The sequence below is a fragment of the Lithobates pipiens genome, unplaced genomic scaffold, assembly GCF_037356315.1.
Source record: "Lithobates pipiens isolate NorthernLeopardFrog02 unplaced genomic scaffold, aLitPip1_a1.2 Scaffold_16, whole genome shotgun sequence".
NCBI lineage: Eukaryota > Metazoa > Chordata > Amphibia > Anura > Ranidae > Lithobates > Lithobates pipiens.
The window spans coordinates 541940782-542012870 of record NW_027507748.1 but is presented as its reverse complement, the minus strand read 5'-3'; positions in this window follow the sequence as shown (position 1 = coordinate 542012870).

Below are 72089 nucleotides of genomic sequence, written 5' to 3'. Positions count from 1 at the left end.
TTTATACTATCACAATACATAAAATAGTTTTACAAACATGTGAATTAAATATATTATATAAAATGAGTATTGCAAGATCATTACATTAAAACAAGTATCAAATCTAAAACCAAGTTAAAAGATATAAAAATAAATAAAAAATATATATTTTAGAAATCGCTGATAAAACAGTTTAAGTCAAAATCAATGTTCAAGCCTTGGGGGGTAAATGTGTCCAAAATAAAAATCCACTTAGATTCTGCTTGGCTGAGTGTCCTAACTTTGTGGCCCCCCCTCCAGTGTTTCTTATATGGTTCTATACCCCAAAAGGTCAAATGAGTAGGGTCTTTATTGTGGTGGGTACTGAAGTGTCTGGATACACTATGCTTATCAAAGCCGCTAATAATGTTCTTTACATGTTCTTTTATTCTTACTCTCAGCGGTCTTTTGGTTCGCCCAACATATTGTAAGCCGCAACTACACTGTAAAGCATAAACAGCTCCCTTGGTGTTGCAGCATATGAAATCCTTAATATTATACGTGTTTCCAGTACTTGTAGAGGTGAAGTTAAATTTCTTTTCGACCGGCTTTTTTACTCTTGTGCACGCATAACAGCGTCTACAGGGAAAAAATCCCTTGCCTGTAAAGAAAGTTAAACCATTATAGGGGGGATCGGGGATGTTTTTTACTATCTCATCCCTTAGGGTTGGTGCTCTTTTATAAATAAATCGTGGATATTGGGGTAGGATTTCCTGCAGGTGTATATCTGACCTTAGTATGTGCCAATGCTTTTTAATCATTTTCTCGATCTTCTTATGTTGCATATTATAATTCAATATTATTGGTACTCCATCACTTTTGTTCATAGTGGGTGGTTTATCCTTTATTAGTGTTACTCTATCCATATTCTCTATTTCTGTGATGTTTGTCTTGATATCTTCACTCTTGTAGCCTTTATGGATAAATCTATTTCCAATTTTCTCTGCTTGTGTCACAAAATCTCTTGGGTGGGAGCAGTTCCTTCGTAGCCGGATCATTTGTCCTTTCGGGATATTGCTCAACCAATTCCAATGGTGGCAACTATCAGTGGGCAAATAGCTGTTCCTGTCCACATTTTTGAAATGAGTTTTAGTATACAATGATTTCTCTTCTTGTTTTATTTCTAGGTCCAGGAACGTAATGGTCTCGTCACTTATCTCCCACATTAAATTAATGTTCCTGTCATTTTTGTTTAATCCTTCTAGGAAGGAGATTAGTTTGTTTTTTTCCCCTTTCCACAGTATTAATATGTCATCTATGTACCTTTTATAGGTCACTAGTTCTTAAGGGGGGTTCTTAAAAATCGTCTCCTCCTCCCATTGTGACATGAAGAGACATACCACACTGGGCGCAAATTTTGCGCCCATCGCTACACCCACTTTTTGATGATAATAATTTCGGTCATACCAAAAATAGCTGCTTTTTAAACAGAAATCTAAACTTTTAATTAAAAATTTTCTTTGGAAGCATGGCAAGGTCGAGAATTTTCTTAGGCCCCATTTTGTGGCTTCACAAAACACGCAACTAAATAAGGATTTAAATAGGAAAGATAAGGAGGTTAAAACTAGGAAGAGCAAGAAGTACACCAGAGACATTAATGATTTTAAAAAAGAGGAGGTATTCAAATGGCAGAGTAAATTAGGCTACTCTGACCCCATCTCTACTTTCTCGACACCAGAAAAAATCCCACAACAGACTGGAACCCAAATAAGACCATATCCGAATGAGCAACAAAGACACTCCCCAAGACATCATAGAAATAGTGAACCACAAAATGACCATAACTACTCCACCCCGCATAACCATGACCAAAGACCATACTATCCGTACAATACCCCACAAAATAAAGGGAAAAAACCTTATTGGAAATATAACAATAAGAAACAATATAATGGTAACGGTAACAATAACAGAACCACCTATGATCAGAGAGAAAATAGGGGCCAATACGGACCACGAGAAAAAAGCCCCCCACACAACCATGGAAACGGACAAAGAGATAATTGGAGACCCCCACAAAGGGATAATCGGATGAATGATGGAAATGGGTATAGGGACAATTGGCGCCCCCCACAAAGAGACAATGGCACAAATGATCAGAATCCGATAGCATTGTACAACCATTATGCCCCACTAAGAGATTATTATGATGACGAAAGAGACGGAGGAATGCAAAATTATTATCAAGACCCACACCAGAGGAGGGCTTTTTTAGAGAGAGGGATGGAGAATCATCCCCCAAAATGGGCGTTGGAACCAAGAGACCCACGGAGAAGCCCAGGAAGAAGAGAGGAAAGAGAGCCGGAAAGAGATCGCAGGCCAAGAAGAAATTAAAAGGTGAAGGTATTTTTAATATAAGTGGCAAATCCCTATCCCACGAAGAAATTGGAGTACTGGATAAGGGTCTGAAATATGCACCGATAAAAAACCTAGACAAATTTGAGACCTATATACAGATCCAAAAATACATCAGAAAATACTTCAGGTAGCGCAACACCATCTGTTTGATTTTCATTTTTATTATCTGGGGGTTAGGGTTCATACCCCTGTCGGTAGTTTGCTGCAACCTATCCTTTTAAATAGTTTAGGCCCTTGATGACAGCGCGGGGATACCTTAACCCAAATCAGTCCAATGTCTGTTCTCCCTAGCCAGAGTCCCCCCCCCCCCCCCGAGTCCGGCCCACTCTGCACTGCATACTTCTCCTGGGTAAACAAACTTTAAGCACACAGATGCAGTGCAGCCCTATGAGAGCCGGCTTGCCGGAGGACACTGCAGGCTTGTCTGCCAGCCCTCCTCCTCCCCCGTCATGCACAGATGATGAAAGGTCTTTTTGGGAGATATGCTGATTGCCCGTCCAGCACACTGGATGGAGCCCAGGCCAACATGGATGAGTGTGCGGCCTACAGCATGGTCATGGTGAGTGAGAGGACCCCATCCCCCACACACCATTACATACCCCCTCCATCTCCCCCTGGGGACAGGGACCCCTTCTCATGTGGGGACAGGGACCCCCACCTCCCCTGGGGACAGGGACCCCTTCTCACCTGGGGGCAGTAACTTCATCTGCCCTGGAGAAAAGGACCTCATCTCTTCTGGGGACGGGGATCCCATCCTGCCTAGGGACAGTCCCCCAATGGGGCACCTAAAAAAAAAAAAAAAAAAACTACTGATACCAGTGGTGGAACTACAGGGCTCACAAAGGTCATACCTGTGACCACGCCCTGGAGTTCCACCGCCGGACTCGGAGGGAAGGGCCCTGGCTGGGGTACAGGGGGGCCCTTCTTGGTTTCTTGCATCGGGGCCCTGAAGGTTCTAGTTACGCCACTGGACCCACACCCACATGACACAACCCCTACAGGGTGTGCTGCCATGAAATTTTCTACTAGCCTTGTACGTGCCACATTTTTCTGTTTGTTCTTGCAGCTATGATGGGTCAGTTTTATTCTTCTTAGCGTGAACCTATACTCACACGTTAACATAAAGCTATGGTAAAAGTCTTGGCTGGATATTTAAAGAGTAGTATAAAGGCTGACCTTTTATGAAAAACACTGTTCTGGGTGACATCCTGTAAAACAGTGGTCATCAACGCTGTCCTCAGGGCCCACTAACAGGCCAGGTTTGCAAGATAACTGAAATACATCACAGGTGATATCATTTACTGCTCAGTGACTGCAGTATTCTAGTCTGCATCTCCCCAAGGTAGTACATAAAACCTGGCCTGTTAGTGGGCCCTGAAGACAGGGTTGATGACCACTGCTGTAAAGGGCTACATGTCTCAAGGCCTAGGCAGTTGGTCATGTGATCTCTACTAAAGTAGAATATCAGTCAGCCTGATCCCCCTCCTTTCAGCGGCAATCACATAACCAAGGGTCTAGGCTTCAAGGCATGGAAAGCACCTAAAAACGTGGAACTTCATCCAAAAGGGGAGGGAGGTTAATACCTATTTTTGTTTGGGGGAGGAGGGTGGATACCTGATTTTGACAGGTACCTACTCCCCTTTCCGTTCGGATCGCCCAGGTGATTCAAGACAAAGTTTGCCCCCCCCTTTCCCCGCAGCCTTCTGGGAAATGACACAGGTCCCAGAAGGCTACAAGAACATTCAGAAAGTGCACTCCTCACAGCTTCAAAGTTGGCTTCTCACATTAACGATGCCGGTGCCATGAAACCGAGGGTGAACTGGTGAAGAATCAGCTTAGGTGAGGACAGTGCAGGATCCCTGGGCAGGTAAGTTTCCTTTTGTTAAAAGTCAGCAGCTACAGTATTTGTAGCTGCAGATTTAATTTGTTTTGTTCCTAGGGTGAAGATCCTCTTTAAAGCGGGGTTCCACCCTAAAGTGGAACTTCCGCTGATTGGAACCCTCCCCCCCTCCGGTGTCACAATTGGCACCTTTCAGGGGGGAGGGGGTGGAGATACCTGTCAAAGACAGGTATTTACACCCACTTTCGGGCATAGACTCCCGTGGGAGTCTACGCCATTTCCTGTCCTGCCGCCCTGTCTGCTGGGACACACACGGGTCTCAGAGACAGCGCGGACAACTCCTATTGTGCTGCGTGACTTGCGCATGCGCAGTAGGGAACCGGGAAGTGAAGCCGATTCGCTTCACTTCCTGATTCCCTCACCTAGAATGGTGGCGGCAGCAGCCAAGAGCCGAGCGGTCGATCGACCTCTGCTGCCGGCATCGCTGGAACCCGGGACAGGTGAGTGTCCATTTATTAAAAGTCAGCAGCTGTAGTATTTATAGCTACTGGCTTTTAATATTTTTTTTGTAGGTGGAATCCCTCTTTAAGGTGTGTAAAAACAAAAATGAAATATATTGCAGCTTAAAAGCCATTAAATGTGCTGACTGCATTAGCTTTTCTTTTCTCTAGCTCTTCAACCTGGTTTTCTTTATTTTCACCTGGTGATCATGTCAGTAACACACTGTCTGTCACTTATCATATGCTAGCTACGGAGAAACGCCGTTGTCACCCTAGAACATGACAACAAGTCCTGTCCTCTCCACTCTTCTCCCTTCTGTGACTATTTATCTATCCCTTTTATTATTGTTAACATAACTTTATGCTTTTAAAGTATATAGGTTCACTTTAAAAGCAGTATATTGTAAAATGGCACTTTTTTTATTGGAAGATAAAGCTGACATTTATATTTTTGTCATTTTGACATAATTTTTGTATGCTCTTCCATCTTCTAGTTGTCTGCGACACATATTACCTATATATACAAAATAGCAGATGCTGTCTAAAGTAGTATTAAGTTGTACTTCCTGGCTACAAATAACTGAGGTTGTGTGATAGCAATAGGCTACAATAGACAATAAATCATATCAATCTATTACCATTATCCAAATAAATATGTAAATTAATATATATATATATATATATATATATATATATATATATATATATATATATATATATATATATATATATATATAAAAATAAATATATATATATATATATATATATATATTAATAAAAATATGCATAAATTAAATAAAGAAGTAAATAACGTACAGTAAAATATGCCAAATACAACTTAACTGCAAGATATTGTGCATTTAATATTTTAACAAAGTGTTCAGTGCTTCAAAGTGTCCAATGCAATAACGTGCCGCAATAAATATATACTGTTATAAAAAGCGTCCTGTGTTGCGCAGATTTAGATGCAAAATCTTCATATGTCACAAAATTCTTATGTTGATTCCAAAGTGAAAATTCATGAAGTTAAACCTCCACTAATCACACTAAATGACTTACCAGAAATAATGAACCTAGGCCAGCGGGATACAAATCTGTCCCTAAAGAAGTCATCACAACAAAACACATAGGACGGAGCTTGTTTAGCATGATCCCTGTTGGTTTGTGTTCGCTCGCAGCCAGTGTGTGCAGCTGGAACCGGCACAGGTAAAGAGATATTGTGATCATCCCTAGTGTCAGAAATCACACCTATTAAATGTTAGTGAACAACTTTGTTTTTAATAAATAAGCGTTTTTAGGTGATAAAGGTTGGTATTTCTTGTTTCTACCCATACTTGCTCACTATGGATTGATGTTGAGACAATTTTTTGGAGGAGGAATCATTGTGGTTAATTGTTCGAGCAAAGTGTGACCCATTATTTATAGGGGTCATTATTTCTGGTGAGTCATTAAAGAGGTTGTATACTTAAATTTTTAACTTTGACCTACAGGTAAGCCTATAATAAGGTAGTCTTACCTGTAGGTAAAAAGAATATCTCCTAAACCTTACAGTTTAGGAGATATTCCCCTAGCAATGAGCCGCTGACTTCAGCAGCGCATGTGCACCAGGGATTCTTGGCTGAAAGTCCGACACCAGACCCTGCCGGGAAGAAAACTCCCACTCACATGCGTGGGAGTGACGACTTTGTGACTCCGGCCACTCACAGCGCCGGAAGCCGCGATACCCAGAAGACACGCCGAGGGAACATGTCAGCTCCCTCCACGTGGACCGAGTGAGATGACGGCGGTGCGGTGCATACTAGCTCATTATGCCTTTTCCCTTACAGATGTAGAAAAAAAAAGTCAGCGGGTTTACTCCCGCTTTAAGTGTGATTGGCGGAGGTTTCACTTTGTGGAGTTTTCACTTTTGAATACACACACGGGGAAGAATTTAGTAATATTTGAAGGTTTTGCATCTGAGCCTGCACAAGGGTATTGCACTATGACACTACTTGAACTTCTTCACTTTGCTTCCCCGACTTTTATTAGTGTGTTTGTCATATTTGTCTTTTTTTTTGCCACAGTACACTTTATTCACGTTTAATTAGTAGGGTGTAGGTCCTTGGGCCTGCCCTGAAAGTCTTGAGAGGGGGTGGATATGACCTTCTGGCTTAGTTTGACCTCTCTCATGGGGTTTCCCTTCAGACTAGGTGAACCAGTGAGTACCTCAGTCCATGTCAAGAGCCTTGAGCCTCAGGGGATCAGGGTAAGGGCCCTTCCTCTTCGGAGAAGGTCCATGAGTACACCCTGTGCATTTTTTTGTGTTCTCACGTTTTGTATGTGCACTTTTTTTTTTTTGCACCGGTGTTAGTCTGAGAGTTTCACACACCATGGGCTAAAAAAAAGACAATTTGAGTTTGTACAACACAGTACACTTTTTGGAACACTATATATTTATTATTGTTATTTATTATTGCACTGGATACTTTGTTAAAATAATAATTGCTCAATATTTTGATGAATTTATTGCATAAGTCATATTTGGCATATTTTACTGCACATTATTTACTTATTTATTAAATTTATGCACTTTTTATATATGTATTTATTTGAGTTTACATATTTATTTGGATAATGCTAATAGGGTATCATTTATGGTCTGTTGTACCCCAGCGATGTCACATATCCTCATTTATATATCTACAGTTACTGATTTCCTGTTATTCTAAAGTGGTTCTGTTTCACTGACAGGCCATGCCTGTTATAACAAGTGAAAAGTCCCATTAGCTGGCTGTAGATGACCTCTCTTGTGCTTGGTCAAAAGCTTTCATTCACACAAGGCTATAAAACCATGACAGGTGTTGGAGAGCGTATGTTTTTGTATTATTTGTGTTATCCACCTGCTTTCTGCATGTATTTGTTTATCTAGACAACTGTGTGGTTATAGATAGTGTGTATGTGCGTGTGCTATAGGCGTTCAGAACATGTGTTTGTGTTTATGGATTTGTACAGCCCTTGGCTGTATTCACATTAAGAGGAACAACAGCAGTTTTTTTTTTTTTTTAATAAAACTCAGCAGCTACAAATACTGTAGCTGCTTACTTTTAAGAAACAGACACTTACCAGGCCAGGAGTCCGGCAATGTCTTCACTGGGGCCGGTTCTTCACCAGTCATCAGATCCCCAGTGTCACCATCATGGATGTGGAGCCAGTTGGGACTTCCTGCTTTTTTTGCTTGCTAACCACCATGCTTGAAATCACGCTGTGCTGTCAGATTGGGCCCACAGCCTTGTGGGACACGTCACACGAGTGGATGGGCCAAGCTTACGTAATTCTTGCCTAGAGGAGAATTACAGAAGGGGGAGCGGATACCTGGCAGTGTGGATGAGCGATACTTTCACTTTTAAGTATAGGTCCGCTTTTATTGTTGTTCATCAGGATTGTTACCAGTTTGCAGGCCCCAAGCAAAGAAACCAGATCTAATTAGTAGTTTTAAAGACCTCAAAACAGAGCGGGTAGTGCAGCCTATGCACTTTTGCAGCACCACAGTATTCATGCATTACTAAAAAAAGTTCTACTATTAATATTATTCTATTCTGCTTTTGACTTTCTCTTTGTCACAGGATTCACTGTTATAAAAAAATGGCCAATGTGAACATATCCATATATCCGTTAACATGGTGTATAACTATGTTATATTATATAAGCCCTAGAAGCCATACTTTCCATACACTGATGATAGTCAACTAGCCCAAACTGCTGTATGTAATGTAATAAATGGCCACTTCATGGGTAAAGTTAAAGGAAACCTGGAATTGAGCTTACATTTTAGAAGGCTACCAGAGAAATTGACTATTGGAGAGCCCAGAGGAACCTGGCTCTAAATAGCAGGGCTGCAAGTTTTCTATCATCCAAGGGAAAATAAGAAGGTTTTAAATTTGTAGGTACATGTTCTGTTAAAGTATATGTAAATCTAGACAATAAAATGTTACAAAAGCTTTAAAGTGCACTGCACAGGTGCTGAGCCAGTATGTTTCCACTAGACTCATATGTGCATGCCCAACAATATTGGGTTTGTGCCTGCACAGTACCACTGTTGGGTTGGCTCCTGGGCAGTTCAAAAGCCAGCTTACGGTTCACCATATATTGGGGGAGAACCTGTGAAGAGAGGGGATTGACACCTGTGCAGTGCAAAATTTACGCAACACCGCCGTGGGGCCTCAAAATGGAGGCTGGTCCTAACAAATGGGGATGAATAGTAACCTACTTTAAAAAGGGAGAGGTGGAGTCAAGCTTGACTTTTACAGGAGAGATCCACTTTATATGCTAAATCCTTATATCTGTAAGTGTGCTGTTCAATTTAACATTCAGTCTTCACTAAAGATAATCTACACTATATTGCCAAAAGTATTGGAACACCTTAAATGTGCCTTTACACGCACATGAAATTTAATGGCATCCAAGTCTTAGTCTGTAGGGTTCAATATTGAGTTGGCCCACCCTTTGAAGCTAATACAGTGTCAACTCTTCTGGGAAGGCTGTCCACAAGGTTTAGGAGTGTATCTATGGGAATGTTTGATCATTCTTCTAGAAGCACATTTGTGAGGTCAGGCACTGATGTTGGACCAGAAGGCCTGGCTCACAGTCTCCTCTGTAATTCATCCCAAAGGTGTTCTATCGGGTTGAGGTCAGGACTGTGCAGGCCAGTCAAGTTTCTCCACCCCAAACTCACTCATCCATATCTTTATGGACCTTGCTTTGTGCACTGGTCCAAATCATTTGGAGGGGTGATTATTGTGTGGGGTTTTTTTTTCAGGTGCTAGGCTTGGCCCCTGAGTTCCAGTGAAGGAAACTCTTAAGGCCTCAGCAAGACATTCTGGACAGTTTCATTCTCCCAACTTTGTGGGAACGGTTTGGGATGGTCCTTCCTGTTATAATATGACTGTGCACAAAGCAAGGTCAATAAAGACATGGATGAGCGAGTTTGAGGTGGAGAAACTTGACTGGCCTGCACAGTCCTGACCTCAACCCGATAGAACACCTTTGGGGCGAATTAGTGCAGAGACTGCGAGTCAGGCTTTCTCGTCCACATCAGTGCCTCACCTCACAAATTGCTTCTGGAAGAATGGTCAAACATTCCCATAGACACACTCCTAAACATTGTGGACAGCCTTCCCAGAAGAGTTGAAGCTTTTATAGGTGCAAAGGGTGGGCTAACTCAATATTGAACCCTAAGGACTAAGACTGGCATGCCATTAAAGTTAATGTGTGTGTAAAGGCAGCCAATACTTTTGGCAATATATTTGTATCTAGACCCAAAAAACTAAATTTTACATATTGCAATCTTGCCGTCCTCAGATGTGATGGCTGCATTCTTTTTCTTATTTTCTTTTTTTTTCAAGAACATTTTCAGCAAGTACAGAAAATACCTGATGATCTTGCCACAAATGCAATATATATGCCACTTCCTGTGAGCTGCAAAGAAAAAAACAATGTTATCTTTCAAAATTATGAATCACATCAACAACCATGTAATGTAGTCAAACAAAGTCTGACACGTTTGAAGTCTATCTTGTGTGATGACCTTGGCTACCTCTATAGATGCAGTGGATACAATGAGTGTAGGCCTGAATGGAAAGAAATAGTGTGTTTTTCTCAGGCTCATATGGCTTAGTGGTTAGTACTTCTGTCCTAAAGTACTGGAGTCTTTGGTTCAAATCCCAGCTAGGAAACTATGTGCATGGAGTTTGCATGTTCTCCCTTTGCTTATGTGGCTTACCTCCCACACTCCAAAGACATGTTGGTAGGTAACTTTTCCCTAGGATGTGTATGTATGCAAGTGAGATAGAGACCTTAGGTTGTAAGCTCCTTGTGAACAGGGGCTAATGTGAATAGATAGTATGTAAAGCGCTGTGTAACCTGTCGTGCTATATAAATGACTAACAAATACAAATTAAGGGCTAAAAGCCTGGAAAAAAAAAATAATGAAGCCACCAGATCTAAGGACTGGTAAACTGCAATAGTTACATTTATTGTTTCTGGGGTTAGATATGCTTCCATTTTTCATATTGCTAAGTTTGAATAGACTTTAAAAATGGCCATGTGGTTTGCATTTCCTGATGAATTGTCCAAAATTCACTCAGTGAGTGGCACTGTTGGTCGCCTCTTGCCAGACATCCCTTGACTGAAATATTGAAAGAGCTGAGAGGAAAATGATTGTCGGCCATTCAAATTTTTATGGTAACTGTACTTTTTTTTTTTTCATTCAACCTGCTTTTTTTTTCATTCAACCTGCTATAAGTATATGGCCAGCTAAAGGTGAAGTATATAGTTACATAGTTAGTCAGGTTGAAAAAAGACACAAGTCCATCTAGTTCTACCAAAAAAAAAAAAATACAATCCCATATACACAATCCTCAACAGAGTGTTATTTACACATATCCCCAGTCCTGAATTGATCCTGTGTCCATGGATGCTTCTCCACCTGGGGTGGGGTTTCGGTGTGGGTTGCGGTCCTTTCACGCGCTCCCTCAGTTCCCGTGCCTGACATTACCATGGGCCTCCGGCATCCAGTGGCGCACCATGCCTCCTATACACAGCAGATCTGTTTGTAGGTATTACTATGGGATTGGTCTCATTCCCATATGTATATCATTTCTTCTGCTATATACCAACTTTTGGACAATTATGTATCTAATTTCAGATAATTATAACGTGCTTTCGCCTGATGAGTGGTAATACCAAACCCACGAAAAGCGTTAAGATTGTTAAAGCCGTGTCTGGACCAACATACTATTTTTAAACGCTTATGTCATATTTTATACCTTATTTGGGGTATAGGGTTGAGATACCACTATCTAGGGTCTCTTTCCCAATACACCTGGCAGATTAGAGAGTTTGGAGATCATTTCCATTTTTGTCATTATTAATTATCACTTTGATATGTTAAAGCGGGAGTCCGCCTTTTTTTTTTTTTTAAAGCCAGCAGCTACAAATACTGCAGCTGCTGACTTTTAAAATAATGACACTTACCCGCCCAGCGCGCCCACGATGTCGGCACCCGAAGCTGATCTCTCGATCGTCTCTCCGGTGCTGCTGCCGCCATCTTGGGTATGGGAATCAGGAAGGTTCCCTACTGCGCATGCGCGAGTCGCGCTGCGCAATAAGGATGGTCCCCGCTGTCTCTGGGATCCGTGTGTTTCCCAGCAGACAGCGGGGGACCTTCGGAAAGGGGCGTAGATTCTGCGGAAAGGGGCATACCTTCTGCAGATATCTATGCCGGAAGTGGGGGCAGATACCTGTACTGTACAGGTACCTGCACCCCCCTCCCCCCTGAAAGGTGCCAATTGTGGCGCCGGAGGGGGGGAGGGTTCCAATGAGTGGAAGCTCCACTTTAGGGTGGACCTCCGCTTTAACAACCAACATATATGTGTATATGGATGGGATTTATGGGGTTATACTACAACTATCATTTATTGTTCTTAAAGCGGGAGTCCGCCCGGACTATGCGTTTTTTTTTTTTTTTTTAAAGCCAGCAGCTACAAATACTGCAGCTGCTGACTTTTAAAATAGTGACACTTACCTGTCCAGCGCGCCCGCGATGTCGGCACCCGAAGCCGATCTCTAGATCGTCTTGTCGGGTGCTGCCGCCGCCATCTTGGGTATGGGAATCAGGAAATGGAGCCTTTCGGCTTCATTTCCCGGTTCCCTACTGCGCATGCGCGAATCGCGCTGCGCAATAAGGATGGTCCCCGCTGCCTCTGGGATCTGTGTGTTTCCCAGCATGCAGCGGGGCACTTGCGGAAAGGGGCGGGCACTTGCGGAAAGGGGCGTAATCTACGCCCCTTTCCGCAGAGAGCTATCCCAGAAGTGGGTGCAGAATACCTGTACTGTACAGGTATCTGCACCCCCCTCCCCCCTGAAAGGTGCCAATTGTGGCGCCGGAGGGGGGGAGGGTTCCGATGAGCAGAGGTCCACTTTAGGGTGGACCTCTGCTTTAACTTGCTAATCATGGTCTTATTTGTATCCAAATAAATAGATCTATATTTTTATTATTGGTTGTTGGTTGTCCCTGAGACTGCATATTCTATACATGCTATGTGTATATAGATGAAATCTATGGGTTATATTACCACTATCATTTATTGTTCTTATCTTACTAATTATGGTCCTATTGTATTCAAACAAGCATTTGTACTATTGATAGCTGGTTGTCCCTGAGACTGCATGCTTCACACAGAGCCCCACCTGTTCCTTTTCCCCCCCTTTCCCCACAATTCTCAATAGATAGGGATGGAGATATATGATCTATTTGGTCTTTACATCATATAAAGTTAGTGAGGTTGAAAAAAGACACAACTCAATCTAGTTAAAAAAATAAAAATAATACAATCCCATATACACAATCCTATACCCACAGTTGATACAGAGGAAGGCGACAAACCCCAGCAAAGCATGATCCAATTTGCTACAGCATGGGGAAAAATTCCTTCCCGATGCCCTGAGAGGCAATCAGATTTTCCCTGGATCAACTTTACTTATAAAGTAGAGGCAGAGAAAGTTAATCATGTAATCCTTTACACTCCCATAGTCCCCATAGTCTGTTTACAAAGCTCCAATTACCTTTCTTGTTTATTCAGTTGGTGATTTAGCACCAAGTCGGCACCAGTCAGTTTTATTTGCCATTTTGACAAGAAAAGAAAGCTACATTTTATGTCTGTGAAGGTCCTAGTTTATCCAGGACATAGTATAGCTAATAGTGGTTAGTCACATTCAACTGGACTTAGGCCGCGTACACACGTGGGGACTGTTCGCTCAACTTTGTCCGCTGAACAGTGTTTCAGCGGACAGTCCGCTCATGTGTGGGCTTCAGCGGACAGTTTCAGCGGACAGTCTGACGAACAAAGTTTTTCGGAAATTCCGTAAAACTGTCCGCTGAAACTTAGTTTGAGCGGACAGTCCGCCCGTGTGTAGGCTTGTTCGTCAAACTAAGTTCCGCGCATGCTCAGAAAGGATTTACACGGCGAAGGTTGCATTGCAGTGTATAGGACGTCGTATTTCTAGTCCCGTCGTACGTGCCGTTCACGTCATCGTGCAAGTTTCAGCGGACTGTTCGTTCGTCGTGTGTGGCCAAGTCCGTCCATGCTAATTTTGAGCGGACTGTCCGCTCAAACTGTTTGACGAACAAAGTTGGGCGAACAGTCCCCGCGTGTGTACGCGGCCTTACAGTATTCTGTAATTTCTGGATATGACTAACCAACACGGGTTAGCTTAATTTAAAATACAAAAAAGGCCTCATGCATTTAATGCATTGTGGATACTTAAAGGGGTTGTAAAGCTTTGTTTTTTATATTTTCTAAATAGGTTCCTTTAAGCTAGTACATTGTTGGTTCACTTACCTTTCCCTTCGATTTCCCTTTTAAATGTTTTTTATCTTTGTCTGAATTTCTCACTTCCTGTTTCTCCTCAGTAAACTTCACACCATCATCCAAGTGGTGTTTAGTCAGTCAGAACAGCTTACTGAGGAGGAACAGGAAGAGAGAAAAAAAACATTTAGAAGGGAAATAAATCGAAGGAAAAGGTAAGTGAACCAACAATGCACTAGCTTAAAGGAACCTATTTAGAAAATAAAAAACAAACCTTTACAACCCCTTTAAGGAGAAGTACAGCCAAGATGAGAATTATTAAAGACCTTGTCACAAACATTGAAAAAATAATCTCAGAAAAAAAATCAAGTATTTGAAATGTTTGCTTGCAGGATTTTTTTTTTTCATAAACATTTTTAAATTTACTTGCACTGTACCTTTGAACATTTTAGGGAAACTGACCACTTCATAAATCATGGTCACTGTCCCTCTTTCTTCCTGCTACACCAAAGCTCTTCCTTCCTCTGGGAGCCATCTCCCTAAATAATTTAGAGCAGCTTTTGTCAACCAGGGTTCCCAGAGAGAATGCTAGAGGTTTCCTTCAGCGGATACTAGGGGTTCCTTGACAGAACAGTGGTGGATTGATCTCCTGCTGCCTACAACCATGTCCACAAATATCAGCAATGTAAGGGGTTACCTCTAAAGTGACCACCGGTATGAGTTTTTTTTTTTTTTTTTTTACTGTTTGTGTTTTTTTTCTGGCCAATGTTAAGTATACCCAAATTCTTTATTTTTATTTAACACTCTACAACCATTCTTATAAACCAGGATCTGCAGATATAATAATTTTAGTAGGGGTTACCTGAGATCTGAAAGCTATTTCAAGGGTTCCTCCAGGATAAAAAGGCTGAGAAAGGCTGCTATAAAGCGTCACTTGATTAAGTCACCTCTTTACTAAGAGGGAGGTGTTCTGTAGTTCACATATGGAAACTGGGCACAGAACACCAATTACACTGCTTGGCATTTCAGTGCAACAAGGGCAGAGTGTACAGAAAGTTACAAGCTTACAGGATTTCTGGCAAGAGCAACAGTTTTTTTGCACTTATAAGTCAGATATAACAAATAGCTTTTAATGGTATATGTAAGAGAACAAAAGAGAACAAACAAGATACGTTTCCTAGTGTTTACATACATTATATGCTAAAGTAGAATGCAGCTTACTTTTGTCCCCACCTTTCCAAACCCAAAAATAAAAATAGAGAAAACTCTATGAAAAGACTAAATAGTTTACAAAAGAAAAGCTCAAGAAGTGTATTAACACTTTGTAATAACAAAGCCATTCTGTTTATTCTTGTACATGTTATTCGTATCTATTGTCAGTGCAAAGAATTCAATGTATTTGTAACATTGTTACCATTGTAACCTCAAAGACTGTAGCACTTCCCTGGAGATTTCTTCAAAAAGAAAGTATTTATAAAAATAAAAAATAAAAAGAATGTCGCATTCAAGTAAAAAAAAGAAATCACCCTGGGCACTTTCATCAGTACAGCAGCATTTCCTGCCCTGTAATTGGTACTGAATTGTGCAAAGTTCCCACCCAACACCAGTTTCTTCTTGGAACAGAGCCTGTTTGGAGTGATAACTCTATGAAGGCCAGGAAAGCTGTTGCCTGGGGAGGCTCATAAACTGTAACCAAGTTACAGAAAACTCACATACTACTACACTAAGCAAAGTGTGAGCAATGTATACTCACAGTGATTTTTAAGTGTTTTTTTTTTCTCAGCCATTTTTCATTTGCACGTGTATCAATCTTCAGAAGTATGGTTCCTGGGCTAGGCACATTCTATAGAAGATGAGTTATGTGCATATCTATTGGACCAAAAACACCTGAATATGCTTGTTGACAGGTGCAGTTAAGTTGCTTGACACTAGATGGCTCTGGTGCCATTATGGCATGGTAAGGGGAAAGTTATAATCAGGTGTTAGCTCCTCTTTTAAAGAAACCCCTCCTGTGGTGATGTAATGGGTGGATTTAGTGTCCATATAGATGGCAGCTGTGGGTGGGACCAAGTCAGTCTACAGCAGTGATTCTCAACCCTGTCCTCAAGTACCCCCAACAGGCCATGTTTTGGGGATTTCTCTTAGCCCTTGTACACACGGTCGGACATTCCGACAACCAAATCCGTCGGATTTTGTCCAATGGATTTTGTCCGAAACTGTTGCATACACACGGTCGGACAAAGTTGTCGGAATGTCCGATCGTTCAGAACGTGATGACGTTATTTCTTTACGACGGGACTATGTTCAGGCTAGTAGCCAATAGCTTTGGTGTAGGAATTTGATCTGAGCATGCGTGGCACTTTGTCCGATCGGAATTCTCTACACATGATCGCACAGGGTCCGATCGGATCATGTTGTCGGAAAGTTTTATAGCCAAGCTGGAAAACTTGGTCCGTCTGATATTCCGACGGAAACAGTCCAATGGAGCCCACACATGGTCGGATTATCCGACAACATGCTCCGATTGGACATTTTCCGTCAGAATGTCTGACCGTGTGTACAAGGGCTTAGATAAAATAGCAGTCCAAAATACCAAGCTGTTGACTCTAATTTAAAGCACCTGTGCAAGATAAAGGAAAACCTGCAAACATGGTTTGTTGGGGGTACTTGAGGACAGGGTAGAGAATCACTGGTCTACAGTATGGGAACAGGACACCCCAAAGCTGCCAAGATGTAGACCTACAATGAGCTGAGCTAAAGGGCCCAATGCAGGGCGTAATTCCCAGGCAAGGTGGCACAGATCATGTGAGGATTAGCTAGAGTTGCCCTGTCTACCCCTGACCTTCTTCTGTAGTTCCTCTGGCGTGGTGCGCATCACCTGGGGGCTTGGACAAAGTCCTATTATGTGAGTGATAGCCTGGGAATAGGATTCATCAGGGAACATGTCGGGTTGGGCAAAGCTATATTAGGGACATTGAGAAGAGCTGGTATAGTAATGGAAGCACCTTGTCCCCCTGATCCTCAGCTATGAGTCCTGTGACTCAGTGATGGATAGCCTAAGGTGGTGGACTTGGAATACTCAGCGGAAATGGTCCCAATTCTACGGTGTGCCCAAGAAAGAGAGTCAGGAGGGAAAATTACTTAAAGATGACTTGTGCTCTGCAATGAAATGACTACTACAGGATTTGTTTTCATGCTAGTGGTGCTCCACTCTGAAATTTCTGTCAGTATGTTAAATGTGAAATGCCTGGGGAAGTAATGTGAAGTACAAACAAATGGCAACCATCCCAAACTATAACTGGTCTTTGCAGCAAGGCGGACATGGAAAGGCAATGTATGTCAAAAAACTACAAACAAAATTTCCCAGCTCACTTACCAGCCAACTTGCATCAAACCGAATTGACCCCGTCTAATGTTTCACGTAAAAACAAGGAGTTTCGTTTTGCACACGAGTACAAATATATGTGTAAGCTGCAATGGCCACATTACAGCACCTCAGTTTGTTGCAGGTTGGCTGGTAAGTGAGCTGGTCATTTTTCTTGTTGAATTATTGTGAAGATGTGAAGTTGCAGTAAACTGCTGAAAGTGTATTAATGTGTGGACATTCATTTATTACAAGTGTAAGGCTAGGAATGTGTGAGCAGTCCTCTGGCCAAGAGAAATGTGTCCAAGATGGTGGCCATAAAAGGAAGTGGGTGCTCTATTCAAAAGGAAGTGGGGTGTGATTGGTACATTCTGGAGCCAACATCTGCCCTATCACAGGTCCCCCACATGCTCAAAAAGCTTTTGTACTTTTTGGAGTGTAGAGCATGGGGTGCCTGAGCGTATTAGTGTGACTAGGCATAATTCAAAAGAATGGGATTCTGTGTAGTGTCAGGCATACGGAAACAAGCAGAAAATGCACAAGTATGAATGAGGGCTTAGGGATCGCTTACACTAGGGCCGGTTAAACTGAACTGTGTCTGAGTTCGATTCTCCCCACACTGGTCTGCACTCACACTGGACTATAAGGAAGAATTCCTAGGAACACTCCTTTGCTTATCAGAACAGTGATCCATGCTTCAGTACCAGGGCTGTCCTTAAGGAGGGGCAAAAGGGGAAGCTGCCCTGGGCCCTGCCATTATTGTGGGGCCCACCATCCTAACAATCTCTCCTTGTCACATATTGCAGCTGCAGGAAAAGGGAAGCAGTAAGCGGTGATGTACATGCCTGACAGCGGAGCTGGCAGAGTGCAGAGACACTGACAGGCAGTGTCAGGGGCCAGAGGAGAGAGGGAGGATTGCAGAGAGGAGGCAATGACATTCCTAAGGCGGAATGGATGTGCGGAAAGGCAGTGGTGCAAGAGTTACAATCTGAATGAGAACGTGTTTTGCAGAGTTTTCCAAAGTTTCAGCCACTAATCTACTATCGCTCTTCTGTACCTCTTTGCTTGCTAGTAACATTACCAACACTGCCTGTATGTTAACACTGGTCAGCATGGATTATACGGACAGCTGGTAAGTTTTGTGATTAACAATCTGAATAAATTATATTGCCCTGCTGAATAATCCTGGTCAGCTTCATTAACCCCATCTTTTCTGCCATATGTTAAATTCTGATGCAATGCAAGACAACACTTCTACTCTGGCAAGGGAACTACTGTATGAGTTTGTAGCATAATCTATCTAGCAACCAATCAGTGAGCGGTAATGATGTGCAGTGACCTCTAGCAACTAATCAGTGAGTGGTAAGGATGTGCAGTAACCTCTAGCAACCAGTGGGTGAGCAGTATGGATGTGCAATCTATAAATACCATACTGGTGACCCTACAATAGGGATAAAGCTTTTCCACAAAAGGGAATTTAATAAGACACGTGGCCATTCACTAAAATTAGAAGAAAAGCAGTTTAACCTTAAACTGCATAGAGGGTTCTTTACTGTAAGAGCGGTTAGGATGTGGAATTCTCTTCCACAGGCAGTGGTTTCAGCGGGAAGCATCGATAATTTCAAAAAACTATTAGATAGGCATCTGAACAACCACAACATACAGGGTTATACAATGTAATACTGACATAAAATCACACACATAGGTTAGACTTGATGGACTTGTCTTTTTTCAACCTTGCCTACTATGTAATGATATGTAGCAACCTCTAGCAACCAGTCAGCTAGCAGCAATGTTGTGCTGTAACCTTTAGCAACTAATCAGTGAGCCGTAATGTGTGCTGTAACCTCTAGCAACCAGTCAGTGAGTGGCAATGATATGCTGTACCCTCTGGCAGCCAATCGGAATTGCTGCCTGATGTGCTGCAGTAAACTGATTTTGAGTCTAGTTGACATTTATTGTACACCTCAGGGCAGGTGGAAAGCTAAATTGCATGGCGGGGGGCCAGAGTGGATGGCGTTGAGCCCCTAAGAAAATATTTGCCTGGAGTCTGATCAATATTAAAGGCGGCCTTGTTTGGTACACCGGCATCTATCGAGAGTTCTGTGCTCTGGCATGGTTCCCCTGCACCACAAGCGAACCACACCTTGAACCACTTCTTCCAAATTTTCCCAGTCACAGTAGGTTTAGGCTACTTTCAGACTGGGTAATTGTGGGTGTCGGCGGTAAAGTGGTGCTATATTTAGTGCCGCTTTACCGTTGTTTTAGCAGTGATATTTGGCCGCTAGCGGGGGTTAAAACCTAAAAAGGGTTAAAACTGCCCCTAAAGCGGCGCTTTCCCGGTGGGTTTGTGGCGCTGCCCCATTGTTTTCAATGGAAAGGGGCGCTTTAGGAGCGATGAATACACCGCTCCTATAGCACTGCAAAGATGCAGCTTGCAGGAATTTTTTGACCGTCCTGCAAGCACACCGCACACTGGAGACACAGGAGAGGCGCTTTACAGGCGCTATTTTTAGAGCTGTAGCGCCTGTAAAGCACCTCAGTGTGAAAGTAGCCTCAACCAATCCTGGGCATGGGTTGAAGCACTCACACTTGCCTGGGACTGGTTTAAAATACCAGTGTAAGCGCACCGTTAGATATATGCATATAAAAGTTTCTTAACCTCCTCGCGCCCGCCCTATAGCCGAATTACGGCCGTAGAGCAGGCGCGTTCGTTCGGGCGGTCGTCCCTGGACGGCCTGATGTTTACTTCCGCAATGCGCGCCGCCGCGGGCGCGCATCGCGGAAGTTCTGTGTTCGCCGTGTCCCCCGGGGACAGGCAAACACAGATCGCTGTAAACGGCCAATCACAGCGGCCGTTTACAGCGTGATCGGCGTGTCCAATGGGAGATGATCTCATATGTAAACATATGAGATCATCTCGCAGCGCCGCTCTCCTTCCTCGCACAGACAGTGCGAGAGGGGAGAGATGAACGGCTGCAGCGGCAGCCGTTCTGATTCTGGAAAAAAAAAAAATTAAAAAAATGAAATAAAAAGTGCCATCCGCCCCCAGCAGTGCCATCCGCCCCCAGCAGTGCCATCCGCCCCCAGCAGTGCTATCTGCCCCAGTGCCATCCACCCCAGTGCTACCTGCCCCCAGTGCCATCCACCCCAGTGCTACCTGCCCCCAGTGCCATCCACCCCAGTGCTACCTGCCCCTAGTGCCATCCACCCCAGTGCTACCTGCCCATAGTGCCATCCACCCCAGTGCTACCTGCCCCCAGTGCCATCCACCCCAGTGCTACCTGCCCCCAGTGCCATCCACCCCAGTGCTACCTGCCCCCAGTGCCATCCACCCCAGTGCCACCTGCCGTCAGTGCCACCTGCCCCCAGTGCCACCTGCCCCCAGTGCCACCTGCCCCCAGTGCCACCTGCAGTCAGTGCCACCTGCCGTCAGTGCCACGTGTCATCAGTGCCACATAGTGCCATCTGTCATCAGTGCCACGTATCAGTGCCATTTGTCATCAGTGCCACCTGTCAGTGTCACGTGCCATCTGTTGTCAGTGTCACGTGTCATCAATGCCACTTATCAGTGCCATCTGTCATCAGTGTCACGCGTCATCGGTGCCATGTATTAGTGCCATCTGTCATCGGTGGCACATATTAGTGCCACGTATTAGTGCCATCTGTCATCGGTGCCACGTTTCAGTGCCACGTGTCATCAGTGCCACGTATTAGTGCCACGTGTCATCAGTGCCACGTATAAGTGCCACGCGTCATCAGTGCCACATATTAGTGCCATCTGTCATCAGTGCCACATATTAGTGCCATCTGTCATCAGTGCCACCTGTCATCATTGCCACGTATCAGTGCCATCTGTCATCAGTGTCACGTGTCATTGTCCTGGTGCTTCAAAAGTGTAATAAATAGTCAACAAGTTAGATGTGTAACTTATGTTCCTAGAACACATGATGGCGCTACCTGCATGTTGGGCCTCTCTATGTGGCCAGGCTGTGAAAAAGTCCCACACATGTGGTATTGTAATACTCAGGAGGAGTAGCAGAATTTTTTGGGGGGTGTCATTTGTGGTATACACATGCCACGTGAGAGAAATAACCTATTACAATGACAATTTTGTGGAGAAAAAAAAAAAAATGAAAAATCTTAATTTTGCAAAGAATTGTGGGAAAAAAATGACAACATCAAAAAGCTCACTATACCTCTTACTAAATACCTTAGAATGTCTACTTTCCAAAAAGGGGTCATTTGGGGGGTATTTGTACTTTCCTGACTTGTTCGGGTCACAAGAAGCGAGATAGGCCACCAGTACATCAGATGTGATCAATTTTGTGCGATTCGCACCACAGCTTGTAGACTCTCTAACTTTCACAAAGACCAAATAATATCCACTAATTTGGGTTATTTTTACCAAAGACATGTAGCAGTATAAATTGTGACCAAAATTTATGAAGAAAAATTAATAATTTGCATAATTCTGTCACAGAAACAAAGAAATATGCGTTTTTTTTCAAAATTTTCGGTCTTTTTTCATTTATAGCGCAAAAAATAAAAACCCCAGAGGTGATCAAATACCACCAAAAGAAAGCTCTATTTGTGGGAAAAAAAGGACAAAAAATTCATTTGGGTACAGTGTTGCATGACTGAGTAATTGTCATTCAAATTGTGAGAGCACCGAAAGCTGAAAATTGGTCTGGGCAGGAAGGTGTTTAAGTGCCCTGTAAGCAAGTGGTTAAATTTTCAAACCAAACAAATCTGATCTAGTTGTCACCGCATACACAACCAAATTTTTAATACACAACTGTATTAAATCTTTCAGATACTGCTACATTGTATCTGCATGCCTGGCTTGAAATACACAAGTGATTTTCTGATCTTTGAAATATCTTGTTTGATAATATACATATGGTTTATGGTCATAAAAGCAAAAATATTGCAGCTGTAAAATGACAATTGCACTTCATCTTGTCATCAAATACATGTATTTTGGCAAATGAAGCAAAAGCGTAATGGATTTAATGGAAATTGTTAGTGGTGTTCATTGCAGCTCCTCCATCCATCACAGTGGCTTCTCCGCAGTCAGGCTCACAGTGTCTGTGGGAAGCTGGATAATTACTTCTATGTGGAGATCTCACTTGTACCGCTTGGTGCCTACTAATTTCACACATTGCCTGGCACTTTACACATGCCTAATAATGAAAGTGTTAATGAAGTGATTACAAAAACAGGATGACCTAAGTGTCTCGCTGTAACAAAAACATTAACTTATTTTGTGAAACAACACTATAGCTGCAATATGCGTTTTTTAGTACGTCTTTTTTTTTTTTTTTATAATTATGGACACAATACACATTTGTTAGTGCGTCTTCTAAATAATTCTGGATACAATGCATGTTTTTTTTTTTTTTAGTACGTCTTCTCTATGACTCTGAATACAATACACATTTTTTATTACATCTTCTTTATATTTCTGAATACAAACTGCAAACATGTATTATGCATTATAGTGAACTTATGTTTTTAAACAATTTTTGCAGTGTTTACCATAAAGTTATGAATAATAAATAAATGGAACTGGCGCCAATAATGAAACAAAAAGTAAAGAAGGGTTGCTGCACCTGAAATTAGTGAAGACTAATGAAGAAGAAATGCTGTGATAAAGGGTGCGTCCAATACAATCATTAAAAATGCAAAAAGTGATTTATACAAACAGTATGTATACATTCAAAACCGTGTATTAGTGAATGGCTTCACTTTATACATGTGCACAAATTTTTCAGAAAAAAATTAATTAATATATTTATGATTACTCAAACACATATATCATGAAAAGTTCAAAACAGCTCCAAAATTCTATCTAGATCAGTGATGGCGAACCTTGGCACCCCAGATGTTTTGGAAATACATTTCCCATGATGCTCATGCACTCTGCGGTGTAGTTGAGCATCATGAGAAACGTAGTTCCAAAACACCTGGGGTGCCAAGGTTCGCCATCACTGATCTAGATGATTCCACTCCAACACCATGCGAGAAATAAAATCCGTGTTCCAAATAATATTCGTGACTTTTCACCCTTTTCACCCAAAGTGACAACAAACTGCACTCACCAGATTGGGGGGACCACATTTCCAAACTGCCATTCAGGGACACCCCATTCTAATCCCCCCCCCCCCAACGGGCCCACACCTGCCCAAAAAAAAAGAATTTTAATATTGGTAACCAGTCCTGCAAGCATCATATTTGGAGCGGTGAAGGAGCGGGTGTATACACCGCTCCTAAACCGCTCCTGCCCATTGATCTGAATGGTAATTGTTTTAACCCTTTTTCGGCCGCCAGCGGGGGATTAAAACCGCCCCAATAAGCGGCCAAATAGCGCCCCTAAAACCACAGTAAAGCGGTGCTAAAAATAGTGCTGCTTTACCGCTGACGCCTGGGGCGGCACAGTGTGAAAGGGGTCTAATACCAAAGTGGTCACCCTATTTGGAATAGATAGCCAGACTTTCTGCCACACAGAAATACATATGTAAAAAAAGAAAAAAAAAAAGGAGATATTATTGTTACAAACATACAGTATCAGATTCTAGAAGGAACATTGTTAAAAGCAATACATGATTCATTGCAAGCATGCATGTTCTCATAGAATAGTATTAGTGAGTGAGAAGTGAACAAACCTGGAAGTTTGGCTGGCGGCTCGGGTCGCGGTCCTCGTGGGCAGGAGGAGGCTCAGGAGGAGAGAAGTCGGGCTGCTGGCCTGGCAATGAGCTGCATGCAGCGGGAGTAGCCGGCCCCGGGACTGGCACTGGGCGGGGGCATAGGCTGCCGCGGCAGATCCTGGCTTACCACCAGTATGGACTAGAGTCAGGAGGAGGAGATACAGAAAACTGTAGCGGCCATAACCCTTTGTAGGGCGGCCTTAACTTATTAGGCTTACTGGTTACCCCCGCTTGGCTTGTTCTTCCACGTCTAGGGGTTCCCAGGGTTGATACCCAACAACTTGGACGCTGACACCAATAAAGTCCTTTTAAAGATTTTATTTTGCAGGGGTAATATCTAACAACACAGTCTTGTATAGGAACAGAGGGCAAGGGCGAAGAACTCAGGCACCTTGAACTGCAAACGTAGCAAAGTCTCTAGTACCACCCAGAGAGTGGCCACTCGCAGCTGGGCACTTCAAGGCTGAACAAATCTCTAGCCAGAGATTATGGCAGTCAGCACTTTGATTCAGAACTTGTAAAATCTCTGACCTTGAACAAGTTGTAACTGAAAGTGAACAAGAACCTTTTTCCTCAGTATCTGGAACGTTCTCTTGATAGTACTCCTTGATAGTACTGGAAAAAGCGTGGATTCGTCAATGTCCTTCCCAACTCAGTAACCAGGCACTTCTCAGGATGCCAGCTTGTTGGCCCTCCTCCGAAGAGTCCTCCCCGGTCACTTTCAGGGGCAGGAAAAGGAGGTGGGTGGACTCGGAGGCGCGTTGCTCGGCACAGGGCACCTCTGGATAGCCTCGCTCAGCCGATGTCACTGGTTGCTAGACGTGAGGCAGGGTGGCCCTAGCAACCAGTTTGTTCGGCTGCTTCAGCAATGTTTATCAGAGTGGCGAACTGGCCGTATGTTTTTTTTTTTCATTCTGGGACACTGTATTGTACACCTCTGGTCAGATAGCGCTGTCTGAACGAACTTCCACCGCACTAGGTATTTCCGATATACTCCCCTGCTGGAAATATTGTAAGTGACATTTTTAACAATAAACAAAGGATACTACACTATATCTGCCTTCCCTGCCTCTTTTTGGCGGTGCTTGATTTCCAGATGTGGGAGATTGGAGCGGAGGATAGATAACAAAGATTTGTTCTGGCTGTTCCCAGGCTTATTCAATCAAGTTCACCATACATGTGAACGATTGATTAGAAAAAGATCGTTGAATGGTTTACAGGATTCGAGGAGGTACTTCATGTCTTATGGTCACTTGCTAGCCAGGGCCATGTGCTGAGCGCAATTTGTTGTCACTTTGGGTGAAAAGTCACAAATATTATTTGGAACACGGATTTTATTTCTCACGTGGTGTTGGAGTGGAATCATCTAGATAGAATTTTGGAACTGTTTTGAACTTTTCATGATATATTTGTTTGAGTAATCATAAATATAATAATTCTTTTTTATTTTTTTTATTTGTGCACATGTATAAAGTGAAGCCATTCACTAATACGCGTTTTTACATGGTTTTGAATGTATACATACTATTTGTTTAAATCACTTTTTGCATTTGTAATGATTGTTTTGGGAGCGCGTTCTTTATCACAGCATTTACAATAAAGTAATTTTTTATGTGACTTTTGCTTTTTTACATGCTTACTCTTTCATATTTGATTTAATATTTTCTCATGTTATTAAATAAAGATATTTATCTGGATTATCAACTAGAGGAAGGATAGATTAATGTGATTGTAAAAGTTCTTTTTTTTTGTTTTATTTTTTTTAATAACAAACATGTCATACTTACCTGCTCTGTGCAAGGGTTTTGCACAGAGTGGCCCCAATCCTCCTTCTCTGGGGTCCCTCTGTGGTGCTCCTGGCTCCTCCTCTTCTCGAGTGCCCCCACAGAGAGCCACTTTCCATGGGGGCACGCGTGTGGGCTCGCTCCTGAGTCCTGCTGCTGCATCCATTGACACAGACAGCAGGACTCAGCCCGCTTCCCATCTCCCATGTCACTGGATTTGATTGACAGCAGCGAGAGCCAATAGCTCCTGCTGCAATCAGTCTGTTCAGTAAGTACTTGAGACAGAAGCTGGAGCTGCTGGGCTCGCTGGAACAAATGGGTTCAGGTAAGAAAAAGGGGGGTTCTGGGGGGCTGCTGCAGCACAGAAAGTATTTCACCTTAAAGCGGAGGTCCGCCCAAAACAAAAATATGTAAAAACCAGCAGCTACACATACTGCTGGCTTTTAATAATAGAACACTTACCTGTTCTGGAGTCCACTTATGTCGGCACCGCAGCTAATGTTTCCATCAGCTGACGGGTGCTGCCATTGCGGGTAAGGGAACCCAGCAGTGTAACCTTATGGCCTTATGCCAGGAACCCTACTGCACATGCGTAAGGCCCTGCCCCTCTCTCCTACTGGCCCGGGGGAGGAGGAGGGTGATGTCATGGGCTGTGTCACGGACTCCTGGACATGGGAACAGGATACCTGCCACCTTCCCCCCCCCCCCCCCGAAAGGTGCCAATTGTGGCACCAGAGAGGAAGAGGGGACTTTTGGGTGGAACTCCGCTTTAATACATAGAATGCATTAAGGTGAAAAACCATGAGACTTTACAACTCCTTTAACTACTACAATGCAATGACTAAGTCCTGGTTCACACTGCCTTGACTTGTCATGCGACTTGACAAGCATGACAAGTCATGCCCCATTAACAACAATTGAACCATTCTAATCAGTGTGACTCAAAAAGGTTCCTGCGTTACTTTGGGGCGATTTCAACACCACTTGCATTGACTTCTGTTAAATAAATAAGTTCTATGTAAGCCGTGATGAAATTTTGCAGGGATGTTGGCTTCAAAGTCACGTGATTTTGAAGCCATGCTGGTGTGAACCAAGGCTTAGAGTGTAGGTAAACCCTAACAATGAACTTGTTTGCCCAATTTTGGTCTTTCCAAAATATCTTTTAAAGCCTTTATTTTTATTTTGCATATCTGCTTGAGGGCGGCTGGGTTCACACTATTGTGACTTGGATGTGGGTTCCCGATGCTTTACCGCCGCAACTCCCCTGCCCCAGTGTGAAAGTGGTGTTAGTGTTTCTTTGGGTATCAGCAGACACCCCTTGCAAACACTGAGTCAGTATGGCAGCCAGGCAAGTAGCATTTTTAGGAGGAAAGGTGGACAATGGCAGCTGCGCTATTCTCTCAGTACAAGTTTCCTTTAACCTAGGCTCGCACTGATGCGGGTTTGAAATCAGGCAAACTCAGCTGAACTCGCACGATTTCAAACCCGCATGTCAGTCCAAATTCAGAAGCAATTTCAGACATCTGTGCAGGTTCCTGCACAGATGTCTATTGAAATCGCCCCAGAAGTCGCCAAAAGTAGTGCAGAAAATACTTTTGGAAATCAGTGCGGTGCCACAAAGTCTGCATCGCACCGATTCGGACGGTGCCTTTGCCGGCAATAGCCAGCGATTTGACATTTCAAAACAGCCCGATGTGAATGTTCACTTAGACCACTTTCACACTGAGGAGTTTTTCAAGCATTTTTGAAAAGCTCACGAAAACTGCTTCCAATTAAAATCAATGGATGCTTTCACACTGGGGCGGTGAAAAAACTCCTGCAAGCAGCATCTTTGGAGCATGTTTGGAGAGCTAAAAAAAAGCGCCTCAAATGCATCCCTTTCTATTGAAATTAATCAGAAGTGTCTGAAAAGCACTTCAAAAGAACCTCAAAATGGTTCTTGCAGCAGTTTTTTGAGTCACGTGACCTTCAAAAAAGCCCACCGCAAACTTCTCAAAAGCGCCTGAAAAGCACTGCAATAGTGCTCGCCATTTTATAGGCAGTTTTCAAGCGCCTCAGTGTGAAAGGGATCTGAAAGGATAAGTTCACTATTCGTAACATTACACGTTACACCCTTACATGTTACACCCTTATATCATTTAACATACAGACCAGTCCCCAATACCCCTGATCCCCGATCTGTCACCTAACGGAGATCAATTCATCTGTGAATAGAATACTACAAGTGCCGACAGGCTTTACAGTTGTCGGCTTGTAGTTTTCAATGAACTTCCACGGCACTGTGGAGCAATGTAGTACTTAATTGAGTCTTCCTGCCAGATTGTAGCTGCTTGGCCGTATGATGTATGGGCACACAGATACACTGACAGATCTGCAGGAGATATGCATGGCACCAGCAATCTGCTGATCGCTGGTGAAATGCTTTAGAGGCCCCAGAAACAAAAAATAATAAATGTACATTTTTTTTACCTGCAAAAAAAAAAGTTCATGTATTATTTTTTGTTAAAAAGTGAACTTATGCTTTAAAGGGGTTGTAAAGGTTCTTGTTTTTTCATCTTAATGCATTCGATGCATTAAGGTGAAAAAACACCTGTCAGTGACCAGCCCCCTGTTTTTCTTACCTGAACCCTCGAACTTGGCCCACAGAGATGCACGCACCATCTTTCTGCTAGGGGGTTCTCGGCTGTTGATTGGATAGATTGATAGCATCGCAGCCATTGGCTCCCGCTGCTGTCAATCAAATCCAATGGCGTGGCCTCCGGGGCAGGGCCGAGTCCTGCATTCAGCGTCTATGAATGCTGGACTCAGGAGCGTGCCCGCAAGGTAACGTTTTACTTACCTGAACCCTCGAACTTGTCCTAAAGAGATTCGCTTTCTCTCTGCAGGCGGTTCTCGGCTCTTGATTGGATAGATTTATAGCAGCGCAGCCATTGGCTCCCACTGCTGTTAATCAAATCCAATGAAGCAGCCGCCGGGTGGGGGGGTGGAGGCCGGGACCTGCATTCAGCATCTATGGATGCCAAATGCTGGACTCAAGAGTGCGCCCACAAGGTAACCCCCCAGGAGAGCGCTTCTCCCAGGGGGTTATCTGATGCGGGGAGGAGCCGAGAGAGTTGCTGAGGGACTCCAGAAAAGGAGGTTCAGGACCTCTCTGTACAAAACGAGCTGCACAGTGGCGGTAAGTATGATATGTTTGTTATTATCATGTTAACATTATGATGTTAACATCAGTTTGTTCAATTAAGATTTGGCATTGAAACCTGGATGCTAATTGTTTTCTAAGCAGAAGGGCTCCAGCTTTAGTAAAGAAACCCCATTGTGTCCTGATAGCAGGACTCATCCGCTATCAGAATACACTGATCAGTTGCTTATCGAGAAACATTTTCCAATATCCCTATTAGACGGAAGACAATCTAACAATAAACTGCTGTCAGATAGGACGGCAGTACGTGGATCAAAATTAATTCGGTCTCTGCTGAACCCGCCAAATTTCAATCCATCTATGGCCAGCTTTGGTCTATATATTTATAATGTGTATAGTTAAATAATTTAAATTGAAATATTTAATTTAAATATAATTTTAATTAGTAAAAGTCACTATTTTCCTTAGGTGAAATTATTTTCTTAGGTGAAATTCTGATGCCTATTTGTTAACCTAAAACTATGATATCATCCCATGTTAGCAGACATGAAAGTGGATGTAAACCCTCACATATACCCAGTGAAGAGAACGGCCTCAGATGATACACAGAGATTAAATAAATCCTGCTAAATAAGTTTTACATGTACAGTATATGTGCTGTCTTAAGCTTTATATAGCTTTATATATTCTTTAGAAAATTCAGATTTTCTCTTCCTGGTTAGCATTGCAGTGAAGCCTGGGTATACAGCTAAGACAGCTGATTGGAGGAAAGGCACACACCCCTCTCCTCATAGGTAGAGATTTTCAGATCTGCTCGTTGAATGGTTCAGCACTCTGCTCATCTATTTATATTAGCATCCTCCGAAAACACAAACCTCAAGCTGCTTTTATCTCCTGTGTCGGAGAACTTGTCAGAAGTTATCATGCTGATAACAGAAGGAGCAAGGGAAAGCCACAGGACATAGTGCATTGAAGAGAGATAAGAAAACACTGCGGATATATGTGCTCAGCTCAAATTTCATGAATCGGGTTTATATCCACTTTAAAGATTATGATCACCCCCATTTATTCCTGGAAAATGAGACACAAAAAAACTCTTGCCTGAAGACAGCAGACTTTCCCTGATTCAGTGTAAATAAAGTGTGTGAGCTCCTGATTACATTATATTTAATTGAACTTATTGTCCCCTACATTTAAGCAGATCTATCTGCATCTACTTGTGAAATCTCGTTGGTGCTCTGCATGGCTGCAGGACTGGAGGAAAGGAAACTGATATAGGTGGATGTGGAGGAAGAAATGGTACAAGAGACAGGCAGAGCACATTGTTATCATTAGACACAACCATTTATGGATGTGATGACACTAAAAGAAGGTGTGTGTGTCTTTACAATCCACTTCTTCTTCTTCTGAAATTAGTACAGAACACATAAGATAGCTGGAACTTCAAAAGACAAACCTTATCCACACTGTTACGTTGCTTTTCTTCTATCTGCTGGAGCAAAAAAAAATTTTGAGCCTCGGATTTGGAAAACAGTCATTATTTGAAATCAGTATAACAATGTGAAACATAGCAGAAAATGTGTTTTATGGTTGAGTGCTTGTTTCATAACCCACTTTATGGCAGAAAAAGCTAGCAGCCCATGACAGGGTCTTATTCTTAAGGTGCTCCTGATTCTTTTGTTATATAACGGTTAACAGAGATAGGATATCTCCCCGGATTTTTAGTATATGTGATATTCGTTGCTGTTGCCATAGCAACAGATGTGTATTTGATTACAAAAGACAAAAGGCTGTATCTTCTCCCATCTCCCACCCCCTTAGGTCTCCCACTCACACCCCCCTTCGGTTCCCATTGCTTGGCCTCCATCGGATGTTTCCCTGCCAGTTGTATTTACTGAGCACAGAGTCCTTATGTTATGACAGATGCACAGGGCTGTATACACATGTAAACACATATGTACACCTCCGCTATAAACATACACAAAGGCCTGTGAAAGCACCATTGCTGTAAAACCATCATCTTACCCCAGCTAATATCTAATAATAAGTCACCGCAATGAAAGCCGCTCTAATTAAATCGAATTACTATTTAATTTTATGTACTGCTGATGAAATGTTGTGAAATGCATTTACTGAAAGTGAATCTGAAGGCAAAGATGATGATTCATATGAACATTATAATTTGATTTCTGTTTGATAATGTGCACCGATCACCTTATATTTTAAATGGCACCAGTCAGGAATGGTCAATAAACAGACTCTTGTTTCTTTCATGTAATCCTGATATCAGCTGTGCAATATGACAGTATAGCTCTCTTTTGTAAAAGGGGGGGATTATGAGAAATGACCCTCCCCAAGCAGAATATTGCACTAAACCTGTAGGTACATAAGGGAACCAGAACCTTCGCTAAGTGGAAGAATGCGTTTGTCAATAAAGTGTGCAGTGCCTCCACCCAGGACAGGGCCTCTGTGAACAGAGGGGATTCCCTTCCTGGGAAATAACCAGTAATCTAATCACGTAATTGACATATATTATTAACCATAAGGATGGCCATACACAGAGGGGATTTCTTTCTTGCAAAAAGTTTGCTTGATTGCCCTATCAATACAGACACTGTTGATGCGGGAATTCCTCCTACCAGGCCATTATCTTCTCCCAGTGGGGGTGGGTAGGGAAGGGCGGGGGAAGTCACCCCCCCCCCCCCCCCCGGGAGAAGATAGCAATTATGGCTAGTGGCTATAGAAGCCACTAGCCATAATCACAGGTAAAACCTGACATGCTTGGTACATTCAGCTTGCCAATACATGGTTTGAATCTTTCTGTGTATGGTATGCCTAAGTATATACAGGCATACCCCACTTTTAAGTACACAATGGGGTTCATTTACTAAACTTGGAACGTGCAAAATCAGGCTCACTTCTGCATAGAAACCAATGAGCTTCTAACCACAGCTTGTTCAATTAAGCTTTGGTAATAAAACCTGGAAGCTCATTGGTTTGTATACAGAAGTGAGCCTGATTTTTCACTTTCCAGCTTTAGTAAATAAACCCCATTGTGTACTTAAAAGTGGGGTATGCCTGTAGATACACACCAGTATAGAAATGGTACAAGCTTTATATTCAAAAAAATATTATTAATAGTACATACATCCAATGTACAAGCAGGGATTCTTGTGGGCCCTTTGCTGATAATACCTGCTTGTATTAATGAATCATGCACATATACCTGGGTATACAGTAATATAGTTATTAACCACTTTCCTACTGGGCACTCTTACCACCTTTCTGCAAAGGCAAATTTTCAGCTTTCAGCGCTGTCACAATTTGAATGCCAATTGCGCAGTGATGCAACATTACCCACACGACATTTTTATAATTTTTTTCACACAAATAGAGCTTTCTTTTGGTGGTATTTTTATTTTTTGCTAAACAAACAAAAAAAGACCAAAAATGTTAAAAAGAAAACAAACATTTTTCATAGTTTGTTATCAAATTTTGCAAACAGGTAATTTTTCTCCTTCACTGATGTACGCTGTTGACACTGCACTGATGGGCACTGATAGGCTGCACTGATAGGCACTGATGGGCATTGATAGGTAGCACTGATGAGGTGCACTGGTGGGCACTGATGAGGCTGCACTGATAGGTGGCACTGATAGGTGGCACTGATGGGCACTGAGAGACACTGGTAGGGGGCACTGATAGGCAGCACTGAGAAGTGACACTGATGATGAGGCACCGATTGGCAGTACTTATGGGCACTGATAGATGGCACTGGTGGGCGCTGATTAGCAGTACTGGTGGGCACTGATTAGCAGCACTGGTTGGCAATTTTGGGACCGATGTTCCTTTAACAGAAGCCCATTATTGGCTTTCCCTTTTTCTCCTCAGACTGTCAGCATGAGGGAAAAAAAGCAGATAACTGGCTTCTGTTTACATTGTGTGATCAGCTGTCATTGGCTTACAGCTGATCATGTGGTAAAGGGCCACTGTGATTGGCCCTTTACCCCAATCTACGATCAGCTGAGTCCAAAGGACTCAACATTCACAGAGCGCACCGCCCACTCCCCGCAGGGGGGGGTGCGGTCAGCACGAGCATTAGAGGACGTCCATGGATGCCCTCCCGACATTGTAAGCCCATGCTGTAGCCGTCTTTTGGCTATAGCGCAGGTGGGAAAAGGTTAACAGAGATACCTCCAGAAGAATGTTGCAGCAAAGTCCAGTTGCAAGGACCCCTGAGGATAATGAGTAGATCAATGGTCATGGAGATATCCTCCAACTGTTGTCCATCAAGCCTGGAATGAGACTTCTCACTGGCAGGAACTGTGATGTGGCTTGGAGCATGGAAAGGACATATGGCTGAGACTTTTTCTCTCTCCACTTTTTCCTTCTAGGGTTTCCTAGAAGGGGCAGGAAGTGTATACACAATAATAATAATAATTCTGACTGGGAGAAAATACATGTAAGTAATTAAAAAATCCAGTAATCCCCAGATGTAAACTGCTGCAATAATTCAGGAGTGAAGATTCAGATTACAATGTACAGTATTATGGGTGCCTAGTTGTCTCTGGTTCTTTTTGAACAAGGCATATTTATGCTTAATATCAGAGGGTATTTTTCTGCTAGCAGAAACAGGGTTGTTGAATATCAAATTTAAATTAGAAGTTACTCCAGCACTGACCATCAGAAACCACAGTGTTCGGGTCTTGGTTTTACTGTAGCTCTTAACGGGACTCCATCTGCTTGGGGTTTGTTTTTCCATCCCATGGGTACTCTGCATAGGCGTGTGCGCAGGGGGTATGCCATAGTCCCTAATCACTATGTGCGGTGCCGATTCCCCCTACTGCCCGGGCTTCCCCACTCCCCACATTGCTGCTGGATTCCCTCCTCTCCTCTCTTCCCAGCTGCTTGTGGGAGATATTTCTGGATGGAGAGCAGGTGAAGGGGCTAGTAAATATAAAATTAACCGACCCCCTCCTTTTCTAAATGAACACAGTGAACACACTCACTCACTGTGTTTACTATGCTTAAAACGGTTGTATAGTCAGAATTGTCACTTTATATTTATTTGTCCATATCAATATTTTAAAGTGATTGCTAGTAGCCTTTTTTTTATCTGTTTAGTTTAGAAGTTACAGCTGTACAAGATCAAGATTATGTACAGTAAGAAAAATAATTTAGATACATATATAGCAATCAATCGATTTATAAATACCTTGTCTTTATGAATATGGTAATTATAACGTTAGAATTGGAGGGTTTACTAACGCTTTAAAAAAGTAGTAAAGTCTCAAGGTTTTTCACCTTAGTGCATTCTATGCATTAAGGTGAAAAACCTTTTGTGGTGCAGCTGCCCCCCAGAGCCCCCCATTTACTTACCTGAGCTCGATCTTTCCAACCACGAGAACGAGCCCAGCAGCTCCAGGTACTGTCTTGGGTCCTCATTGGATAGATTGATAGCAGTGGGAGCCATTGGCTCCCTACTGTCAATCAAATCCAGTGACACAGGGGCAGGCCGAGTCCTGCTGTCTGTGTCAATGGATGCAGCAGCAGGACTCGGGAGCGCACCCATGCAATGCGGCTCTCTGTGAGGGCACTTGATGTGAAGGAGGAGCCATGAGCGCTGCCGGGGACCGCAGAAAAAGAGGATCGGAGCCACTCAGCACAGAGCACTTTCCATTCATTCACTGTCCCCTGCAGCTGTGGCTGGATAGAAAGGCATGTGTGTTTGAGCTTTGGAGTGAACACCCTAATGCAATAGGCTGCGCACACCTATGGTTCTCTGATTTCCTCCAAAGTCTAAATACTGGTAGGTTAATCAACTTCCATGCAAAAAAGGACCTAGTGTGTTTTTATATGTTCATGTTTGTAAACACATATTTTTAATCATTCACATAAGCTGGGTTATCAGAAACTGGCCTTGCACCATTTGTTTTGTTTTTTTGCTTAGCCAGCAGGCTGAACGTAAAATGAAATGACAGATTCATCTGTCCACAAAAACAAGGTGAATGGAGGAATTTTTCCAATGGACATTTTCCAACATATCCCTTTAAGAGAAGTTAGCTAAACAATCAATTTCTGTCAAATGGGAGGAGCCCACATAAGCGCCAGGGACCAGCCAAATTTCGATCAGTATATTACCAGCTTAATAAAAAAAGTGATGAGGTAGAGGGTGTTCCTTCTCTGGTCCATTTAGCTGTCTCTGTATTGTGACTAAGCCTGAACAGTAATGCCGCATACACATGGTTGGATGTTCGATGTAAGCATGTTGTCGGAAAGTCCAACCATGTGTATGCTCCATCGGACATTTGCTGTCAGATTTTCTGCCCACAAATGTTTGATAGCAGGTTCTCAAATTTTCTGCCAACAAAACTTTGTTGTTGGAAAGTCTGATCGTGTGTACACAAGTCTGCGCACAAAAGTTCATACATGCTCGGAATCATGTACAAGCCGGAAGCACTCAGTCTTGTAAAACTAGCGTTCGTAATGGAGATATCACATGACTATTGGACTTCCTTTTTATCGGCTCGTCGTACGTGTTGTACATCATGTTCGGAATTGTTGGTCTACATTTGTGTGACCGTGTGTATGCAAGACAAGTTTGAGCCAACAACCTTCGGACAAAAATCCATGGTTTTGCTGTTGGAAAGTCCGATCGTGTGTACAGGGCATAAGAGTTCAAATTACAGGCTGTTTACGCGGCAGTAGTAAATTACTTTGCAGAAGTTGCAGTGAGCATCCTTGTGTGCACCACCTATTGGTAAATATGAAATGACTCCTACTGGGCACTATTGTTCCTCCCCTTTCCCCATTGGGCTCTATTTTTTTCTCCTACCCCCATGCCAAGCAATTTTATTCTCCCCCACCTCCTGCTGGGCATCATTGTTCCTTCCCATACCCCACTGGGCACTATGGTTCATTCCCACCTCATGCTGGACACTATTGTTCCCCCCCCCCCACTCCATGCTGTACATTAGTGTTTCTTCAACCTCCTGCTGGGCCTTATTATCTTCACACCCGCTGGGCAATTTTGCCTTCACCACCTGCTTAGCATTACTGTTTTCCCACCCTCTGTTTTCCCACCAATTGCCCCATTCCTTCCCCATTCCTTCCCCAGCATTAATGTGGCCCCTCACCCCCTCGAGCACCAATGCACCCCACTGACGCAAATGCTTCTTTTTTCCCCCGCATTCTTCCTCTCACAGACAATAACACTGGCCATTTTTTCTTCTCATTGTCTACCAACTCCAGTCATTTTTTCCTCTCACTGACCACTGATTAAACACATTTTCTCTTCCCAGTGACCACTGACAATGGACATTTTTCCGTTGAATTTCTTCTGATTTTTTTTCATCCTGTAGGGTTATGCTGCCACCTTCAGGAGATAGGACACTGGCAAAACACTTCATCAAGTCTTAGGGTTTTTGTTGCTAGTGTCCTTAGCGCTGTTAACATTCGCTCTTAGCATTATAATTTGGAGGTATTTTGTGGGTACAAGGATTGCAGATCAATTTGTAAAGTATATACCATGTGTAGGTTCAGACTATTTAACTATGCTTCTTTAAGCCACACACAAAATTGAGTACATTTCAGCCATGCCCATTTTCAGTGTATTCCACATACCACAAGTCTACACCATCCCAAATTGTCCATCTTGATTCTAAAGTTGGGATGTATGGCTTTATTCATCCAGTGACAGGCAAGTTCAACTTTATATTTTGCATTTGGACAGGGATATAATTCATGCCTCATTGTTGTCAGTGAGGCTGCCTGTAATAGTGATTTGCATATAGGGATGCTGGAGGGGTTGGGCCAATTTCCAGTTTATTGGGTTAGGTTAAAATTGCATAATAGCTTGTCTGTTTACCAGGAAGCTGTAATTGTTCAGTGGAGATATCCTGTGTGACTTGCAGTGCTGCTGCTGCTGTGATTGGATCTTCTGTATTCGGGCAGTTTTGGAAAGCACTGGATAAACAGAAGTGACCCATGCAGAGCAGGAGCATGAATATGAATGCCCTCTCAGCCAATTACTGAGAATGCTGCCCCTGAGCATGGTGGGTGCTGGTATTTATATTTGGTGAGCATATGAGATCTGGGTCTTCCTCCAGGAAGAAAGGTCCAGGTAGGGAGAGGGCCTGCTGCCCCTCCTCAGCACAGGCTGCCATGTGGCCTCAGTAGGGTTGCCACTTTTTCTTCAAGCCAAACCTAAACACTTTAGTAGCACATGGTATTTTTTTTTGGTTTTAGTATACACTATAGTATTGGAACAGACCTTGGACACCTTTGGGCACTCCAAAGAGAATAGTAACATGGCGCACATAGTGCCCCCTCACCCTCCTGTCAAGCCTTGTTCAAAGCCACATTCCTGTCTGAATAATGTGTCCAGGTTTCAGGAGGACTGAAACCTGGACACATGATTCAAAACCCAAACCGTTCAGATGAATCCTAGACAGGTGGCAACCCCAGGCTTTAGGTGGGCGACCTGAGCGCCTGAACACTGAATGCTGAAACCCAGGGTTCTCCTGAGAGCTGACTGAGGAAAGATGTCCATGGATCCTGTCTGGTATCATGGAGGAAGGTGACCTGCGACTATGGCCTTGTGAGTACAGACCCCTAAAGCGATCCAAGGGACTGGTATGGCTAAATCCCACCCTGTGTACTAGAAGTCAGCTACTGGGTGTAGGCTAAAGGGGACACACAGCAAGGCTCTCCTAAGTCTTTCTACCAGCAAGAGGCTTTGCTTGACTCTGTACAGTTTGCTACATAGTTCTAACAAGAACGCTGTCCTCAATCGTGCATGGTTCAATGGGTTTATGCCACTATACCCCCTTCTCCTATCCAAGTTCCTAAACTAAAATAAAACAACAACAAAAACACTACAACCCCTAGACTGATCATTGGAGGAACAAGCAAAGGTTGTGCACCTGGCTGTGGGAGATACTGTGTGCCTGGCTGTGGGGCAGAAACAAGGGAAGATCCTGGAAAATACCAGCTGCTCCTATGGGGGTAGTGCTACATCTATGACCACTTTTTCACACGTTCCTCGGCTTTACTGCTGTGTAAATACAGTCTATGCCAATCATAATCTTCCATGGTGTGGCCATGCATAGTTCACCTAAGATTGGATTTCCTGTAAACTCCCTGACGTGAAAGAACATTTTAGTAGCATAACAATCAATGGTATTAAAATGTCTACAGCACTGGGAATAGGACAGATTACAGGCCATTAATCTTCACAGGATTCCCAACAATGCTTTGCATGAAACTGAAGGGCTTACCTTAACTGTGATACATTATTGTGAAAGAAATGTGCTGACCTCATAAAACTAATAAATGAATAGTGAGGCAGAATATAGAGAAAAAACAAATATAAGTGAAAAAGTCCATTCTTGCAAACATTTAAAACAATTCCCAGGGAAACTTTGGTATTGCACAACTGAGGCTCTAAGTGCTGCCTGCTGACCACACTAGTCAGATGCAGAAGACTATAGCTAATCACTTGATAGTGTTATCCATGTAATACTGACATATAATCACACACTAAGGTGGATTTGATGTCTTTTTTCAACCTCACCTACTATGTAACTATGATAGCTGGCATTTAGATTATATTGTTTTTCAATATAGACGTATTAATAATGAATTTCTTTGGTTTCCAAAAAAAATATTTAGGATGAGCTTGTAACCTACATTATTACATGTTGCAAGATGTGTCACTTGAGCTCATCACCATTTAAAAAAAAAAAATCTATAGATCAAGTATGCCCTTTTAAAGGGAAGCTACTGGCTTTTCAATATTTTTAGACATACATGTGGATTAGATCAGTGTAAAATAAGCACAGGGTTCAGGAGTGCGTAATACACAGAGTGCAGGGTTCAGAAGTGTGTAATACAGAGTGCAGGGTTCTGGGCTGCGTAATACACAGAGTGCTGGATTCAGGAGTGCATAATACACCGCATGCAGGGTTCAGGGGTGCATAATACACAGAGTGCTGGGTTAAGGAGAGCACAGTACATAGAGTGCAGGGTTCATAACTGCATAGAGTGCTGGGTTCAGGATAGCATAATACACAGAGAGCAGGATTCAGGACTGCATAAAACACAGAGTGCTGGGTTTCCGGGGAGCATAATACACAGAGTGCATGGTTAAGGAGTGTGTAAAACACAGAGTGCTGGGTTCCGGGGAGCAAAATACACAGAGTGCATGGTTGAGGAGTGTGTAATACACAGAGTGCTAGGTTCAGGAGAATACACAGTGCTGGGTTTATGAGTGCATAATACACAGTGTGTTGGGTTCAGGAGTGCATAATACACAGTGTGCTGGGCTCAGGAGTGCATAATATTCATAGTGCTGGGTTCAGGCGTGCATATTACACATAGTGCTGGGTTCAGGAGTGCATAATACACAGAGTGCTGGGTTCAGGAGTGCATTATACAGAGAAGGGTAATATACACAGAATGCAGGGTTCAGAAAGGTGTTAGCTACAGAGTGCAGTCAGGAGTGCACTGCATCCAGAGTGCAGGGTTCAGGGGTCCATTTCGTCCAGAGTTCAGGAGTTTGCTATGCAGAGAGGGCACTTCTGCCCCCACATCCAAAGCTCCCCTCTGCACCCTTCTCTCACAGACTATCTCTGCAGCCACCTCTTAACCCTTCCTCCCCAACAGGTAATTTCTGGATGCATGCAGCTGCTTCCGCTTGACCCTCCAGTGCCCTCACCTTTGCACAACCCCTCTCTCTCTCACTCACCTCTCAGAAGCTGCCAATCTCAGTTTCCTTTCACACATAGTCCATTTGTGGCTCCACCTCTCCACCACTGGACATGGACAGTAGCAGCAGCGCCATTGAGATTGTGCAACAAGGGGCGTCGACATCAGAGCACAAGGTTGTTGGCACCATGGGATGCCCTCTCTGAAGCCCAAATCCCCGGAAGCTGTTCTTCTGTGACCACCTGAGTGTCGCTCTGAGGTAGCTCCCGGGAGAAGCGCACTGTCACTTGTAGTACAGAAGCCTGGCTTCTGTGTTTACAAGTGATAGTAAATAGCAGTGACAGTGAACAGGGCCATTGACGGAAGTAGCAGAATGGAGTGTGCTATGGGCAGCACAATGGATAGCACTCCTGTCTGAGCTATATACTGTATATGTAAAGCGCTGCATAAATTGTTGTCACTATATACTGTAAGTACCTGTAATAATACTTTTTTTTATAGTAGCTAAGAATAGCAGCTACTCAAATAACTGGTGCAGATAGGTACATATGCACAGGGCAGTGCACTTAACAATATCAAAATACCCCAGTTGACAATCCAGTTAGTCAACAGAAGAATGCCAACATTGAAGTGGTTGCCCAGTCTCCTGTGAAAAAATTAAAAGTCAGCAGCTACACAACTGTAGCTGCTGATTTTTTAAAAAACAGCCACTCACCTGTCCCACAATCCAGCACTGTGCTCACCCAAGCTGGTTTCACCTGCTCTCTTCTTTCCTCTGCACTGGCATTTTAACTGTGGGCACCTGGTTGTGACAGCTTGCGGCTTCACAGCCGGGTGCCCGCTGTGCTTGCGCAACCATTGTGAATGGTCCCACAGTCTTTTGGGATATGTCATGTGTCCCACAAGGCAATGGAGAGGTGATGGAGGAGAACTTCCTCCGCTTCAGATCACCTAGACCAGGGGTCTTCAAACTATGGCCCTCCAGTTGTTCAGGAACTACAATTCCCATCATACCTAGTCATGTCTGTGAATATTAGAGTTTTAAAATGCCTCATGGGATGTGTCGTTCCGCAATAGCTGGAGGGCTGTAGTTTGAGGATCCCTGGCCTAGGCAGTCGGAGTGGAATTGGGAGTGGATACCTGTCAAAATCAGGTGGAGCTCCACTTTAAGACCCTATTCACATTGATTCATTGCGGAGAAAAAAAACATAGTAGTGTGCCTGCTCTATGTGCATTTCAGTGCTGTTCATTGTGACCCCTACTGGCACCCCAATGCTATGAAGCAATCTGCTTTGGTCACTAAAGCCGCGTACACACGATCGGATTTCCGATGGGAAATGTGTGATGACATGCTGTTGGTGGAAATTACGACCGTTTGTACGCTCCATCGGACAATTGTTGTTGGATTTTTTCCACAGACAAATTTTGGATGGCAGGTTTTACAATTTTCTGCTGACAAATGTCTGTTGATGGATTTTTGAGTGTGTGTACACAAGTCCGTCGGTACAAACATGCATGCTTGGAAGCAAGGACAAGCCAGACGAGGCCGGTCTTGTACACTAGCGGTCGTAATGGAGAATTAACATTGGTGACGTGGCAAATTATGAAATCTCGATATACATTGTAATACAGCCCACATTCTCTTCTTCTTTAATGGGATAATAATGACACTGCTTTGCTGGTGATACTGATGGATTTACTGCAAACAAATTTTCAAAGGCTTTTTTTTTCTAGTGATATCAAGAATAATATTATTATGCTTTTTTTTTTTTTTTTTTGGGCAAGTTACCACAACACCGTTATCCTGTAGTTTTTAAGATCAAAGATACAACTATGTTGGTGTCCTTTGTCAGTTTTACATTGTATTTTTTTAAACGCAACTGCCTACTCCCAAACTGTCATTTGAAGTAAAACACATAGCCAAGTGGCATGGGGAAAATGGGTTGGACTCTGGTATACGTTACTTTATGTGTATGGAGCACAGGTGGAGCGCAAACCGGTGTTCTTAGTTCCAATTTGAGACTCGTTTTTTTTTTTATGACGTAAGTGCAATATTTTTATCTTAATATACAAATTCAAATTACTACACTATGAGGTTATCCTTCACATTTTCCCACATTTTTACAGCCTTTCCCTATTCAGGAGATCGCAGGATGAGTGATCTCAACTCTGTTTGGAGAGCTACTTATCTGTGAGCGTTGATTGACTTTCTTTTGAGAAAAGGGGGTCAAACCTTTATGGTATCTGCAGAGTGGTGTCATCTGGGAGCACTGATTGGAGGATTCGTTTGGCACCGATAGCCATTTTTTCCGCAGAATTAAGCAAGTTTTTAGCAGCAAGAACTTTTTGAACAGAAAGCACCTTATTGAAGACTGTTTTTTGGAATTTATTGGACTTTAAGAATTATTTGTATTTTGTTTGGATATTGTATAAGAATATCACTCTGCACGTTTTTGGGTATCACATTATTTAATTTGGCACTTTACATAATTTAGCTCATCATTCAGCTCATAATAAAAGGACTGCCTTAAGGTAACATGCTCAATGCATCACATATTAACACACTGAAAGGGAACGTTCAAGTGTTTCTTGGACCACAGTTTACATTTAGTCTTCATTTATCTAGCAGGAGGATGCCCAAGGTTTGATATTCTCTAAATGTTTAGGTTAAAAACCAAAGTTATATATATTTATAGAGCTGAGATGTTCTGTGGTTTCTAGGACAGAGTTGTGCGACTAGCTTAGATACAGTACAGTGTCACTTAAGTGTCAATTAAAAATTTGAATGGATACCCAGGCTATGACTAAGCACCTAGATTTGCCAGTTTATGAGAATGTTAACATTTGCAGCATCTTGGTGTTCATGTATTGGGATAAAATGTTTGTCTTCTGCACCTAAGGTCATTAGTATTGTCATGGAAGGAGCCTCTGAAAGGAGACGTCTATACACCCAACGCTTGATTTAATTAACACTGCACAGGAGAGTTTCATCTTCCTGTCTGACGCATATCTCACATTGGACTGAAACTTACCCCCTTCTGAGTCCAGCCTTGCTTTGTGTGTAAATGTACCAGGTTTTGTGACACCAAATGTTCTGCAGCCACAGCGAAAAATTTCTACAAACATAATCTCTGTACTTTTTTAAGTGGTTTCAAGACAAACTAATTGGCAGTAGTTCTGCATAGCTTTTTTACAGTTTTGCTAATAAGTTTACATACCCAGGCAGAGTTTATGATTTCTTGGCCATTTTTCAGAGAATATGAATGAAAACACAAAAACTTTTCTTTCACGCATGGTTATTGTTTGGCTGAAGCCATTTATTACCAATCAACTGTGTTTACTCTTTTTTAAATCATAATGACAACAGAAACTACCCAAATGACTCTGATCAAAACTTTACATACCCCAGTTCTTAATACCGTGTATTGCCCCCTTTAACATCAATGGCAGCTTGAAGTATTTTGTGGTATTTGTGGATGAGGCTCTTTATCTTCTCAGATGGTAAAGCTGCCCATTTCTCTTGGCAAAAAGCCTCCAGTTCCTGTAAATTCTTGGGCTGTCTTGCATGAACTGCACGTTTGAGATCTCCCCATTGAGTGGCTCAATGATATCGAGGTCAGGAGACTGAGATGGCCACTCCAGAACCTTCACTTTATTCTGCTGTAGCCAATGACAGGTCAACTTGACCTTGTGTTTTGGATCGTTGTCATGTTGGAATGTCCAAGTACGTCCCATGCGCAGCTTCCTGGCTGATGAATGCAAATGTTCAACCAGTATTTTTTGATATCATACTGCATTCATCTTGCCATCAATTTTGGCCAAGCGACTTTGTAGCTCACACATCCCCAAAACATCAGCAATCCATCTCTGTGTTTCACAGTAGGAATGGTGTACCTTTCATCATAGGCCTTGTTGACTCCTCTCCAAATGTAGTGTTTATGGTTGTGGCCAAAAAGCAAAATTTTGGTCTCATCACTCCAAATGACTTTGTGCCAGAAGGTTTGAGGCTTGTCTCTGTGCATGCAGCTCATCTTTCTTCAAGTGCCTTCTTATTGTGCATCTTAAACCAGGCACACCACATGTTTTCAGAGATTCCTGTACTTCACCTGAAGTTATTTGTGGGGTTTTTTTTTTGCACCCCGAACAATTTTCCTGGCAGTTGTGGCTGAAATTTTAGTTGGTCTACCTGACCGTGGTTTGGCTTCAACAGAACCCCTCATTTTCCACTTTTTGATTAGAATTTGAACATTGGCAATTGGCATTCTCAATTCCTTGGATCTTTTTATATCCCTTTCCTGTTTTATACCGTTCAATTATACCTTTTCCCACAGATCCTTTCACAATTCTTTTGCTTTCTCCATCTATACACCGCTCCTTCACCATTCCTGCCCATTGAAATCAATGGGGCAGCACAGCTATAACCTGTCGGCAATTCGCCACTGCAGTGGGCGGTTTTAACCCTTTTTCGGCCGCTAGCCGGGGTTAAAACTGCCCCGCTAGTGGCCGAAGAGCACCGCTAAAAATAGCGCAGTTTTACCGCCAAAGCCGCTCCCGCCCCAGTGTGAAAGGGGCCTGAGCCCTTGTACACATGGTCGGAGATTCCGACGGAATGTGTCTTATCGGACCATTTTGTCAGATAATCCGACTGTGTGTGGTCTCCATCGGACTGTTTCTGTCTGAGTATCCGACGGACCAAGTTTTCCAACTTGTCCGTAAAATTTTCTGACAAAATGCTCCGATCGGACATACTCCGATCATGTGTAGCCTACTCCAATGGACAAAGTGGCACGCATGCTCAGATCAAATTCCTAGACCAAAGCTATTGGCTACTAGCCTGAACGTAGTCCCATCGTAACGAAATAACGTCATCACGTTATGTACAATCGGATTTTCCGACAACTTTGTCCGACCGTGTGTATGCAACAGTTTTGGACAAAATCCGTCGGACAAAATCTGTCTGACAAAATCCAACGGATTTGGTTGTCAGAATGTCCGACTGTGTGTACAAGGGCTTACAGGTTTAGCACGATATTCTACTTGGGGAGAGTCATTTGTCATAGTAGGAATGCAGTGTGAATGCTAAGCAGAAAGCAAAGCCTGCATATATAATAACTGAATGTGCCACTATAATACATATTAGCTGACCACATTCACACCTATGGAAATGAATATGCAGCACAGTGGTGTAGTGGTTACCATTTCTGCCTAGCAGCACTGGGGTTGTCAGTTCCCAACCATGGCACTACCTGCCTGGAGTTTGCATGTTCTCCCTGTGCCTACATGGGTTTCCTCCCACACTCCAAAGATATGCTTGTAGGGCAATAGGCTCCTGTCTAAATTGAAGGTAGGCTGGCCATATACAGTCTGAGTTTCTTTCCTGCAACCATAGGTTGCAAGAAATTCACATGATTCCCCCATCAACACAGGCAGTGTTGACAAGGGAATCAGCAACTGTGCTGGTGGCAGGGGCAGGGTGAGCCATGATTACCAGCTGCTAGCAATAATCGCCAAAAGAATATGGCAGGCTGGTTGTACTCAGGTTTATTGATAGATCAACTTGGCACATTCAGCCTGCCCATTAACAGAATCTCTGTCAGTTCTTGCTGAGCCAGGCAAGTTTTGAACCTGTATGGCCAGCCTTAAAGCAGAGTTCCGCCCCCCCCAGCAAAAAATTTAAAGTCAGCAGCTACACATACTTTAGCTATTGACTTTTTCAATGTTTCCATTGGCTCTCGGGTGCTGCCGGCACCATTCATGGAAAGGGAAACTGGCAGTGAAGCGTTTCGGCTTCACAGCCGCTTCCCTACTGCACATGCGCGAAGAGTGCTGCGCTTTCTGAATGGCCCCAGCTGCGGGGAAAGGAGGATGGGGGTGAGATCTCTCATAAGTGGTGTCACTGGTCCCCAAAAAGTATCACTTAGCGTCCAATCGGTCCGCCGCAATGTCGCAGTCCCGCTAAAAACCGCTGATTGCCGCCATTACTAGTAAAAAATAAATAAATAAATAAAAATGCCATAAAGCTATCTCATAGTTTGTAGACGTGATAACTTTTGTGCAAACTAATAAATATACGCTTATTGGGATTTTTTTTCTACCAAAAATATGTAGCAGAATACATATTGGCCTAAACCGATGAAGAAATTAGATTTTTTTTTAAATTTTATTGGGAATGTTTTATAGCAGAAAGTAAAAAATATATTTTTTTATTCAAAATTGCTGGTCTTTTTATATATATATATATATATATATATATATATATATATATATACTGTATTCATTGGCGTATAACACACACGTTTTCCCGCTGAAAATCAGGGGGGAATCGTGTGTGCATGTTATACACCGATCCCTGCTGCTTCGAGTGGACGAGTGCCGCTGGATTACACACAGCCACTATCTCCTGTGTAACCGGCGCTCAGTCACACACATATAAGCCGGGCGGGACTGTGAGTGACTGAGCGCCGGTGTCCCATCATATAAGGTCCCCCATCGGATAGTGTCCGCTGTGTACTGCTCATGCACAGTACACAGCAACACAGATTCTGAAAATAGCCGAGGATGAACGGCGCCTGCACCGTGAGTCCGGGCTCTATCCCCACCATCCAAGTGGACATAGAGTAGGAATATAAAAGAGCCGAGCGCAGCGAGGCCGAGCCCAAAGCGTGGCGAGCGGAGCTTGCCCGCGAGGGGCCCTCTAATTTTCACAACCCTATGTCCGCTTGGATGGTGGGGCTACCACCTCCACTCGCGACGCAGGTGCCGTTCAGCTTCGGAGATTTTCCGAAGCTTCGTCTGCTCCGTACTGCGCATGCGCACTACGGGGCGGACACTATATGATGGCAGGACACTATCTGCCAGAACACCGGATACACAGGAGATTGCAGATCTGTGTCATCCAGCACTTGCAATCAACTGCAAAGGCGAGTCTGCAGATGTGTACTAAACAGGCTGCAATCATGGGCATGCTAGAGGCTGCAAATGGGCGAGTTAGAGGCTGCAGATGGGCATGTTAGAGGCTGCAAATGGGCATGTTATAGGCTGCAGATGGGCATGTTAGAGGCTGCAATAATGGGCACATTAGAGGCTGCAGATGGGCACATTAGAGGCTGCAGATGGGCATGTTAGAGGCTGCAATAATGGGCACGTTAGAGGCTGCAGATGGGCACTAAGCAGGCTGCAATAATGGGCAAATTAGAGGCTGCGGATGGGCATAGATCAGGCTGCATTGATGGGCACTGGTGAGGCTGCAGAGCACTGGCCCTTAGTTTTTTTTCTGAAACTTCCCTCTTAAAGTTAAGGTGCATGTTATACGCTGATAAATACTGTATATATTGTATGTGTATATTTAGTAAGAACATTCCAAGCTAATTATGATGCCAATAAGTACTTCCATAATGTTACTGAAAAGCTGCCCTCTGTGAGCTGTCCTGTTTGAAATCATGACTCTACCTCACACTATATTGAGTATAAGGGAAGAGAAGTCGATCGTTTGTTGTTGTTTTTTTCCCTCAGGGATTTTCATCTGCCTACCCAGATCACCCTGTGTGCAAGATGATTGCAAATACCAACCTTCAGCACTTAATTTTTACTCTGCATGTGGTCCTACGTAGTAACTTTCCGGGGACATACGTTGGCCGTTTCCTATCATGTCTTAAAGTGTTATTATTACCAAGGAAGCGAAATCACTAAATTTGGGCAATTTGATTTCTGTCCTGATTGTGTATTTGTGTGTAGTAAGAAATGATGGCTGCTTTCTGAAATGTCAACATCCATTGAGCTGTGTGAAAGTGTTACAAGCATGTAATTTGACAGTCTGTGGCGACTGTAATTGTGCTACAGACTGTCATGTAAATGGCAGTTTGCTGACTGGCCGCAACAAATCTTTTGTTTTGCAGAAAATGTTGTGAAAAGCTAAAAGAAGGTAGCGAGGAGGCTTTCCATCTGCACAGAAATGAATGAACTACACATACCGTGTTTCCCCGAAAGTAAGACAGTGTCTTACTTTCTTTTTATCCCCAAAAGCCCCACTATGTCTTACTTTCGGGGTATGTCTTATATTGGAATAAAAATTGTCGAATTGGACCTGATGGACCACGGAAAACATTACTGCTGCTCCCGCGGCCTCCACATCCCTCCGCTCATCCCGCTCTAACCGTCCGCATCCCGCAGTTAAAGGGGCACTGACAGCTAAAAAAACTGTGTAAAATGTGTTTTTTAGTGTATATGCATTTTATGCGCTACAGAAGAGGACTACAAGTCCCAGCAAGCAAGGCTGCACTGCATTACAGAGGAGGCCTACAAGTCCCAGCATGCAAGGCTGCACTATGGAGGACTACAAGTCCAAGCATACAAAGCTGCTATGCTCAGCAGAGGAGAACTGTAAGCACACACAGCCCGGTATGTTGGGACTTGTAGTCCTCCTCAGCTGCATTTTGCGGTTACAAGAGCTGCAGAGAATCTCTTCACACCCCCCCTCCCCCTCCCCCTCCTTGGTCTCTCTCTGTATGCACTGACCTTTTTCCGGGAGGGCACAGAGCCAGTGACACCTGTAAGCAGTGATCCGGGACTTGGCACAATAATCCCCTTCTCTGTGGTTGCGTCGCGCCGTTCTGATCAGTCTCGGGCAGCGGCTGTCACTCACAGCCGAGCAGAGTGAAGCCGCCTCCCCCTCCTCTTGTATGGCTACACAGTGCTGTCCATGAAGGAGAAGGAGGGGGAGGCGGCTTCACTGAAGCCGCCTCCCCCTCCTCCTCCTCCATACACAGCACTGTGTAGCCATACAAGAGGAGGGGGAGGCGGCTTCACTCTGCTCGGCCGAGACTGATCAAAACGGCGCTGTCTCTTCAGTCGGAGGGGGAGGGCGCTGGCCTGGCACCCCCCCAGGGTGCGGCCCGCACCCCCCGCCCCACTCTTAGTACCGTACGTCACTGGAGGCGGCAATACCCCCGTGTTTCCCCGAAAGTAAGACATACGTCTTACTTTCGGGGTACGGCTTATATTAGCCGACCCCTCTGAAACTCCCGATACGTCTTACAATCGGGGGTGTCTTACTATCGGGGAAACACGGTAAAACATATGGGTTACTAAAGTCTGCCCTTATTGTCATTTTTTTTTTCTTGGGTGTCAATTAATCACAGTATCTGTTGTTTACGTGTCCACATAGAAAGGAAAAAATTGTTACCGTATACGAAAAATATCTGTACAGTTATGGAATCTGTCTTAGAAATAATTTGGATTATGACCAGTGGAAATCATTGGACAAACATACACTATTTTACCAAAAGTATTGGGACGCCTACCTTTACACACACTTTAACTTTAATGGCATCCCATTCTAAAGCCTCGTACACATGGTACGATTGTTGGCCAAGCGAGCATCTGATTTTTGTCAAAAGGACATGCGCCAGGATCTTGTCTTACATACTAACGGTCAGGGGCGGACTGACAACTCATGGGGCCCCCGGGCAATAGAAGATCATGGGGCCCCCTTGGTCTCCACACTCAAGCCAAACCTGCACAGGGAGACACTGGAGAGAGAACATACACACAGGGGGACACTAGAGGGAGAACGCACACACACACACACAGGGGGGGACACTGGAGGGAGAACGCACACACACACACAGGGGAGGACACTGGAGGGAGAACGCACACACACACACACACACGAGGGGGGGACACTGGAGGGAGAATGCACACACACACACACACACACACACACACACACACACACACACACACACACACACACACACACACACACACACGGGGACACTGGAGGGAGAATGCACACACACAGTGGGACACTGGAGGGAGAATGCGCACACAGGAGGACATGCACACAGGGGGACACTGGAGGGAGAGCACACACAAGGGTACACTGGAGGGAGAGCACACACACACACGGGACACTGAAGGGAGAGAACACACGGGGACACTGAAGGGAGAGCACACACACACAGGGGGACACTGGAGGGAGAACGCACACATGGGGGACACTGGAGGGAGATTGCACACACACACACAGTTGGACACTGGAGGGAGAATGCACACACACAGTGGGACACTGGAGGGAGAATGCGCACACAGGAGGACATGCACACAGGGGGACACATGCACACAGGGGGACACATGCACACAGCACAGGAGGACATGCACACGGGGGACACACACACGGGGGACACTCACACAGCACAGGGGGACACTCACACAGCACAGGGGGACACATACAGCACAGGGACACACACACAGCACAGGGGGACATGCACACAGGGGGACATGCACGCATGGGTACACCCACACAGCACAGGAGGACATGCACACAGGAGGACATGCACACAGGACACTTACACAGCACAGGGGGACATGCACACAGGGGGACATGCACACAGGAGGACATGCACACAGCACAGGGGGACATGCACACAGCACAGGGGGACATGCACACAGGGGGACATGCACACAGCACAGGAGGACATGCACACAGGAGGACATGCACACAGGACACTTACACAGCACAGGGGGACATGCACACAGCACAGGGGGACATGCACACAGGGGGATATGCACACAGGGGGACATGCACACAGCACAAGGGGACATGCACACAGGAGGACATGCACACAGGGGGACATGCACACAGCACAGGGGGACATGCACACAGGGGGACATGCACACAGCACAAGGGGACATGCACACAGGGGGACATGCACACAGCACAGGGGGACATGCACACAGGGGGACATGCACACAGGAGGACATGCACACAGCACAGAGGGACATGCACACAGCACAGGAGGAGATGCACACAGGACATGCACACAGCACAGGGGGACATGCACACAGGGGGACATGCACACAGCACAGGGGGACATGCACACAGGAGAACATGCACACAGGAGGACATGCACACAGCACAGGGGGACATACACACAGGAGGACATGCACACAGGGGGACATGCACACAGGGGGACATGCACACAGCACAGGGGGACATGCACACAGGGGGACATGCACATAGCACAGGGGGACATTCACACAGGGGGACATGCACACAGCACAGGGGGACATGCACACAGGGGGACATGCACACAGCACAGGGGGACATGCACACAGGGGGACATGCACACAGCACAGGGGGACATGCACACAGCACAGGGGGACATGCACACAGGAGGACATGCACACAGGGGGACATGCACACAGGGGGACATGCACACAGCACAGGGGGACATGCACACAGGACACTTACACAGCACAGGGGGACACTGTGGGATGGGGGAACCCGGGGCCCATGCATCTGTCTGTACACCCCCCCCCCCCCCCCCATCACGTGTGGCGGCCCTGGTGTCTCGGCTTCACTCACCGAGTCACTGGATGCTGAACCTGAGACACTTCTAATGGTGCGGTGTGGTGCGCTGCTCCCCGCCGGCCCCTCCACTCTTCTCATCCGTCCCAGGTGATGTCACGACGCATACAGTACAAGCACCTGGCCTGGGATGGACGGGGGAAGGAGGGGCCCGGCGGGGATCAGCGCACAGTTAACATCTGCATCGCGGCATGTAATTCAGCCGCTGCAAGTGGCCTCTCATATGCCGAGTCCGAGCCCCTAATGTCCGCGGGCCCTCAGGCGGCATCCGAGTGACCGACTGGTCAGTCCGCCCCTGCTAACGGTACACGATTGTCGTGCCACAAACGCAAAAGTAGTGACCTACTACGAGGAATTTCAGCTCTTGAGCACCACTGTTTGAGCCCCTTCTGCTAATTTTGTGTTTGGTGAGCATTGATTCCAAGCATGCGTGTTTGTACTTTCTATTTTTGTGTGGGGGATTTCTGTACTGACCATACGAAAATCTGACGTCAAACAGTTGTCCACCAAAAATTGACTAGTCTGTTATCCAACATCTGTTGGCCTGAAAGTTGGACAATAATTGTCAAAAGGAGTGTACTAACGGAAGGATTTTAGGACAACAGTCTGTCAAAAGACAATCCCCTGACAATAATCATACCGTGTGTATGAGGCTTTAGTCCGTAGGGTTCAATATTGGGTTGACCCACCATTAGCAGCTAGAACAGCTTCAACTCTTCTGGGAAGGCTGTCCACAAGGTTTAGGAGTGTGTCTATGGGAATGTTTGACCATTCTTCCAGTAGCGCATTTGTGAGGTCAGGTACTGATGTTGGACGAGAAGGCCTGTCTCTCAGTCTCCGCTCGAATTCATCTCAAAGGTGTTCTATTGAGTTGAGGTCATGACTCTGTGCAGGCCAGTCAAGTTCCTCCAAGCCAAACTCACTCATCTATGTCTTTATGGACCTTGTTTGTGCATGGGTGCGCAGTCATGTTGGAACAGGAAGGGGCCATCCCTAAACTGTTCCCAAAAAGTCAGGAGCATGAAATTGGCCAAAATGTCTTAAAATGCTGATGCCTTAAGAGTTTCCTTCACTAGAACTAAGAGGCCAAGCCCTGAAAAACGACCCCACACCATAATCCCCCCCCCCCCCCCCCAAACAAAATGATTTGGACCAGTGCACAAAAAGCATTTAAAGGTAGGCGTCCCGATACTTTTTGTAATATATTGTTATTCAGGTGGGAAATTTTTGTTGAATTTCTTGTCCATCATACAGACAGGGTCATCTTTAATATTGATTGGACCATGGGGAAAAATTTCCTTGCCCCCCCCCATGCAATTTCACTCTCCACCTGCTCTGAGACATACAATAACTAGCAGCTAGACTTAAAATCAATTTACTGTATCAAATCAGGCAGAAATTATGATTGGTTGCCAGCAGTTACAGCATATCATTACTGCTTACTGACTGGTTGCTAGAGGCTACAGACCAGATTACGGCTCACTGATTAGTTGCTAGAGATTATAGCACATCATCTCCTCACTGCAGGGGGGCATGATATACATACAAATGCTGCCTTTATTTACATATCAATGCTGCCGGTCGCAACTATTTACTTAGTAATGCCGCCGCTATTTACATATGAATGCCGGTTATTTACATGTAAACACAGGGTCTGCAGGTGAGTCATCTCTACACAACAATAGGGCAGAGCTGAGAAGCATTAGTACCAGCACTTCACACTGAGGTATCGGGACACAGCACAGGACTAAAACTTCAAGGGACAAGGAAATTTAAACTGGGATAGTTGGCAAGTATGAGGCAGCTACTTTGGGCCCCACAACAATGACAGGGCCCAGGGCAGCTGTCCCTTTTGCCCTGCCTTAAAGACGGCCCTGGTTACAGAGGTCACCTACCCTCCCCCAGTGCCAAAACCACGATTGGTTTGCATAATACACATTGCCCAAGCATTTCTCTAGTCACGGGCAATAGATAAATATATGAAAATACATAATACAAGAGAAATAAGGATAGATAAGGAGGCTTTTAATGGCAGCAAGACAGCCAGTCAATTAGAATTTTTAGAAAAGGAGGTCAGCAATGGTCTCCCTACATATCATCTAAGTGTCCTTTCTCATATTTGACCAAGCATCAGTGCAGTAAAGATACAAAGATGTTGGAAATGAAGCAGAACTTTCAGATCACATGGGGGAACAATAGAAGTTGCCCTAGGGTTGCCACCTTTTCTTCAAGCCAAACGCTTTAGTGGCCTGGGACCTTTGGGTGCCCCAAGGAGAGCATTGCGGTGCACATAGCATGACGCAGTGAACTTTGGGTGTGGCCAAATTGCGCTTGCTGATATCATTGACCCTGCCCCCCCAGTGATGCTGAACCTGCCCCCAGACAGCCAACCACAGTTCCTGGGTGGCAACAGATTTGTGTGTGACTATCTTGGTTACTTGGGGAGCCACAGCCCAGTCTGAGTAATGTGTGCCCGGCTTCAGTTCGCCTGAAACCCGGACACATGATTCAAAACCTGGACTGTCCGGGTGAATTACGGAGAGGTGGCAACCTGAAGTGGTCCTGCAACCGCATACATGGCAGATGTGATCTTTGTGTGATACCTAACATATTAGCACTTTAATATTTAAAGTGGTATAAAACCCAAAACCAAATATGTAATATATTCAGCTTACCAATCTTCAGATGTGGTGACTGCATTCTCTTTTATTTTTTAAGCTTTTTTCCCCCTTTGTTTTCACCTGGTGATCTGGCCAGTAAGGATGGCTTCTACAAATAGAGGATGGCTTCTACAAATGGATAATGATCCTAAACACACCTCAAAATCCATGGGGGATTACATCAAGAGGCGTAAACTGAAGGTTTTGCCATGGCCTTCAAAATCTCCTGATCTCAACATTATTGAAAATCTATGGATAGACCTTAAAAGAGCAGTGCGTGACAGATAGCCCAGAAATCTCAAAGAACTGGAACACTTTTGTAAGGAAGAATGGGCAAAGATACCTCAAACAAGAATTGAAAGACTCTTGGCTGGCTACAAAAGCGTTTACAAGCTGTGATACTTGCCAAAGGGGGCAGTACAAGATATTATTTCTGCAGGGTGCCCAAACTTTTGCAGACGCCATTTTTTTGTTTTCTGTTATTTTGAAAGTGTAAATGATGGAAATAAAATCTAACTTTTTTTGACATATTATAAGAATGTCTAATCTGTAATTTGATGCCATTTGGAGATTTTTCCATCTTTCCTTGGCTTCGTTATGCACATTAATACACATTTTTACCTGGGGTGCCCAAACTTTCGATCCCCACTGTACCTTCTTTATTAGAGTGACACCACTCTGGATGAATGACCACAGGGGACACCTTTGGACAGCAGCATTGTCATTCTGGGGGTAGGGAAGTTTTAGATGGACTAGCAAATGTAGATACACTAACAAATTGAAGCCAAACTCCAGCTCACACTGCAGTTACAGCAACAGTTTTTCCATTTGCGGTAAAGGTTTTCCATGAATAAATAAAGGCTGTCCATTGTATGCACCCCTGCCAGTGGTAAATGGTTTGTCTCAACACTCTAACTGCTACATTTACAGGACAGCTAGTTATTTTGAAAAACAACAGACTTATGGACTGGATCATCAGATGAAAATACAGGAAAGAAAGCCTAAAAAATAAAAACGAATGCAGCCAACACATTTAAAAATTGGTAAGATTAAATATAATACGGTAAATGTTTGCTTTTGGGTTTAATACTTCTTTAACACATTTCACATTTACAAACAGAGACATATTAAGGCAGTATGGAACCCTAGGTAGGATAGTAGCTCTGCCCCCCCCCCCAGCTGCTTAAAAGGTCATCCTTCCTTGTGAAGTGACAGGCAGCTGCACAGCCTTCCTTAATTGCCCTATCCCCCTGGTTTACTGCAGGAGCACAAAGATTGTAGCTGGGCCCGCTGGACATCCTCTGGGTCCTAGGTCTCTTCCTAGGTTGCCTTGTGCATGATCTGGCTCTGTGCTTTATTAAATGTCATATTAGGTCAAAGGCTATCCACACATATAGAGTAGCAGAATACAGACAATTTTGACACAATCGTAATTTAGTCTCTGTATGTACAATAGAAATCATTGGTCGGCCAACATGCTTTATGGCCAGCCATACACGGTTCAAACCTTGGCCGGTTCCTGCTGTAGCACCGACTCCTGAAGAGCGCACGCTATGTGTTTTTCAAATTTAAGGTTACACCTGAAGTACAGTTTGGTTTAGGTACAGTTGTCTAAATTTGGACTTCAGCATCAATCTGACTGGACTATGAGATGTTCAGGGGCGCTGTCTCTTTTGGCAGGCATGAAACTATGGTCTGGTTGGGTGCTTAAGTTACTTTCTCTCGGAGCCTGTCCAGTGGGAGTGACTCTCTTGCTGTGCTTTCTGGGAGAGGGTATTTAAGTTGCGGTTGTCACGTGGTTCGGCGTTCCGGTCCAGAAGGATGTACTGACTTCATGGTCCTGGTCCTTCTGACCAGCCCTCAGGAAGGCTATGGCCTGGGGTGCGGATCCATCCGATCTTGTTGTCTCGGGGCTGGCTAGCCCGAGGCAAGGAAACTAAAGGAGGATTCTGAGATGGTTGGGTGCCGTCTCCGGTTTGGGAGAGACCCAGTGACTTCAAGCATTCCAGGGGAGGACTCTTCAGAAGAAGACCACGTACGGGTTGGTTTCTCCGTACTGCGCAGTACTGCTCCATACTGCGTCTTCTCTGTCTTTCCCTCAGGTCAGTTGAGGTCAAGTTTCCATCCTACACCAGGTCGGTTGTTTTCTCTACAGGTAAAAAAAAAAACATACAGTTTGCATCTTACCAGGGCCAGTCACATGGCAGGGGTGAGTTACTTCATTTTTAGTTAAAAGGAATATAAATGTTACACTTATGTCACCCTCACCAAGGGTTTCCAGTCGACCCAGTCTTGATCTGTGCCAGGACCCCACTACTAGGGCACCAGTCAGGTGTGTAATTCACGGATCTTTCTCTTCTCTTCCCACCGACAGCCACTGCAGGGCCCAGTGCCCATCAGGCGTCCTTGCAGTCCATCGCTGGGGCCATATCCCAGCTGCACTCCATGGTCTCCTCTCTGTCCGCAGCAGTTTCTGATGTGCAGACCAGAGTGGCAGCTCTCAAGGTTCACCCTCTCACCACCCTCCCTGACCCAGTTGCGGTCACAGTGCTTGCATCCCCTCCTGCAGGTATACCAGAGCCCACATCTACCGTCCTCCCTGCTCACCTCGTCCCTGCCAGCCTCAGGAAGGACAACTTGGATGGCAAGGACGTAAATCTAGTGTCTCTGCTGATTTTGGTGCACAATTTGGCCGACAACAGGGGATGTCTCAGTGGTCATCAAGTCGAAGTCACCCCCCCCACTGGCTTTATTCCTGGTGCACAGCTTCACAACGTGCTTCGTGCTTCCACACCGGCCTCATTACCTTACCCCTCACTACCCACAACTGAAGGAACCTCCAGTTGACAGCTATTGACAAACAAGCAATTGACTCTTTACTACAGACAGAACTGGATAAAGGTTTCATCATCAGCCCCTTCCCACAGTCACCTTTCCCAGTCTGGAGAGTCAGCCCTATTGGGCTTGTCAAGGGCAAGTTCTCTAATAAATTCCGCTTAGTGTACGACTTGTCTGCACCTCATTCTTCCCACATCCCGAGCCTGAACTTCCCGATTCCCTCTGAGGAATTTTCCCTCAAGTACGCCTCAGTTGACCTGGCCATCCAAGCCATCATTAGGATAGGTCCCGGCTATCCAAAGCAGACATCTCTGATTCCTTTAAACTCCTCCCTATCGAACCGTCCCTCTGGTGGTGGCACAGTATCAAGTGGAGGGAGTCTTACTACTTCGCCAACAAGATGACCTTCGGGTCCAAAAGCAGCCCGTGGCTGTTTGACGTCTTCACTCAGGGCCTCACATGGAATCTCAATCTCAATCTCACCAGGCCCACTGTCACATGGTCATCCACTACCTTGGTGACCTCCTGCTCATCGAGCAACCAGGTGCACCCCTGACAGATCTAGACAAATTGAGAATAGTGTTCAACAACCTCAACGTGCCCATAGCTGAGCACAAGGTAGAAGGCCCAGCACATTCTATCACCTTTCTAGGTGTCACTCTGGACACGTATGCCATGCAAGCTAGCCTGTCTCCTGACAAACTAGCCTGTATCAGGACAGTTATCCACGACTTCACCCTGTCACAAGGGTGCACCGGGGGGCAGTTGCAATCCTTATTAGGGATGCTGAACTTTGCGATGAGGATTATCCCTTAAGGATGGTCCTTTATATCACAGCTCTTAGTCTTTTTCACACCAGTGCAATATCGAGACCGAGTTCTCAAACTAGACCAAGCAGCAACAGCAGACCTAGTTATGTGGGACTAGTTAGCTGTCACTCCATCACCGTTTTACCATTTTTTGCAAACATGTTCCAGGCAAATGCAATATCACAGCTGATGTGCTGTCCCATTTCAACTTTACTTTGTTTTTCCAGCAGGAGCCTGGAGCTGACCCAACAACTACTCCTGTCCTACCTGATCGTTGCTGATGATGGACTAAAATCGCACCTCGCCAACGCAACTTAGCTCATTAATCACTCCATGGCACGCAACACACTGAAGACCTATCACACAGCTTGGAACACTTACCGCAAGTTTTTGGCCTCTTACCCTGGGACAGCAATATGTGACATTAGACATGAAAAAAACAGCGTGGGGGCCCCCCCAGATCCATACCAGACCCTTATCCGAGCACGCAACCCGGCCGGCCAGGAAAGGGAGTGGTGACGAGCGAGAGCCCCCCCCCCAACTCCTGAGCCTTACCAGGCCGCGTGCCCTCAACATGGGGAGCTGCCTTGGGGAAGGGGGGCCTCTCGGCCCCCCCACCCCAAAGCACCTTGTCCCCATGTTAATGAGGACAAGGGCCTCTTCCCGACAACCCTGGCCGTTGGTTGTTGGGGTCTGCGGGCGGGGGGCTTATCGGAATCCGGGAGCCCCCTTTAATAAGGGGGCCCCAGATACCGGCCCCCCACCCTATGTGAATGAGTATGGGGTACAATGTACCCCTACCCATTCACCTGTGAAAAAAATGTACAAAAAAACACAACACACAAGGGTTAAAATAGTTTATTGCACAGCTCCGGGGGTCTTCTCGCCGGACTTCTCCGCTATCTTCTGCTAGCTCTTTTGCTAGCGGAGGAGCCCGGCTTTCTTCTTCGTCACCACCGCCCTCTTCTTCCAACTTCGGGGGTCTTGTCCCCCTCTTCGGTTCTTCTTGCCGGGCGACCGCTTCTTCTTCCAGCTCTTTTACTAGCGGTGGCCCGGTCTTCTGTCGCCGTCGCCGCCGCCTTCCATTCTTCTTCTTCTTCTGGAGATGTTGACCTGACACTCTCTCCGGCCGCAATGCCAGAGACACGGTGCGCAGCGACTTATATAGGGACAAGGGGCGGGGTCACCTGTTGATGTCACATGGTGACCCCGCCCCCTTACGATGTCACAGTCCCGGAGGATGCTGGGACTGTGACATCGTAAGGGGCGGGGTCACCATGTGACATCAATCGGTGACCCCGCCCCTTGTCCCTATATAATTCGCCACGCACCGTGTCTCTGGCATTGCGGCCGGAGAGAGCGTCGAGTCAACATCTCCAGAAGAAGAAGAAGAACGGAAGGCAGCGGCGACGGCGGCGACAGAAGACCGGGCCACCGCTAGTAAAAGAGCTGGAAGAAGAAGAGATGGCCCGGCAAGAAGAACCGAAGAGGGGGACAAGACCCCCGAAGTCGGAAGAAGAGAGCAGCGGCATCGAAGAAGAAAGCCGGGCTCCTCCGCTAGCAAAAGAGCTAGCAGAAGATAGCAGAGGAGTCCGGCGAGAAGACCCCCGGAGCTGTGCAATAAACTATTTTAACCCTTGTGTGTTGTGTTTTTTTGTAAATTTTTTTCACAGGTCAATGGGTAGGGGTACATTGTACCCCATACTCATTCACATAGGGTGGGGGGCCGGTACCCGGGGGCCCCCTTTTTAAAGAGGGCTCCCGGATTCCGATAAGCCCCCGCCTGCAGACCCCGACAACCAACGGCCAGGGTTGTCGGGAAGAGGCCATTGTCCTCATCAACATGGGGACAAGGTGCTTTGGGGTGGGGGAGCCGAGCGGCCCCCCCTTCCCAAAGGCACTTCCCCATGTTGAGGGCACGCGGCCTGGTATGGCTCTGGGGGGGGGGGGGGGCGCTCGCTTGTCCCCACCCCTTTTCCTGGCCGGCCGGGTAGCGTGCTCGGATAAGGGTCTGGTATGGATCCTTTTTTTTCGGCGTAAGTGGTTCCCCTTAGAATCCATAACAGACCTAAGAGCCTGGTATGCTCTTGGAGGGGGAACCCACGCCAAATTGTTTTCATAAATTTGGCGTGGAGTTCCCCCTTCAGAGCTCATTCTCTGATTGGCCACGGCAAAAGTCGCCTGGCCTGGGGCGACTCAAAGTCGTGTTGTAAGTCGCCCCAGGTCGTGTTCAAGTCGTCTCCAAGTTGCCTCACAAAGTCGTCCTGGAAGTCGTGTCGCCTCTGTGTGAACGGACCCAAACAGTGCTTGCACCTGACTGGACGCAGGTGCTGCTTGACCAACAATTTGCCACCTGGATCCTTTGAGAAAAGCCAACTATAAAATGGCGATGGACATTATATTGCTTATGAGCCATTGTGTCTGTAGGAAATATTAACCACTTCAGTCCCGGACCAATTAACAGCCTAAGGACCAGAGGTCTTTTTACAATTTCACACTGCACTGCTTTAACTGGTAATTGTGCGGTCATGCAATGTTGTACCCAAACGAAATTTGCGTCCTTTTCTTCCCACAAATAGAGCTTTCTTTTGATGGTATTTGATTGCCTCTGCGATTTTTATTTTTTGCGATATAAATGGAAAAAGACCGAAAATTTTGAGAAAAAATTATATTTTCTAATTTTTGTTATAAGAAAAATCGAATAAACTCAATTTTAGTCATACATTTAGGGCAAAATGTATTCAGCCACATGTCTTTAGTAAAAAAAATGTCAATAAGCGTATATTTATTTGTTTGCGCAAAAGTTATAGCGTCTACAAACTAGAGTACATTTTCTGGAATTTACACAGCTTTTAATTTATGACTGCCTATCTCATTTCTTGAGGTGCTAAAATGGCAGGGCAGTGCAGACCCCCCGCCCCCCAAATGACCCCATTTTGGAAAGTAGACACCCCAAGGAAGTTGTGGAGAGGCATGTTGAGCCCATTGAATTTTTTATTTTTTTTGTCCCAAGTGATTGAATAATGACACTAAATTATATATTGCTTACACATGCCATAGTTATATGTGGAATTGCACCCCAAAATATATTCTGCTGCTTCTCCTGAGTACGGGGATACCACATATGTGGGACTTTTTGGGAGTCTAGCCACATACGGCACCCCGAAAACCAATCACTGCCTTCAGGATTTCTAAGGGTGCAAATTTTTGATTTCACTCCTCACTACCTATCACAGTTTCGAAGGCCATAAAATGCCAAAATAACACAAAACCCCCCAAAATGACCCCATTTTGGAAAGTAGACACCCCAAGGAAGTTGTGGAGAGGCATGTTGAGCCCATTGAATTATTTTTTTTTGTCCCAAGTGATTGAATAATGGCACAAAAAAAAATAAAAAAAAGTTTACAAAAAGTTGTCACTAAATGATATATTGCTCACACATGCCATAGTTATATGTGGAAAATGCCAAAATAGCACAAAACCCCCCCAAATGACCCAATTTTGGAAAGTAGACACCCCAAGCTATTTACTGAGAGGCATGTTGAGTCCATGAAATATTTTATATTTTGCCACAAGTTGCAGGAATTTTAAAAACATTTTTTAATTTTGCACAAAGTTGTCACTAAATGATATATTGCTCACACATGCTATGGGCATAAGTCAAATTACACCCCAAAATAAATTCTGCTGCTTCTCCCGAGTACGGGGATACCACATGTGGGGGACTTTTTGGGAGCCTAGCCACGTACGGGACCCCGAAAACCAAGCACTGCCTTCCGTATTTAAATATAAAATGCTACCAAAAAAAACTGTTAGCGATCGCAGGGATCAGGCCTGACTCTGCGATCGCTGCAGTTATGTGTTTAGTGTTTTGTAAGTGACAGTGATCGATCGATACTGCACTTGGGTGGGCTGGGCAGAGGGGCAAAACGCAGGTGCCAGCAGGTATCTGGGCTGAGCCTGCTAACAATGCGTTTTTTGGAACCCTAAACTGCTGGGGATGCTAGTATAGATCTGATCAGATATTGATCTGTTCAGATTCTATACCACTACGGGAGGTGTATGCTTTGCGCGTGGGTGTTAGCGGTACTGGCACTAACCTAGTGCTGCCTGGGGCGACGCAGACCCTGACCCTAAAACCTAATTGATATCACTCGCCGGGTGATCAGGGGGTTAAACATTTATTGGGTAATAAATGGTGGGTGCCCTGATGCTATAAAAAGCAAACTAACCAGAGTCACCCGTAACACTTATACGGTGATCACTGGTGAAAGGGTTAACTAGGGGCAATCAGGGGGTTCAAATTTGTATTAGGTAGTATATGGGGGTCCCTGGCGCTATATAAAAACCTGACGGGGAGCCTAAATAACTAACTGGCTAACCAGCGTCACCAGTGACACTTATACTGTGATCGCTGGTGAAAGGGTTAACTAGGGGCAATCAGGGGGTTAAAACCATTATTGGGTAGTATATGGGGGTACCTAACGCTATAAAAACCTGGCGGTGAACCTAAAAAAATAACTAGCTACCCAGCGACACTAGCGACACTAATGCAGCGATCAGAAAAATGATCGCTTAGTGACACTGGCAAAAGGGGTGAAAGGGTTAACTCTAGGGGCAATCAGGGGGTTAAACCTTTTTTGGGGGGTGGTAGGGGGCTACCCTGGACCTAACACTAACTGCCCTGACAGTTTTTACTTTTACATCTGATACTGAATGCAGTGATCAGTAAATAAATGATCACTGCAATCAGTGACAATGTGACTGGGGTGGATCGGGGGCGATCGGGGGGGTGATCGGGGGGGGTTTGTGTACCTATGTGTACCTATGTGTTAGTGTAGTGTTTGGTGCACTTACTTTTAGTCTTCTCCTCGTAGTCCGGTCTAAAAGACCACCCCGAGGAGAATGACATCACTTCCTCCCTGCCTGTGTATACAATACACAGTGGGAGGAAGCTTCTCATTGGCCAGGAGCAATCGAGAGGGGATGGCCAAAAACCAACGGCCATCCCCTCATCCCAGATCGCTCCTGCAGCGAAAACGGACCGCCGTATCCAGCGGGAGGGGGTCCGATCGGTCCCCCCACCTGCTGGAAGGCAGGCACGTACATGTACGTGCTTGTGCCTGCCGGTGCCATTGTAATGACGTACATTGGCAATACGGCGGTCCTTAAGTGGTTAAGCTGCTTAAATTGCAAGGCGGTTGTAAAAAAAAAAACCCTGCAACGTTCTATATGGAGTGCTTCATAAATTGTAAGAAAGGATCTAAGTAACTTTTGTCTCCTTAATGTCAGGGCCATGAAAGAATAAAATAAAGAAGTGGCCCCATGGGAGTGTCACCCCTAATACCCATTTGTTTTATAAATACATTTTACTCTTAATAGAGGGCTATGGTGATTGTTAAGTACATGAATCGCTTTGGCTGCTTTGCTGGTTCTTTCTGTTTTGTGTTTAAGGTGACAAGCTGCCTGCTGTTGCTAGGAAGATTTACCTCAGCTGCTGACCACTGGATTGGTGACAAATCCTTTGGCGGGAAACACCTAGCCAATAAGTGTAACCTGTAACCTATATTCTCTCCTGTCACTGGGCGGAGTCAGCCTTTACCTCAAGTCTCTCAGCTGGACTCACCTCTGGATTCTCCTCAGCCTTCCTTTTGGATCTTTTGAACTGCTCTTCCACCCTCCCTCCGTTTTGTTATTTCCTCTTCCCTTTGTTATTTCCCCTTGTCGCGGTCCCTCTTTATGCGGGTAATGTCACCCACTTTGTGGGTGGACAGTGGTTGGCACGTTGTTACTTGATTTGTATAAGATATTGCTGCAATTGAGTCTTAGTGACTAAGCATGTTGGTCTGTTATTGGTTAACAACAGTTCTGATTGGTATTGAAGGTCTATCTTTTGGGTAATGCCGCCCACTTTGTGGGTGGACAGTGTTTGGTAAACTGTAATTTGGCTGATATAAGATATTGCTGCTTGAGTCTTAGTGACTAAGCAGGTTGGTCTGTTAATGGTTAACAGCGTTTCTGTTTGGTATTAAAGGTTAAAGTTCAATTCATAATTAAAATTATTTTAAACCCAATAAAGGGGCCATGGCCTAAACTTTGCCAAAATCCTTGTTGTTTGTTTATTTTATATTTTAGATATGTTCTTATGGGTGTTAATGGAGTGTACAATCCCATGTCACATTCTTCCCTAACTCCTGGCAATCACTTGAGTTAATCCATTCGGGAAGAATAGAAAAACCATAGGGATTTGAGTAATTGGCGCTCAGTGAAGTCTTTTCCTGGAAAGAAAGTATTTCCTTCCCTTAAGAGAAGTATTATCAATTTGTGGAATGAAAATGTTCCTTCTACTTAAAGTATGCTCCAATTCCAGTAAACAAACCTCAACTCCCTGCCAAATTCCATGCAAGTAGTGAGACAAATTGTGCTATATACAGCAAAATATTTTCTCCTTTTCATTGTTTAGCCTAAATATGAACACCAAACAGTTATAAATAATACTAAAGTATGCAGTTGTGTCCGGTGCTCTTCACTAGTATTAAAATTATGAACAGAAATACTGTATACTGGGGTTGATTTACTAAACTGGACTGTGCAAAATCTGGTGCAGCTATGCACCAAAACCAATCAGCTTCCAGGTTTTATTGTCAAAGCTTAAAGAGGCTGTAAACTCAAAAAAAAATCTTGCAAAAGACAAAGACATAATGAGCTTGTATGCATTACATACTAGCTAATTATGAAATACTTACCTTAGAACAAAGTTTTCCAGTGGCACCTGCACACCGCTGAGACGGCTGACATCTTTCCCGGAGTTACTTCTGGGTTCGCAGACTCTGGCAATGTAAGTTGCCAAAACCATAATTACGTCACTCCCGCGCGTGGGCGCAGGAGCTGCCGTTTAGGGCACAGGACTCTGAAGGAACAGCACCAGTGGCCATTCCTTCAGAGTGCATGCGCCAGTGATGTCACTGGATGCATGTAATGAAAGGAATTATTTACACTACCTATAGGTAAGCCTTATTATTGGCTTGCCTATAGGTAAATGTCAGCAGAGGATGTTTACTTCCACTTTAATTGAATAAGCTGAAGTTAGAAGCTGAGGAATATGACAGGAATATACCATACACAGCTGCACCAGATTCTGAGTGCTCCAAATGTAATAAGTCTCCCCCCACTGTGTTCCTGCCATATTCCTCCTTGTTCCCTCATTCTGCTACCCCAGACCCTCTGGCCCTGCAAGCTCGCACCAGTTCTGATCACAATCTTTGGCCCTGGCAGCTGAAGGCACCAGCTGATCGTCTTAACAGACCACATCCTGCTCATGGCACAGTTCTTCAAAATCCAGCTTCACACTCTGCACAGCCCTCCGGCACCACATTTATGCCCTCCAGAGGCAGCACATGATCTAGAGGAAGGTCAGAGGGAAACAGCATCTGAAGATCTTGCTTAAAGAGGAGGTCCAGCCTGGGTGAAAAAAATGAAAAGTCACCAGCTACAAATACTGTAGCTGCTGACTTTTAATTCTAGGGCACTTACCTGTCCAGGGAGCAACACGATGTCGGCACCCCAACCGATCTTCGAATCCACGCCTGGGTGCTTCCACCACCATTCCTGATAGGGGAACCCAGCAGTGAAGCCTTTCAGCTTTACAGCTGGTTCCCTACTGCTCATGTGCCCCCGACGGCGGGGGAAGGAGGAGGGGGGGGCGAACCTTCCAGGAGATTGGGCCACAGCCCCATCTCTGAAAGTGGGGAAGGGGACCTGAAAGGGGTCAAATGTTGCACCGGGGGGGGAACGTATAAGCGGAAGTTTCACTTTTGAGTGGAACTCAGCTTTAAGTGCAGAGGGAGCCAGCAGATGATGAACCAGAGGAAGACAGTTTTCTGGCAGTTTGTGTACTGCTCTTTGGTTTCCCTCCTATTACTCATTGCTGAGTGCCAGTGTCAGCTCCATAAAACTGCCTTGTGTCTGAAATAGCCGTGCTACTCGACTGTTCTACACCTTGCCATTCTCGCTGCTTCACACTGCCAAGTCACTTTCCCCACCATCTTCATGACTCAGCACTGCCTGCAGTCACAACCACTGCACACTGCCCACCATTACCACCTATTGAACTCTTCCTGCTATCACCACTGCTTCACACTACCCACTGTAACAACTGGTTTACACTGCCCACCATCATCAATGCCCCACACTCCCCAGTTTAATTTTCAATGTTTTTATTGGGAATTTTCACAAAGAATAAAGTAATTCTAAGAAATATTACAAACATTGCGTATTTTCCACAATATGGATTGCATATAAAAAATATAAAACACAGTGTAGCGTTACAAACCATCAAAAGTGCAATATGTTAAACAATACATAATAAACATATAATGTGTAAAGTGCTATAAGCAAAAGTGCAGAGTCCAATGGCCATGACCAGTGATATATGTGAATCACTGTATAAAGTAAGTTCATAAAGCCAAATCAATCAAGCTTGGCCAAGAATGAGTGGACAAAATTTAAGAAAGAGGAGAGAAGTGGGGAAAGGACTCCACACTCTGGCCCACACCCACCAGAAGACATTCTAATCAGGTATAGTCCAGGTATCATTTGTCGGGTATCTGATCCATGGACGCCAGATTTTCCCAAACACTTTTATTTTATCATTTAGGATTGCAGTTCATTTATCATAAGCCAGGAAAGCTTGTGCCTGAATCGGTTAAATGGTATAGTAGCTGACTTTTAATTTCTGGCTATGGTGATTTTAGTGGATACAAATATGAAAGTGAGGAGGCATCTCAGATTTTTCAACGCTTCTTCCACCTTGCATCCCAGCCGAGCATATTTTGGAGACTTAATCAGATTGATTTGGGTGAAGGTATAAATGAAATGATAAACTTTCCATTGCTAAGGCATAGAAAACTAAATATTTAATTTAGATGAAACCATACACAGAACTTATAAATTTTTTATTCATGCTAAAATGGAAGCAATCGAAAGAGATCAACTTGGTCAATTTCAGAAACTCTGGCCTCCTTGGGTTAAGGATTGTTTACCTTCAGACTTTCATGCCACACTATTATTGCCTTGGGAATTTTACTCTATTTGCCTTGACTATAATTTCTATTCATTTGGGATCGTATCACCACTTGTAAACCCCCGCCCCCCATTCCCTTAGCCTCTTCTCTCTATCTACTCCTATTTTTTGTTTTCTACCTTTCTTTTAATATTGTGTAGTACTTATATACACATTTGGGGGGGGGGGTTACTAAAACTGGGGCACTCAGAATCTGATGTAGCTGTGCATGGTAGCCAATCAGCTTCTAATCTCAGCTTGTTCAATTACCGTAAGCTTTGGCAATAAAACCTGGAAGCTGATTGGTTTCTATGTAAAGCTGCACCAGATTTTGCACTCTCCAGCTTTAGTAAATAATCCCCATTATCTCTTCTGTTTTTAATATACACCTATTTGATTGATCTCCTTATTACTGCTCTTTCAAAATGAACCAATAGTCACTAGCTTACTTTTTTTTCTTCTCATGGAATTTTCTGATATTTTTGATAATAGTTTATTGGTTTATGTCAGGGCTCGCTTAGCCCTTCCTTCTCTGGGCTGGCTGCTCAGCTGTCGGCTAATTGCCAGCTCTCATCTCTCTCCACAGTTACCCAGCTGTTCCTGATCTTGCTCGTCTGACCTGCCTCCTTAAAGCTATCCAGCTCACTTCATCTCTGCCTTCGTCTTGGTCACATCACAAGAAACCATCTCCTGTGTAAGACTGGCTTGCTGACATCCCTTCTGGCTCCTTATCCTGCTTGCTGTTCCTCCACTTGGATCCCTGACTTCTGGCCTGGCTGATTATCCGATCTGGTTATTGAACTCTGGACTGGCTGACTACTCGATCTGGTTACTGGACTCTGGCTATGCTTTGACTACGCTTACTCTATTTTCCTTTTTATTAATAAACAAGTGTAATTTAATTGTACTTCTGTCTCGGTCTGATTCATGGTTTCTGACAGTTTATTTGTTGCTCTACTCTTTCCATTTTTGTTATGTACTCATCCTGTTCATAAATTGATATGTTTAGCTTTATTGCTATTTGAATATTGTACTACCATCCTTGTATGTACTCAATTTGTAAATCTTTGTTATATTTAAAAAATAATAAACAAATTTGACGAGAAAATTAAATGATAAACTCTGATGCAAAATTGCCTCACTGTAGGGCACTGCCACCATATGTGGTACAGTTTTGCCTAAGGCCTCACAAAGCCTAAAGTGTCCTTGAACGGGTACACTTTTGTTGTCTGCTAATATATACAGTGGTGTGAAAAAGTGTTTGCCCCCTTCCTCATTTCCTGTTCCTTTGTATGTTTGTCACACTTAAGTGTTTCGGAACATCAAACCAATTTAAACAATAGTCAAGGACAACACAAGTAAACACAAAATGCAATTTGTAAATGAAGGTGTTTATTATTAAAGGTGAAAAAAAATCCAAACCATCATGGCCCTGTGTGAAAAAGTGATTGCCCCCTTGTTAAAACATACTATAACTGTGGTTGTCCACACCTGAGTTCAATTTCTCTAGCCACACCCAGGCCTGATTATTGCCACACCTGTTCACAATCAAGGCATCACTTAAATAGGAGCTGCTTGACACAGTAAGGTCCACCAGAAGATCCTTAAAAGCTACACATCATGCCGAGACCCAAAAAAATTCAGGAACAATTGAGAAAGAAAGTAATTGAGATCTATCAGTCTGGAAAGGGTTATAAAGCCATTTCCAAAGCTTTGGGAATCCAGCGAACCACAGTGAGAGCCATTATCCACAAATGGCGAAGACATGGAACAGTGGTGAACCTTCCCAGGAGTGGCCGGCCGCCCAAAATTACCCCAAGAGCGCAGCGACGACTCATCCAAGAGGTCACAAAAGACCCCACAACAACGTCCAAGGAACTGCAGGCCTCACTTGCCTCAGTTAAGGTCAGCGTTCATGCCTCCACCATCAGGAAAAGACTGGGCAAAAATGGCCTGCATGGCAGAGTTCCAAGGAGAAAACCACTGCTGAGCAAAAAGAACATCAAAGCTCGTCTCAATTTCTCCACAACACATCTTGATGATCCCCAAGACTTTTGGGACAACATTCTGTGGACCGATGAGACAAAAGTGGAACTCTTTGGAAGGTGTGTGTCCAAGTATATCTGGCGTAGAAGGAACACTGCATTTCATAAAAAGAACATTATACCAACAGTAAAATATGGTGGTGGTAGTGTGATGGTCTGGGGCTGTTTTGCTGCTTCAGGACCTGGAAGACTTGCCATGATAAAAGGAACTATGAATTCTGCTGTCTACCAAGAGATCCTGAAGGAGAATGTCCGACCATCTGTTCGTGTACTCAAGCTGAAACGAACTTGGGTTCTGCAGCAGGACAATGATCCTAAACACACCAGCAAGTCCACCACCGAATGGCTGAAGAAAAACAAAATGAAGACTTTGGAGTGGCCTAGCCAAAGTCCTGACCTGAATCCTATTGAGATGTTGTGGTATGACCTTAGAAAGGCCGTTCATGCTCGAAAACCCTCTAATGTAACTGAATTAGGACAATTCTGCAAAGATGAGTGGGCCAAAATTCCTCCAGGGCGCTGTAAAAGCCTCATTGCACGTTATCGCAAACGCTTGGTTGCAGTTGTTGCTGCTAAGGGTGGCCCAACCAGTTATTAGGTTTAGGGGGCAATCACTTTTTCACACAGGGCCATGATGGTTTGGATTTTTTTTCACCTTTAATAATAAACACCTTCATTTACAAATTGCATTTTGTGTTTACTTGTGTTGTCCTTGACTATTGTTTAAATTGGTTTGATGTTCCGAAACACTTAAGTGTGACAAACATGCAAAGGAACAGGAAATGAGGAAGGGGGCAAACACTTTTTCACACCACTGTAAATGGGAAAAGAACATTCTTCATATTGAAAAGGGGGGGAGAGGGGGGCGTGGCTTGGACATGGCCGCGTGAGGAAGCAGGATCCTGGAGCTCCTCACACACCGCAGCTACATTAGCCTGATCCGGCGGCCACATCGCCCCACAACAAGCCTCACTGGCATGTCCCAGCGCTGGAGGGCCTCCTCCAGATATAGGAGCACCTCGCAGCCTGGAAGGCAGCACAAGTCACCCAAGATGGCGACCGGGAAGGGACGCGGAGCGGACGCTATGGCAGAGGCATGTGTACAGCCACAGTTGGCCAGGTCGCCTATACAGACGCCGCAGCTGGTAAGAGACACCGCTCCTCCTGACTCCCCTGGCTCTTCAGCCTCTCTAGACCAGGGCTCTGAAACCTCAGCACTGATGGGTGACAGGGATTTGAAGCAGCATATCTGGTCTCTCCCCACAAGAGAGGACCTGGACCGCTTTGCCACTAGAGTTGAGAAGGCCTTTAAGCAGGATATAGAGCAGCTGAAGGAGGACACAACTCAGTTGGGGAATAGGCTGGAAACTCTTGAACAGACAGTGGAGGAAGCGTTGCCAGTGATTACACAGTTAAGGGACAAATGCGCAGCGCAGGATCAACAGATAGAAGCACTAATCTCACAAGTTGATGATTATGAGAATCGCAGCCGCAGACGGCCAACAACAACGGGAGCTAATGCCGCGTACACACGAGCGGACTGTATGGCATACTTAGTCCGTCGAAACACATTTCAGCGGACAATCCGCTCGTGTGTGGGCTTTAGCGGACTTTTTCAGCGTGCAGTCCGGCGTACTAAGAACTTCGTTTTTTTCGAAATTCTGTCCGTCGTACTTTGGTTTCAGCGGACAGTACGGTCGTCAGTATGCTAGTTCGACGGACTAAGAATGGCGCATGCCCAGAAAGGATTTACACGGCGGAAGGGTGCTTTGCTGTGTCTTGGACTTCCTATTTCTAGTCCCGTCGTACGTGCTGTACGCGCAAGCTTTCGACGGACTGTTTGTGCATCCGTGTGTGGTCAAGTCCGTTCAGTGGAAAGTACGACGGACTGTCCGTCGGATTGTATGACGAACTAAGTACGCCATACAGTCCGCTCGTGTGTACGCGGCATAAGGACATTGTCCCTACCTTGCAAGGCATCTTTAAAGAGCTTCTGGGCCCCCCCCCTGCGACCGTGGAAATCGATAGGGCACACAGGGCCCTTCGCCCCCCGTCACAAGATGTTGATAACCCCCGGGATATCATTTGCAAATTGCATAAATACACGGTGAAGGACCAAATAATGCAACTCATGCGCAAACGTCCCTACTTTGACTTTGATGGCGCACGTCTGTTCTTTTATCAAGACCTGTCCCGGCGCACTTTGATGCAACGCAGGGCACTACATCCTCTCTTGGACTCCCTACGCACAGCAGGCATTACTTATAGATGGGGGTTCCCCTTTAGCCTCCACGCAGGAAGAGATGGGAAGTCTGCCACTTTGCTTACTAAGGACGACCTTCAGCGTTTTCTGTTGCAACTAAACCTAGACCCCGTGGACTTTCCTGATTGGAGGCTCTCCACGAACATATAGACAGTGCAAGCTCCTCCACCATGGCAGCAGGCCCGACCCAACCGAAATCCACGGAACAGCAAGCGCTCATCCTCAACGACTGCAAGACAAGAGCCCATGGCAGGGATTTAACGGTGCTTCACTTGCTGCTACCTTCTTCAAGCTATCTCTCTGATGGCCTTTGACCAAGTGCCCACAGCATGCAGTGGAGCTACCAACAGTACATGCACCGGTGTCGTGTGACTTATTTGCCTAGCCTGCAGCTCCTCTACTCTTCATTTTTTATTTTTCCTTTTCTTTTTCCCCTTTTTTTTCAAGGTTCTGATAGCACTTTTTTGGAGAGTCTGCACGGTGCATGGCCGAAGGAACTGCCATGAGAGATCGCAGCTTTTTTTTGTTTCTTTTTGTGTACTAATGTATTCTGGCACATCAGCGACTCCCCGGACACTTACCGCATTTACAGTAGTGAGGGGCGGGGACTTCCGAGTTGTTCATGTCCAGTTACGTTCCCCACGTAGGACTACCCGTATTGGGTGTTAGCCCAGGATTGGGCGCTTTGCCGGGTGCTGGCTGCCCCCCTATATTGGGGGGGCGGCGGGCGCCTCGCAAACAGTTTTGGGTACACCTGCGCTGCAACTTTGTGGCGTCGGTGGGCCTAAACCACAGGATGTTATTTGTTTTCTATGATGTGCTAACGTTTTCTTTTTTCCTCTCTCCCATCTTTCTTTTTCTGTTTTTTTTTTCGTGTCCCCATCATCCTTCCTGCCCCTCCTTCTTGCCTCCCTACATCCCAGCCTACCTTGCTGTTCCCTGATAGGCTGGAGTTACTGGAATCTTGTCTCGCCGGACACCACAGTACTAGGAAGGTCGCCTGGACGGAACCCACAGATACAACATGGCTATGATTAGGTATTGTCCTATAACATGCGGGGTATGTGCTCCCCCAACAAGCGAAATAGGCTATGGTTAGAACTGAAAGGCATTCTCCTAGGACAGACGTATACGTTTGCTACGATTTACGCCCCTAACACCCAACAACTTGCATTTATAGACCAAACCCTCTCTAAACTGGCGGATTTTAGGGAAGGTAGATTAATCCTGGGAGGGGACTTTAACATCAGCCCAGACCCCACACTTGACACCTCCGCA